The sequence below is a fragment of the Lynx rufus genome, unplaced genomic scaffold (assembly GCF_022079265.1).
Source record: "Lynx rufus isolate CCGP_SWC_20201006 ecotype Redwood Valley unplaced genomic scaffold, mLynRuf1.p SCAF_13, whole genome shotgun sequence".
Taxonomy (NCBI): domain Eukaryota; kingdom Metazoa; phylum Chordata; class Mammalia; order Carnivora; family Felidae; genus Lynx; species Lynx rufus.
Window position 1 is genome coordinate 13,266,037 of NW_025814827.1, and position 71,557 is coordinate 13,337,593.

Here is a 71,557-nt window from a genome sequence, read left to right on the forward strand (position 1 = left end):
TATATGATTATGATATCTAGGCTGTCATCAGACATGCACAGGAAATTTTATAGGGTGAGACTATCAAACCATAGTATTACTTTCAAATACAAAGGATTTATAAATACGAAATTTAAAACCGCAGTTGACATAATTACATGTTTTATAGATGTTTAAATGAAATGCTTTACTTTCAGTTTTATACTTTTCTCCTGTGTTTAGACCCGTTCATTGTTTTTCTCATATGTTTTCACGGGCCTTTGAAGACCGTACATCTGCCAGAGGCCCTGTACCAATGGGGGCTGCAGACCAGGTGGCCTTGCTGGAGGTTGCTAAAAGCCTTCCCAAGATTTTGGCCTGCCCCTCACCTCATTTCTAGCATCCTTCTGATTCCTTTCTCCTGTATAGCTGCTCATGCTTTGGTTTCGGCTGGTACCAAAACCACTCACAAAGCTCCTTCAGTGTCTCCTATAAAATACCTCTTGGCATTTTTTGGTATTCGGTATTCACCTCTTGGTGGAATCCTGGATCAGGGCTGGTCACCAGAAAGACTGAGGATAATCAGAAGCTTGGATCGTTCAGCCTCAAAGCCCTTTCTCTGAAGAGGGCAGGGGGCTGGAAATGGAGTTAATAATCAACCATGCCTACATGATGAAGCCTCCATAAAAATTCCTATAATACCAGGTTTGGGGTTTGGGGGACTTCTGTGTTGTTGAACACACCTACATGCTGAGATGGTGCCCTCCTCCACCTCCTTCCTCCTCAGGAGCCCTCTGGATCTTGTCTTATGCATCTCTTCCTCTGCCTTTTCACTCATTACCTTTACTATGTCGTTTATCATAAACTGGTAAAACCTAACTCCTTCCCTGATTTCTGTGAGCTCTTCATGGGAGCTCTTTCATGGGAGGGTCTCTCATGGGAGCTCTATTTCTAGCCAGTTGGTCAGAAGTACAGGTAACAGCCTAGGACTTAGGATTGGCACTTTAAGTGGGCTCAGTCTCGCGGGATTGAGCCCTTCACCTATGGGAGCTGATGCCAACTCCAGGTAGATAATGTCAGAACTGAACTGAATTGTAGGACACCCGGCTAGCGTCGGAGAATTGCCTGAAGTGTGGAAAACCCACACGTCTTGGGTCAGAAGTGTTGCAAGCATGGTAGTGCGTTGATTTGATCATTTTGGGCAGATTCAAAGTTTCTTCACATCAGGAAAAGATTGGGGATTCTTTGTGTAAGGGCATTTTACGACATATAACACATTACACTATGCAAACAGGGAGATGGAAAAGTTTACTGAGGCAGGCAGAATGAAAACAAGCTGTTTCCCATTAAGTCTCTTCAGTTAGCATCCTGAAGGTGGAGCTGACTTTTAAACTTGCCCAACAGCAATGTGGAGTGTGGCTGGAAGGTGCCCATGCTGCTACCGCCCTGGGGGTTCTCATACAGTACTTGGCTGTGACACTCTAAGGTAAGAAGGGAGAACGGAGCTTCAAGGCTCATACTGGTGAGACCAACGAAATCCCTCTGGCAAATCCAGGAAAATCTAGAATTCCAGAGGGCCAGGGGGAAATCACAACTTTCAGACTGGGATCAAACTTCAACTTTCATAACTGGGAGATGATGTCTAACTTGCAAATCCCTGTGCTGCCAAATGAAGCCAAGTTCACTTTCCTTGAGGTTGACCAACTGCAAAATAGAAGTATGGGGAGAGAGTACATGTGGGGATGTGGGGGCCAGAATAACAATCCCATCTTTTCTGGTAAGCTTGAAGGGGGGGTGGTTGGGAGACGATGAGAGAAATACCCATTCTAGAATTCCTATTCTTGTTTGTTCCTGTCCTGTCCTCACCACCTCCCTCCGCCTTCCCAACACACACACACACACACACACACACACACACACACACACTCCTTGCAGCATGGAAACCATTTAGCTGCAGACAGATGACTTCCCAGGCATACTGTTGGGAGTACCTGGAGTAAATCACTTCCTTCTCTATCCCCGGGAAAGGTCTCTCTCTTGCTTGAATCATAATTCAAACAATCTGCCTCCAGTGAGCTGAAACTGAGATAAAGTGCACCAGCACCAACTGCCTGAGCTCCAAGAATTAGGAACAAGACAAGATAAAGACAAGGTGCCTTTGGGGTAATGCAGTGCCTGCTTCAGACAAACCTGACCATCAAAACTGAGAGAGAGAACGTTTTCACTTCTCTAAACCTAAATAATTATTTTAAGTAGAAATATAAAAAAATATTTTAAAATATGATTTTATGGGGCACCTGGGTGGCTCAGTTGGTTAAGTGTCTGGCTCTGGATTTTGGCTCAGGTCATGATCTCATGATTCGTGGGATCGAGCCCCGGATCGGGCTTTGCACTGAAAGCACAGAGCCTGCTTGCGATTCTCTCTCTCTCAAAAAAATATAAACTTTAGGGGCGCCTGGGTGGCGCAGTCGGTTAAGCGTCCGACTTTAGCCAGGTCACGATCTCGCGGTCAGGGAGTTCGAGCCCCGCGTCAGGCTCTGGACTGATGGCTCAGAGCCTGGAGCCTGTTTCCGATTCTGTGTCTCCCTCTCTCTCTGCCCCTCCCTCGTTCATGCTCTGTCTCTCTCTGTCCCAAAAATAAATAAACGTTGAAAAAAAAATTAAAAAAAAATATATAAACTTTAAAAATATGATTTTATTTATAAAATTTCTATTTACACAAAACTTTCTAGGAATCTACATATCACATGAGTGTCATTTCCTCACTAAAATTAGATTATATCTAGTGATTTTTATAAAAACTATTGGAACAAGCTGATGGGATAAGGATAAGAGCCTTCCTTTAGAGTAGACAGGCAGCAAACTTGTCCTGTAAAAAGCCAGATAGTAAATATTTTAGACTTTTGGAACATAAGTCTCTGTTACAACTACTCAACTCCATAGCTGTAGCACAAAAGCGGCCCTAGACATCACATCAATGAATGGATGTGAGTGTTCCAGTAAAACTATAAACACCAACATGTGAATCTCATATACTTTTCACATATCATGAACTATCATTCTTCCTGTGAATTTTTTTCAGCCATTAAAAAATTTAAAAATCATTCTCAGTTCTCAGGTTGTACACAAATAGGTGGTGGGTTGAATTTGGCCCATAGGTGATACTATGCCTTGTTTATAAAATTCCCAGGACACAAATATAATGAAGGTAATGTTTTGGTTTTGGTTAATGTAATCCGTTCCCTATGGTTCTGGTACTTTAAAATAAGACAAGTGGTAAGCAAAAAGAAAGTTAAAGGAATAAATTATTAATACAGGAATTTCAAGAAGGAAAGTATTTTCAAGAAGGTTCCTCATTTGACACTTTGTAAAACAAGTATTGACTTTTCCTTCAGACAGGATGGATTTCACCTCTATCAAGTTAAATAGACTTTTATTGACCTGTATTATATTTCAGATAAAGACAATGAAAAAAACAGTTCCTGCCTTTTGACAAGGGGCAACTGCTAGTAAATAATCAAAGGTCCTTTCTATTTAGTAATAGTATCCAACCATTCATTGAACAAAGCACGTGTTGAACACCTACTTCATGCTAGGTCTTGGGTTAGGTGCCAGAAATTCCAAGATAAATAAATTCCAAAGATGTTTATTGCAAGTGACTTTCTTCCTCACTTCACTTAGTTCCTATCTTATTTTCTTGAGGAAAACCAGAGGCAGGAGGCATGGAGGGTCTAGCTGGCTGTCCCAGATGGAATATCAAAGTGGGAAACCAGAGCGTGACTACTACCTACCTTAGCAGGGCTGGGACTAGTGTGAGGTGAGTGAGACCTCGAGGGTATAAAGGTCAAGGCAGCCTCACACACAAATGCTGCATGACCTTGAGAATGAGCACCTCCTTATATCTTGCACCCAGGGCCTCTCAGTTGCCTCACCCTAGTCCTGGCTTGTGCTTTAGCTCCCTCAAAGCCCTGCCGTGGTCCTGGGAGGGCTGGAATATAGGCCTTGGTGGGTTTGGGCTACCTCATGTTCACGCCCCCTTCCTAAGATGTCCCAATCTCCTCATGAGGAAATCCTTCTTTCTGAAGGTAGTCTTGTGGAAGCCTCCCCCCGCCACCCCGCGCCCCAGCCTCACCTTTGGGGCCTAGCCTGGTGTGAGGGTCTGAGCATGGTGTGGGCATCGCATCCTCCCTTCCCGTACTGTGACTTCTGAGCTGAATGAGTTGTTTTCTGTTTTCTTCTCACCACCCACATGACATCTACAGCCTTTCTGAGTGATGCCAATGTCACATTCCAAGCCACACCTCGGAGCCCTGCTGTTCCAATGTGGTCCACAGACCAGCCGTGCTGGCATCACCTGGAGCTGGTGAGAAATACAGATCCTCTAGCCTGCCCCAGACCACGTCAGAATCTGCACTTTGACAAGATTCCAGGTGATTCCTGTGCTCATTTAAAAGTGGGAAATCTATTGTATAACTTTCCCCCACCTTCCTCCCCTTGGGTTTCACAGCCACAGGGGCCTGGGAAAGGGCCTTCCTGGGAAGTGCACAGCTTGTGCACTAGGGAAAAGATGTTCCCTAGTGTCAGATACCCTAGCCAACCGGACCCAAAAGCACAGAACAGGTGCTTGGCTTTAGTTCCTGGTGCTGGCTGGGTCCCTGCACCCTGCCCCACACCCCACACCTCTCTAGACAAAAGTCACAGTTAAGAAGCATGGGCTCCTGCCTCCTCCAGCGTATCTAGGATCTGCTCCAACTGAGAAACTCAAGAAGGCTCAGCGCTGGCTCTCCCCTTCCTAGATGGGCTTGCTCTCTGAGGAATCCTCAGCCTAGGGCTCCTTAGACCCACTCATCCGGTCTCCACTGGATGGTTGACACTAAAATAAAAATATAGGCATTGACTTCAGAAAATGGTGACAGTACCACCCTTTGAATCAGCCTCTCTCCAGAGATGCTCCTCCCCTTTAAAAGTTTGGGGTGGTGAGGGGCACTTTGGTGGCTCAGTTGGTTAAGCGTCCAACTTCGGCTCAGGTCATGATCTCACGGTTCATGAGTTCGAGCCCCGCATTGGGTTCCGTACTGACAGAGTCTGGAGCCTGCTTTGGATTCTGTGTCTCCCTCTCTCTACCCCTACCCCATCCACAGTCTGTCTCTCTCTCAAAAATAAACAAACATTAAAAAAAAAAAAGGTTTGGGGTGGTGGGTGCAGGAGACTCAGGAAGCTACTTCAAAGGGTGAAGTTTCCCTATAAAGTCCCTGAGACTGACACAGGACGGTGGATGGTGTTGGTTCTCTTAGAGAAGGGGCCTGCTCTGTCTTCCTTTCAGAATGGGCCAGGGGTGAAGAAAGGGCATTAACAACCCTACTATTTCCTGATAGCCTGCCATGTACCAGGCCTGGACAAATTTGACCTTTCATTCTTTAACACAACCACAAAGGACAGGCTTTCACAGAAGAGGAAAGTGAAATTCACAGAGCCCACGTAACTTGCCTCAAATTTCCCAGTTGTTAGCTGGGGAGAACTCCAGGGATAGAACAGGTTTTATCAGTGGTGCAGACTCACAAAAACACATGAAACATAACACATAAGATGTAACTGTGGTTGGCATTTGCCCCATGTGGGTAGTGATGACGGCTCTGGGTATGGATGTGTGTGAACGTGCATTGGGGGAAGGTGGGATGGGGTCCTCAGGAGAGTCAAAGGCACAGGTGAGAAGCTTGGAGAGGAACCCAGCTCCTCGTGATGGTGGGCCATGGCATTGGTGAGATACGTAGTTGGCTTCAGATACCGTTCACACATCTATAATTCAAAATAAAATATCACTATAAAATAAGTGGCAACAGACCAAGGATATTCAAATTTTTCCAATGATGACTGCATCAATGCTTTTTTGGGAGAGATATAAAATATTAAATTCTACCTTTTTTTTCCTTTCTTTTGGGTGCGCTTCTTTTGCTGATGCCCTCAGTGCCCATGCTTATAGGACCCATCTTAACACCAGCTCTGAAGCCAAGAGACACTCCCCCAGCTATTTGGAAGTGGTGGTAACACCCTTCACTTGGAAGACCAGTGGTATGCCTCATTGTTAGGGAGGTGGGGAGGCTGAAAACTTTAGTGAGTCACTGCTCTAAGGATTTTGGAGTGCTTGTTCTCCCCATTCCTGGGCTCTGAGTCAAGAATGTAACTGAAGCCCTAGACAATGGAGTGTGAAAGAAAAGATGTTCCCTAGTGTCAGATACCCTAGCCAACCGGACCCAAAAGCACAGAACAGGTGCTTGGCTTTAGTTCCTGGTGCTGGCTGGGTCCCTGCACCCTGCCCCACACCCCACACCTCTCTAGACAAAAGTCACAGTTAAGAAGCATGGGCTCCTGCCTCCTCCAGCGTATCTAGGATCTGCTCCAACTGAGAATAGCCTGTTCCTCCTGCCAACCCATTCTTTCAAGGCTAAAGATGCAGAAGGCAGGAGCCACAACCCAACAGAGGACACCAAGAAGCAGGACCTTACATGTAAGGATTTCACCAGAGGAGGATGAGGGTACTTTATGGTCTGAAGAGAACTTTCGTGTGGCCTAGGTAACCTTCCAGTGTTCGGGGGAATAAGATCAGCAATGAGGCAAGCTGGATTTTCACAGTGTTATTGGGAAGTCCCCAGGAAACCAAACCCTGCAGGCAAACCCCCATCATGCTCTGGTGAAGACACAGGAACCGGGTACACAATTTTGGATGCCACGGAAGAGGTGACTCCCTGGAAAGCTGGCGATGGTTGGTCATTCCCTTGGTCACTGAGGGTCTACTCAGGCCCTTCTCCTCCTCACTGGAGAGGGGCTGTTTACACTATTTACCAACCCTGGCTTTGAGTCCTGAAGGGACGTGAATCCTTGCCTCCTTGTGATGTCAGAGGGAAGATCCCACTGAACTATCTGGCCCTGTACCATCCTGATGAACATCAGAGGCGCCTCATAGGTAAGTATGGAAGGGACAAGGGCAGCCTTTCTTTGAAGCCTGAGGAGAATGGCTATAAGGGCTGACCACAAGGACACAAGACTCAGGTGTATTTAAGAGATAATAATACAACAAAAGAAGTTGTCCATCATGGAGTTTTTTGGTATCAGGCACTGAACTGAAAACTTGACATGCATTATCGTATTTAGTCATGACCTTAATGCAGTTACTGTTAGTGTCACCCCCATTTTGCAGATAGAGACGTTAAGTAGCTTACTCAAAGTCACACAACCCGAGATGGCTTTCAAATTCTGCTCTAACTCCAAAACCTGAGATTGTAACTGCTGTCCTAGGCTGGGTTCTCTGTAGTGTAGCTTAAGTTAACTTATTGCTGCTGCTACCCTCTGTCACTGTTCATTACCAGTGATGAAGGGTCTTCCTAAAACTGAGGCAAGAATGGCCCTGGACAGGGCCTCTGGGCCCACACACCCATTATTCACTTTTATCAATTCTGGGTCTAGACCGGGGTGTAGGAGAGAGGGTAAGGGCTGTAAAAGCACTGCTTAAAATCCAAGTTTCTGTGTTTTTGTTGGTCTGTGGAGATTGGGGAGAAACAGAGATAACATGTAGAGCTGGATTTCTTAAAAACCTCTATTTTAACCAGTTTGGGAAGCGTTTGTTTTGTTTCTTTTTTAAGAACCCAAAGGCTGGAACTCAAATGGGCTGTCTAGTCCTGGCTAGAGCAGGAATCACTACATAGTTAAAAAAACAAACAGCTTAACATTATATTTAGGGTATGCCTGCACTTAAAAAGAAATAGCTTTGTTTGTTGTTGTTTTTTTTAAGTGTCTGTTTCCATGTCCTATATATGGGAAATATCCAAATCACAATGAATCTCTACCAGTTCTAGTTATGAAAGCAAAAAAAAAAAAAAAAAAAAAAAGTCAGAAACATTCCAAATGATCAAAAATAGGAGAATAATACATCATGGCACACTAACCAGATGGAAAATCATATTAGTAATATCATAAAGGCTAGGCTAGCAACATAGAAAGATACCTATGCAACATTTTTTGAATAAATAATACAAAGTTTTGAAGAAAAATCCCTAAATATATACACAGGTAAAACATACGAAAATATTATTTTAAAAAATGGAGGTGAGATTATGAGTGACTTTTCCTTTGCTGATTTTTTCTATAGTTTTAATAACATGTAACAAATGAAAAACTCACAGGGTATACAATTATATTGTGGTTTGGACCTTATGTATACATTTTGGCTTATTTACTTTACAACCTGGTCTCCAAATCCAGCAGAGCTTTTCATTTGAACTTGCAAATTGCTGCATGAAATTTACATATTCCTTTAACTACATAATAAGTATCTATCCCTGTTATACAAATTGGGGCTAATTCTTCAGGTTAGAGTCTTTGTCATCCAAATTTAATTATGCCATATTTATCCATAGTGCTTATCGTTTGGGGGTAGGAACCAAAACTAGAAAAGCAAAAGAAGAGTTCCTATCAATACACAGTGAAACTCAATTTTCTCACATACACCACCTCACTTTTCATCTTTGCATGAAAGCTGGAAAATGAATTATCCGGAGACCCCCAGGGCCCCTAACCTATTAGGAAGGCTGAAGTCTGGCAACCCCAGCGGGTCAGGTTGCTATCTTCTCTAAAGGCCACAAGAAAGAGCACTGGGGAATGGTCCCAGGGGAGAATGGAGTGTTCATGGCATCTCCCATCCATTTGCTTATCCACAAAGGCTCCCTGCAAATTTCCTTACTGGCATAGAAAGCTGAGTTTATAGTCTCTAAGAGTCTATGCAAAGATTGAGAGATGCTCTAGGATAAAAGCAAAGGTGTGGTAAGACCCCAAAAATGTAATAATTTAAAACAAGTTAAAATAGCCTAAGACAAAGAATAAGAAGGTGGGTAAGAAGGGAGAATTTTTCAGTTAAAATCTGGCAGAACAAAACTACAATGAAAAAAAACTTGGTGGCCTGAGTAAAGAGCAAAACCAAAGCATTTTATAAAGGAGCAGAGGTCTCGTTTCTAAGGTTTGAAAGGTAAGGGTGAATCGTGAACTGCCTGTAACTGGAGTACTTCTGAGAAAACGATGCAGCATGCCCAGGAGGGCCTTTTCCACCGGTTTCAGGTGGTTAGCAATCTTTCAGGAAGGAGGCATGATGCCTGTGTTTTCAATGCACTCCTATAACATTTACTCTCAATTTTCCATGCAACCAAATCCTACTATTTTTATTTTTTAATGTTTATTTATTTTTGAGAGAGAGAGAGCGAGAGAGCATGTGGGCATGTGGGGGAGGGGCAGAGAGAGAGGGAGGGAGACGAGCAGGTTCTGCACTGACAGGGCTCGAACTCACAAACTGTACAAATCATGACATCATGACCCGAGCTGAAATTGGATGCTTAATTAAGCCACCCAGGTGCCTATTATTTATTTTTAAATGTGTGTGTGTGTGTGTGTGTGTGTGTGTGAGAGAGAGAGAGAGAGAGAGAGAGAGAGAGAGAGAGATCGAATGAGGCTCTATCTCAGGAACTGCGAGACCATGACCTGAGCTGAAATCAAGAGTCGGACACTTAACCAACTGAGCCACCCAGGTGCCCCCATATCCTCTCATTTTTCCAAGTCTGTGCACTTCTTCTGTAGACACTGAGGGCAAGAAGTCTATTTTATGCTTTTTCCTTATCGTCCTACAAACCCCAACCTATATAGTTCCTAAAATAATGTGCATGCTTCTTCGGTGAAAATGGAATTTCTTAGTCCTATAGGCTAAATCATGTATAATCTTAATTTCCATATATTCTCTAGTTACTAGAGGACAATATGGAAGTCCTTTCTGTGTTTAAGGGAAAGTGAACAAAACAAGAGATTGGTGTAGTAAAAAATTGTAACCGGAGAGGGAAGAGAGATCACAAGCCAGAAACAGACAAAAGCTTTCAAGTATAGAATTAGTAACTGAAGAGCTGTTTGGCCTGAACAGTTTTGCCAGGATTTGAGTCTAGAAACACTTCACTGAGGCACATTTTCTTTATGTTTCTTATATTCCTATTCCTAAACAAATTGTTCTTTTTCCTTTTTAATTTCTTGGGAAGGTGCTAAGGCAGACAATTCTGGAGTACTCTGGAAAGGAGTACTTGGTGAAAACAGGAAGAAGACAAATCATGGGAAAGGCAGTCTTCAAGCTGAATAAACCAGTAATTCATCACTTCTCAGCTGGGTTCTGAGAGGTACGACGTAGGAGTCCCTATGAAACCATCACCCACCTTAATTAAGAACAAAAATGAAAAACCCTACTGCCCAGGTGCTGGCTCACATTTCTAACACACTCTCTGGGCTTTTTAGCACCAGTACTAAACCCTTTTGGGATAGTGACAGGGCTCGCTTCAGATAATGGTGTCCTTGACCACAACATGATTCAAGCAGTTCTTTGGCAAACTGTTTTAGTGTGAAACATGGTTTTCACAGAGCAAGTGGGCATGGGGCAGGGTAGAGTGTGGGGCTGCTGATGCAGAATGTAGTCAGCCGATCAAACCTGGCTCATTGGAAGGCCACAGGGCTATACTATTCTACTGCATGTACCCGAGAGTTTAATATCTGATTTAGGAGTCTAAGAAATAAGAATTCCAGTGGAAAGGCAGCATTGCAAATCCAGAGTATCTCCGGAGTTGAAAACAGATCAGGACTCACCAGGATGAAGTGTGCCTCCTTCTTCCCCCCCAACCCCATGCAACATACACCCAGAGGAACTTTGGTCCAGCCAGACCCAGGAGGCCCCTTGGGAGACAGGACCGACAATTCTGCTCTGCAACCCCCCCCCTGCCCCGCCCACCACACACGGCTTGTTTTGCCATCACCAGCTTTCCTCTGGAGATGTGGATTCCCAAGCGGTCCTGCCCAGCGGCTCCTCAAGAACGAACCAGGGGCAGTATTCCTACTGCTTTCCTACTCACTAGCACATCCAAATGCAGTTTGAGAAGCCAGCAACAAAAAACTTTCAAAGGCCAGTGTTTTTGCTTAAAAAATGAAATCTCAATTTATTGCTTTGAAGCATTTTTTTACTGGGGTGCCTGGGTGGCTCCGTCAGTTAAGTGTCCAACTTCGGCTCAGGTCATGGTCTCACGGTTCTTGAGTTCGAGCCCTGCGTGAGGCTCTGTGCTGACAACTCAGAGCCTGAAGCCTGCTTCAGATTCTGTGTCTCCCTTTCTGTCTCTCTGCCCCTCCCGTGCTAGCGCTTTGCGTCTCTTTCTCTCAAAAATAAACATCAAAAAAATTAAAAAAAAAACACATTCTTAACCTTCTGTGCATAGATGGTTAATGACTCTGTAACTGTTACTTGAGCATTTGTGTCTGGCCATTTGTCCAATCAAGAAACGCATTTTGAATGGCTCTTAGGTGTGAGGTACTGATTCACTGCAACGAGTGGCCTCCAGGGGAATGGTCCTGGAGGTTTTCACTCCAAAAGGAAAGAAGGTATTTTCTGTTTTCCTAAGGACCCCAAGGAAGGAGGAAAGGGGCTCCAGCTGAGGAGCAGAGATGGGACTGCAGGTGGCGGGAGCATCATCACAATCCACCTTGGTTAGTCCCCAGGCTTGTGGGGAAGTGCAGAAGCATGTGAAGGAACAAACCCTCTCCCTTAAGGATGAAGAAACAACTGCTCAAATGGTGAAATTAACCGAGCTCACACAGTGAGCGGTGGGGCGGGTTTCAGAGCTTTGCCCATTTGCTTTCCAGGCCCTGCGGGAGAGCTGAACTCCATGGGATTGAACTCAAGCAGCTGAGCGGCCTTGACCAAGCCAATGAACCTCTCTAGGCCTCCTTCCGGCTCTGAATCAGCATTGCGGTTAGGGCATCAGCCTTGGCAGGCCCTGATAAGGCTGTGACTTGACTCTTTGTTCTCCACGGCCTTGATAACAGACGGAAATAAAACTCTCACAGGCGGCAGGCACCGGTCTTATCCTCCAGGTCGATGCCCATTTGTCAAAAATTCCGCAAAAGTTGCATTCCTATTAGCGGGCCCTCAACATAGCTTCATTCATTGTTTGACACACAAAATTTATGACATCTGTTGGAGGAACAGAGCTCTCTGAAAACCCTCAATGTCAAAAAGTATACATAATGGAAGGTACACTTCTTGCACCGCCTGACATCTCGAATATTTTCCCAAAACCCCCTGTCTCCAATTCTGGAAATGATGGCTCCCTGAACACCCCGGGACTTTTTGTTTTGATTGGAGAATTCAGACTTTTTTTCTCCCCCTCTATGTACATCTGACTGCAGATTTTAAAACAAAATCACATCTACAAATAGTGTTGACAAGTTGAAAAAATGGCTAACATGCACTCAAATGTTTGTTCAAGTAAAAAGCCTTTTTTTCCCCCCCTGGAGTGGGGGGAAAAATCGGGCCCAAAGTATTAAACTCTGGAGGATACATACCAGCATACTCAAAAATTAGATTTTCTTTCTGCTAAGGACATCTCCAGGAGCAGTAATAAGTAGAGGAATTGTTCTCTTCAATGCCAGCCTCAAAAAGCTCAGACTGTGTCCAGAAAGCAACGGTTTGCACAACTCTCATCGTAACTTTAAACATTTTTGGGAGATGCTTATTTCTTACTTGTAGCCCTTTTTCTGTGGAGAGCCACCTTGCTTTACCTGAACAAGGCACGTTTTCCAACTTCTCGTTCTGAAATCCGGGCCTGTTAATGGAATTTAGGGTATGAATCTTGAACTATTTCTCTGTACTTCGTGGTTTTCTAAGCAGTGACCATACTGGCTTCCAGCCTCGGTGTTTCCACACTGAAGAGCCCTCATCTTTCTCCTGACCTCACAGGGGCGGCGTGTTCCGGGATTATCACATTGGAACAGACCCAAGGTGAGTGCCATGTGGAGACAGGGTGTTCCCCCCTATCAGAAAGATCCAGTGAAGGGGCGCCTGGGTGGCGCAGTCGGTTAAGCGTCCGACTTCAGCCAGGTCACGATCTCCCGGTCCGTGAGTTCGAGCCCCGCGTCAGGCTCTGGGCTGATGGCTCGGAGCCTGGAGCCTGTTTCCGATTCTGTGTCTCCCTCTCTCTCTGCCCCTCCCCCGTTCATGCTCTGTCTCTCTCTGTCCCAAAAATAAATAAAAACGTTGAAAAAAAAAATTAAAAAAAAAAAAAGATCCAGTGATAATTCTTTGAATTGGTGAATAATTGAATTATTAATGCCTCATTAATTATTTCAGCTGATCCCTGAAAGCCAGGGAGGAAGTTAGGCAGTAAACCACTCACTAGGGGTCGTGTCGGCCAGAGAGCTGACCCCGCATACACCTTCCCCATCTCCTCCTTCCCCAACCGTATTTGCGGCTTCGTCTGTTTCTAGCTACGTCTGGCAGTTGATCTTCTTCTGCCCTAAAGCATCTAAAACAAGTGGAAGAATCCAAACAGGGCTCTGGAGTCACACAGGCCCGAATCTGAAGCCAGGACCCCCTCCTTGTGAGCTATGGGACCGTGTGTAGTTTCATGGACTCTCCGAGCCTCGGGTTTTGTGTAAATAAAGCAGGGACCGATGTGAAGCTGAAGTAACACTCGGAAGGCACGTTAGTACAGGTTCTGGCAAGCGGTATCTCAGAAAGGAATTAGTAACCATCACCATCTGGAGCAAAGTTTAGCATTGCCCCAGCCTTACCAAGTCCGGTATCAAATCTGCTCTGCTGTGGTCCCTGGAGCACATGTGGCACGACGAGGGCGGCAGCGGCTAATGGTTATCAAGCACGTCCTGCGTTCTGTGTTACATACTTTACTGCGAAGGTGACGCATTCCAGTCCCATGTAATATCCTAGGAGCTAGGTGAGACTCTTGTCTCCACTTGATTGATGAAGAATTTCAGATTTAGGGACTTAACGAGGCTAGGCAGCTAGGAAAGGTCAAGGCAGACCTGGCTCCCCAAGTGAAAGGGTGCTGGGTTCAGGAAAGGCCGCTGGGACTACAGTGAGGCAGAGAGGCCTTCTTGGTCTTGCTGAGGATGGGCAGGGGTGAGCCTAGGGGCTGTGAAGACGAGGGGAATTTGAGACCCAAAGAGTTTCTTTGCCTTACACACCCTTTCTGTGGAGAGAAAATACCTGATCAAAGGACTTGAAAGAAGAGCTACAGATACACTTCATACTTTTCAATGAAAATATAATCTGTCATCCAAATCCGTTTCCGTTTATTTCCATCCCCCCATGTTTGCTTTCCAAGAGAACGTCCTTTTCCGCCCTGCAGCACAAGTTTGGCCAACTAATAGTGTTCGTAATCTTTCGTTTGCTGTGAGTCTTCAGGAGTGACCTGTGATATTTTCAGTTTCCAAGTCCAAAAAGACGAAGATGTATTGGAGTTTAGAACTCAAGACAAGAAAGCAGAAAATCACAAAGACCCTTTACAGCAATACTTTTTCGAGTCACACTGCTGGGGGACAAGGGCATACTTGGTGCATTCACTCACTATGTGTTGGTGTATGTGCCATCGCTAGGGACTTAGCTAAGACTTGAGGAAAAACCCCCTGAACCACTACAGTCACTGCAAAAGCCTTTATGTATGTGCAGATATATGACCACATCATGGAGGAAGGCTTTTCTGGATGGGGTCTTTCCTGCTGGGTTCTAACTCTAACAGACCAAAAGGATGCTGCCTCGAGAGCTTCTGGAAGGGTAACACTCAGAATTCGGTTTCCCCCAATCTTTGGGATACTGTTTTAAGAAACCATTCATGAGGGAAGGTAGGTCGACCACACCATCTAAAGTTCACCAAGTAAAAACATACAAATGACAGGACCACCAAATTTAGAAAATGTCCTACAATGTGCATTTTATTCCATACCATTATACAATGTTTACATATAGTTATAACTCTTAAGAAAATGATTTTTCTTTACCAATTGTACGTAGTGCCTAAATCTTTCACTTGAACATGGAGAAATGGAGAGTGGAAGTCCACATCGAATGCTATCCTACAAGTTGTAATGAGCCGCAGGTGTGCCAATGAGAAGGCCCTAGAAGTCTTAAAAGAGCAGCGTGCCTTACAAACCCTTGGCGTTAGTGAATTCAGGCATACCGGATCCGCAGTCTCATCTCATAATAAAACTCAAGACAAAATAAATTAGTGTCGGACAGGATTCTAAATTGTACAATATTGAACGAAAGACCACAGTGGGACCTTTTGTTTAAAGTAGCACCAATCCACACCTGATTGCGTTTTCAACATTAACCTTCCTGTTGATACATCGTTGGCACTTTGAGTGGAAAATCTTTCTGCTTTAGTGAGGATTCCTAGACTGGCTGAGTATACTGTGTTGCAAAACTCTCTACTAAGTGTGGCAACGTCAACCCGGGAAATGGCACATTTAAGTCATTACGGCCCTGCCATGGGCTCGCCTTGTCTGTGTGTATGTGTGTGTGTTTTCCCCACCCCCTGACCTAGCTGGTATCTTGTGGATGTTTCTGTGACAGTGTAAAAGTAAATAAAAATGCGTTTAAGGGGTTTCATGGTAAGCGTGGTGTTTCAAAACAAAACAAAACAAAACAAAACAAAACAAAACAAAACAACAACAAAACGACATGAAAGAGTGTGGTCGCAGCTAAGGAGGGTTCACATGTTGTTTAACTCCAGTAAAGTCTGATCCAGCATCTGGTGCATACTAAGGTTTTCTTCTTTGGCATGAGCCACTTTCTCTGTGATGGGATTAGAAAATTAAGTCATGAATAGCTGCACTTTGGACACAGAGGCGGTTTGTACATTTAGGCAGGCAAACATCAGTCACAAACAAAGATGAGATGATTAGGACAAGGCATGCTTGTAAGATACTGCTCATTTCCAGACAAGGACCTACAAAGGGAGAAGACATCTCTGACCCAAAGGGGCTAGAGGCACAGCAGGTTCTCACAGAGCAGTCAGGGGAACCTCCACCAACAGGCCACTCTGAACAGAGCACGGGTGGGGCTTGGTGAAGGTCCCCCGGCCGTATGCCACAGGGACAGCGACGGTGCTTGCAGCACTCAAGTTACTTATGGCAGACATTTCTGAGTTACAGGCAGTTAAAGATCTGGGAGCTGTGTTTAACACAGAAGACAGAGATGATATAAGTAGATATTCTGACAACTTTTAAAATGATTTATTTCTGTTGCTCATTAAAAAAAAATATCCAAGTTTCATGCACACTTCAGTAGGACATTCTCTTACTATTCTTATATTTATTATTAACGTGACATTCTCACCAGATTCCAACAACACCATTAGACGGAATAAAAGCATACCTTTTAGACAATCAGGGACTTCTGACATGAGCTCCTGTTTTCAAAAGCTATTTTGCCCAAGCATAGGTACATTTAATCAAACGCTATACCAGATATTAAGAAGTTAGGAATATGAATATGTAATAGCAATATATATATATTATATATTGCATCATATATAATATGTATACGTATATAGTTACACACTCCTTGGCTTTGGCTTTCTAACTTAGGCAGAACTCATTCTCTGTGGGAAACAGAAAACAATTTTTGGTCCCCATTCTGTATCCGTTCAAACAAGAAGAACTGCGATTGCTGAATTGATTGTTATAAATATTTGATCCATATACATACACATAAATTTACCATAAAAGCAGTTTTGGGTCTAAAGAGAACTTAATTATTCCAGATTATAAGAGGAAGAAAGACGCAGATGAAGCCAGCCTTTCTGCTAACTCCCTCCATGTACGATTCTGCAGAGAGCAAGTGCTGTCGGCCCTATTAGTTGAAGGCATGGCAGTCCTGGACTTCCTGCCCATGGGCTCCATTCCTAGAATTCAGCCCAAGTTCTTTCCCACTTAAGTTTAATCCTCATTCAGGGCCAGCTTTAGTTGGTTAGTTAGGCGGCGGTTTTGCTCAAGTTGCTGGTAGAGTTGATCTGTACAGGTCAGCAAGCAGGTTAGCAGAAGAGAAGAGGCAGAAGGAAGACAGGTTAGCCAGACGTGGTGAAGGAGTTAACAGAGATCCCTCAGGTCACCTGCCGAGCAGCTCACCCTTACCCGGTGGTCGTCTGTCCTGTGCTCAGGAAGGATGGGTGGGAAAGGCCTGATAGACTCAGGACGAGCCAGGATTTCTCTCTTGGTGGCCAGGGAGGGAAAGGGAGTGACAGGGGCAAGAAAGAGAGAGGGGGAATGTTCCTCTTGCACCTTACTAAAACCCCTAGGTGAATGGAGCCGAATGCAGTTCCTGGCAACAGCCTGAGGAGCCAAGGCAGGGGGTCATGGTGGAGATCTTACAGTGAAACTTGAACCCGCCCATTTTGCCCACCTCTTCCCGGAACCCCTTTCACTTGCGCTCCAGGGACTGGCTCTCCTTTCAGGCAGAACCAGAAGGGGAGTGCCTGTGCACTCAGCTCTTAAAACGCAGAACTAAGCTCCCTGTCGGTCCCCCAATCACCACCATACAGGGTGTACCCTGACCTCTCGTCGTTTTGACACAGGGTGCTACACTACTCAAACAGCACAACAACAAGCCCGTGTCTCCACGCACAAGTGACGTAAAATTCATTTGCCGACTTCTTGAAGAGAATGGCGTTCATGTGTGGCGCGAGATGGAGGCGTACAGCACGGACAAGACCTTAAACATCCACAAGGCCACCGGCACAGCATCAGTTTTACACACTGGCGTCCAATCTGCTCATGCGCTAGGGAGGCCAACTACAGGTGTCAGTCTGTATCTGATGGCCCAGGGGATGCCCTCAAAATGACAAGAACCTGGCATTTACCATGAAAAGTTGGAGGAGATACGACTGGTTCGAATGACAGTGACAACCTGGACCCAGAAATACTACCGACCGATCTCGAAAAGCTGACAATCCTAACCCCAGGGAGAATGAACCCATCCAGCCTCTGGACCCCAGGGGTGTTGGGAAATTAATCAGTTCTTATGTCAGCTTTCTCTGAGAAGTGACAGAAGATGGGGAAGATGCTAGGTTGCACTATGCTTTCTAGCTTGGAGTGTCTGCTACTTTGTCCTCTTTGCTCATCCTCATTTTCTGGATATTCAAAACCCCGGTCAAATGTCACCTCCTCCAGGTAGCTCCAAACATACACCATCTAGGAGTTTGGGCTCTCTTCACTCCTCTACCTTCCAGCAAAATGGCCAGCTCATCGAGGGCAAAGAACATTTTGGGCTCAGCTCTTCACCACCTCTCTGCTGCCTTCCACAGTGTCCTGCAAAGGACACATGCTTGGGGGTTGCAAATTTAAACCCCACTGGCAATATTACCGCTAATGCAGGGGGGCGATCACCACGGGCAGGCAGGTTTGGCCAAGCTGGAATAAAAGAACTTTGGAGAAACCCTAGAGAATCCAGAAGGTCAATGTAAATTCAGCTTAAATGACAGCTGTCCCTCCACATCCCCCTCTGGGCCTGCTCCACTCCAGCTGTCATGGAGCTGCCATGCCTGGGTAGACTGGGGGCAGGAACCAGAAGTGGTTTTACATTTGGAAGTATTTTCTGCTCCTGTCCTACCTCCCAGATGTCTGGAGCCTCTAGTGCCCAGACTCAGGAATGCTTTCTGTTTGGTCCAACCAGGTTCTTGAAGCAGCTGCAGCTATGGCCTGACTCTCTGAACTAGAAACCTGGACGCTGGCAATTTCTTGACAGAATCAAGGTGCTATTTATCCTTTCGTGCACCCCTACCTCCTGGGGCTATTCCAGATTTGTCTTCCCAATGCATCATTTTCCCGTTTCTCCTTGTAGAATGTACTTACACAAAGTGTGAAAGTCTCTGCAAAGTTTTCCCCTACCACCCCCCCAAAACAGATGTGCCTCCAGAATTAACTGCACATCTGCTCAGCAGAACTTGGAGACCTGTCATTTTGTCTATAGCAGGGAGTAGGGGCACGCAGAGAAGGGGCCCCTTCTATTACTAGGAAGTTAAAAAAATATATGGCAGGAATCACGGTCAAAAGCAGACCCAAGGAGCTTTAGGGGGGAAAAAATCCACGAAATTATAGAAGGCTTTTTTACACTCTCAAGGGAGAGACACTGACTTCCAGATTCCAAATTTTAAAAAGTCTACTACACCAGTATTAAAATGCTTTAATTTATGGCCCTCTTAAAGAGTATTTTTTCTCAACTCTGAAGTCTTTGTGGAGCAAATGACAATATTTTCAGTTTGTCTACATTTGAGTATAGTGGTATATGTCAACACTCTCAGGCTAACAAAGACAGATCAAGATCACTCACGTTTAAAACACAGGAGAAATAGAGCCAGACTGCTGAGCTGCAGAAATGTTGGGAATTAAGAAACAAAAATCCACATCATTTTAAAGTTCTAATTTTGCAATTTCTTTTAAAATCACTTAACCATTGGCGCGCCTGGGTGGCTCAGTTGGTTGGGCCACCGACTTCAGCTAAGGTCATGATCTCTCAGTTTTTGAGTTTGAGCCACGTGTTGGCTTTGTGCTGACAGCTCAGGGCCTGGAGCCTGCTTCAGATTCTGTCTCTCCCCCTCTCTCTACGCCTCCCCTGCTCACGCTCTTTGTCTCTCAATAATAAATAAACGTTAAAAAAAATTTTTTTTAATCACTTAACCATTGTTTTTAAAGTAAAAATAGCAAAGCCTAAATAAAATATAACTGTATTCTGGGGCACCTGGGTAGCTCAGTCAGTTAAGCGTCTGACTCTTGATTTCAGCGCAGGTTATGATCTCACGGTTCGTGAGTCCCAGCCCTGCACTGGGCTCTGTGCTAACAGCATGGAGCCTGCTTGGGATGATATTCTCTCTCTCTCTCTCTCTCTCTCTCTCTCTCTCTCTCTCTCTCCCCATTCCCCACTCACACTCTCTCAAAATAAATAAACTTAAACAAACAAAAAAAAAAACAACTGTATTCTGAACAATTTCCACTAACTACACTGGCAAAAAAAGAACCAACCCTAATGGTTATACTTTAATAACAACTACAAATGAAAAAAAAAAAAAACCTGCTATTATCACAAAGATTATGTATGCACAACTCCTCCTAAAGAATACATGAGGTCCTTACCGGCACAAAAATGAATCTTGACTTAAATGTAACCATATGTAGAAAACTTAAGATGTCATCTCGTGATCTAAATGAAGGTGGCTAAGTAACGAACATACTTTTAAAAATCTTTAACTGTTCTTTGTGCTGTAAAGGAGGATCAACAATAATCTCAATAACATTGGCTCCAAGTTCCAGTATGTGAAGTCCCAGCAGTGTGGGACGGCTGTGCAGCCTTCGGCAGAGCCTTGTGTTAGTTAGCTGCAGCCCCACGAACAGGGCCAATTCAGCATTGACACATCTAACTACACCTCTGGCAGAGGAAGGCACTGCTCAAGGCACACCTGCCACTCCAACAAGCAATGTGCCCTGTGTGGGTTCTCAGTGAGGACTATACACCAGCACCATCACAATCTCAACAAAACAAAACACCCCACTCTTTAATCTTTGGAAACCAAAACTCTGAGAGGGACCCACGCTTGAGCATTTTTTAAAAGTCCAGTGAGGAACTAGTGCTTTACCAACTTTTAACATTCATGTTCAGAATGAAAAAAAAAAAAAAAAGGGTAGCAGCCAAAACTAAGCCTCCTATGTGTGAAGCAGATTTGTAGTTTTATTTATTATTTAGTTTTGTTGAAACTGAAATGTCAATAAATAAGAAGTAAAAAGAATAGCAAACAGAAATAGCTTACACAGTGTTTATTTTACACTGAAATGAGGAGCTTCTGTACAATGGAAAGCAGTGTGCCTGGCTCTCAGGCAGGATGCTAAAAGAATGAGCCAGGTCAGATGGAGAACAGACAAACCGCAGAGCTCAGAGAGGTGGGACAGCCAGCTTGATGAAGGGGTCTCAGGAGAAGTGAAGCAAAGAAACTTATCTGCATGAGGAGAAAAGGTGGGAGAAAAAGAAAAAAAGTGGCACAATGGAAAAAAGGAAAAGCAAACTAACAGATGAGAGCAGCACTTGAAACCCAGGCAGGAAGCAGACATGCAAAACCCACTGCCAGCCGCACTTGCAGGAGGATGTCCCTCCTCGCCCACCCGTGTCTAGACCCAAGGCCAGCACAGGCCCCTCTGGGTGACGGTCCATCGTCAAGAAGGCCCATGAGTAGAGTTCAAAAACAGGTTTTAAGCTAACTCACCTTTCAGAATATTTGAGCATTCTTGATGCCACAAATTTTCCCTATAGAATCACCACATTTAGCACCAGAAAAGACCTAGAGACAGATGTTCTGATTCACCCCCGCATTTACAAACGAAGGAAGAGAGGATGGAATTCTCTCTACTTTCCATGGTGACAGTCACGTCTCTAATGGTGATGTGGAAATTCTATAGCCTGTAAGGCAGCAGGCACATGCCACACTCTTTACGCTACCATGTTCATACATGGGTGGGTCTGAAATTTCCAGCTTATGTGGAATTCAGCGCTATATTATTAGAATGAAGAGAACGCTCTGTGGAACACTCCAAGTTAGAATTTAGAGAGGCAGAAGAAGTGTAACGCTTAGGTTGGGTTAGCAATACGTGGATTAGTTGTGTATGATCGAAGTTCGCATGTGAACAAGGTATCTACTCTCTCACTGCCTCACACAGTTAAAGGTGAGCCATTAACTGCTTAACTCATACTGTGTAATCGGTGTCTTGTATCCCAATTCTTTGACACCAGCTGTGGTGTTCACTGTGAATATTTCAATGCCTTTTATTTAAACACAGAAAATTAAAGCCTCGGTTATTCAGCAGATGAACAATTTCTCTCCAGAATTCTTACAGGTGAGGAAGAGATCATCTCTCAACCATTCCCTAGGCTGTACTGGATCAATCTCCTCTCAGATCCTCAGTAACCAGACACTTGAGGGTTCCTTAAGTGTACATTTCTTTTACCAAAAATGATCCTATTGTATTTAATCGAATCTCGGGAAACCGATCTTTGATATTTCCGGGGAAGCTCCTGCACCACTGCGTAGCCTTCTAGTTTTACTTGAGCCTAGTTTAATTTCCTAAAAGGGTAGTGCTCAAGCCATTCGTATTTCAGTTCACTGCTTGGTGGGGACAATCTAGCTCAGAGATCATGAAATAAACACATTCTGAAGGGAAAATGATGTGTATAGACTGACTTAATCTACTCGGCTCTTCTATTAGTAGAATGTGAGCAGACAATAACTATCCTAGATTATGCAGAGAGAGCAAACAGAAAGGTGTGAAGATGGAGATTCTGGAGGTACAGAAGGCAGCAGTGGTGAGTTTATCATATTAGCGTGAGGGCACGGATGTGAGCAGGCAGGGTGGATCAACATTTACATGGAAGTCATATCGTTGAGAGCGTGGTCCAGCTCCTCGCTGATGGCTTTGTACTTCAGTTTCTGAGCGTACAGCTCGTCTATGACCAGGAAGTGGAAGGCAGAGGTGCAAGGGCATGGAGAGTGATCAAGAGATGGAGGGTGAGCGAGGGTGGCATGGACACCATCCCCACACAGCAGCAAGAAAAGGGCAATGCATGAAGGAAGTGATGCCGCAGCAGGTGGCCAATGCAGGAGGCGTGCGTTTTGTTTTTAAATGAATTGAAACAAAAACAAAAAGAACAAAACCCATTAGAAAATAAAACAAGAAAGACTCAATACGAAAAATCATAACAAATAGGATTGGTTTCTCAGTAAATCATGTTACACCCTGAATACAACCACAGAAGGCCGTCTCCTGGGTAGGTAATAGAATAGCTTTCCTTTCTATAGCTATATTTTAATTCCACTGGAGTAGTCAGCCATCTGCAATTCTCAACAGTGGAAAAAATTCCCAAGGGCAGTGTTTTGGAAGAACAATTTGTGACTCTGTAATCCTTATCTGGCTCCGCCTTCAAGCCACTGACTTCCTGACCAAACCAGACCACTGGGATGTCGGTTTCTTAGTGTCCTGTGAGCTACTCCTTTGGTCTTCTCACGAAGCTACCCTGTTACTGGCCCACGAGGTTTGAAAAGCGAGGACAGCCACACGTTTATGGTGGGGCTCTTGCCAAGTCTGCAATTTAGTTTTTGTAGTGATGAAGGTTTCACACTTTGCTGCACTTTGGCAGACTGTTTTACAACCACCTGTCATTCTCTTTTCTCCACTAGCTTGGATGCCTTCGCCAGCCCCTTCTGCCTTTCTTGTATATTCTATGCATTCTCCTTTCTTTCCTTTTCATAGCTGACCCTTCACGAGCCTCAGAGTTCAACATTTAGGATTTCCGTGAGACAAAGGCAGGTGTTACTAGAACAAAAACCTAAATATCTTAGGGGAGAAAGGCTTGAACATAATCTCAAAAAACAATGTCCTATTACCCCCACCCCCCCTTTCAGAATATAGAGCATTTACCAAGATATTAAGGACTTAAAACCACAAGAACCCAACTGTTACATTGAATTCACACTTGAAGACGAGTTGTGTCTAAAAACGAATCCATGCCACTCTGACAATTAGGAGGTATCAATAAGCAGAGAATACACTAAGTCATTCTCACCTAACAACAACAAATAAACCTGCCCCACTTCTGCACAGTGTGAAGGAAAGCTGGATGGCATCTGCCCTTACAAAGAGACATGCCTCATCTGGTGGCTAACAGTCATCTGGAGAGCAGAGGACTCAGGTCCAAGAGTTTAAGAGCCACAGAATGGAAACCCCAAAGGACAGGCAGGAAGAATGTGCAAGAGCAAAGAAGTATATCCAGGAGGATGCACTTGGATTGGCGAAGTGTTCCGCCAGGTCAGTTTTCAACCATAAGGACTAAATTAAAAACAAAACTTAAGATCTTACCTTCTAAGTCATCAATGCTTTTCTCCAATTTAGTTACTGACCTCTCCGCAAACTCAGCCCGAGTCTCAGCCTGTAACGATTCCATTTATTTTAGTCAAAATTGGGAGGTTTTACATTTCTAGGAGCTACAAGTACAGGGAAAACTAGAGAATCAAAATCAAGCACAGCATCCATAAAACGGGTCTGAACACTTCAGTCAGTCACTAGCACAGCACACTAACTCCAACACGACCTTTGAATATTCCTGACTTGGATCACCATACTTTTGAAATGAAGAAGCCCGGACCAGCTTTATACAAATGGACTCATTTAAAATCCAGTTGGCTTCATCTAAAACACTCATAGTATTACCTCCTTCAGCTTGTCAGAAAGGACCTTGATCTCTTCCTCATATTTGTCTTCCTTCTGCGAGTACTGTAATTAGAAAGAGCGTTCCAGATGTCAGGCTACAGCTCACTCTATACTCAGGTCTTCTAATACAAAGAAAGCGCCAGCCCAGCCAACAGATGTTGAGGATCCCTTAGGAGGTAACGGAGCCTCTGGTATCAAATGGCACACTACAATACATTCTCTGTTTTCTTGCCTATTGTTTTACATGGGATAAGAACAAGATAACTTAGCCATGTGGCAGTTGGTTTAAATTGAATTGTTATAGACGAGTCACATACTCAACATAAAAGATGTTCTCTATTAAAAAAGAGAATCTGTTATCCAATAACCATCAGGAAATCACCTCAAAATCATGCCATTTGCTAAACAAAATGCTTTCGTCAGCAGGGCCTCAGATGAGAAAAAGGATGGGTCTTTCGAGCAGCTCTTAAAAGATGCTTCTCCCCCACACCATGCTCCTGGCCTACCTTCTCAGCCTGAGCCTCCAGTGACTTCAAGTTGTTCGTCACAGTTTTCAATTCTTCTTCAAGCTCGGCACATTTGCTAATGTTTTCGATCAGAGGCAGAAAGGGTGGGAGACAAGCCCAAGGAAGGAGGAGAGAAAAAGGAGAGGGATGGGAAAAAATGAAAACCGAGTCCCAGAGAACAAAGGGCTGCCTTAAAGTAGCCAAATCATCAGGTATTAAGGAACTCAATTGTGCTGAGGACACTGCCTCCTTAAACTTGCACCAGCAGAAAGGCAGGGTGACAAAAATCCAGTAATTTTGGAGTATGATAATTTGGCTTCTTTTTGGCTGCACCAAAGAGCATTTTGAAGGAAAAACAAAGGAGTTTAAAGGACCCAAAGAAAGCACTTAAAGCAAGACAGAAGACAGCAGAGGGTGTCGTTATACCGAACGAACCAGTAGACACTGGAAGCTGAAAGGCGTCTGGGTTGCAGTTAAACCTAAAACCACACATGAGCCATCAGTACCTTATCCTCTGCAGCCATTAATGCTTTCAAGGTCTGATCCATTATTCTTAATTGTTCTTCCAGCTGTCGAACTTGGCTGTTAGTGGACACAGGAAATGCACAAGGCCATTCTCAAAATCAGTGTGCAGGTAAGGCATGCAGTGATACACGCATTCATACAGACACCCCACACAAGTCCTCCGTGTTTCGTACTCGCAGCTCATCCATGTCAGATGAGCACAGGAGGAGCCCGGAGCTGAAACAGGTCAATGTGCAGCTGCCAGAAGGTCATGCTGTTTAGTCACTGCTCTGTAGCACCCCACACACAGCAGACCGGCACCGGGCCCGCTTACCTTTCTGAGAGCTCAGCCCGCTCCTCCGCACGTTCCAGGTCACTCTCAATGATGACCAGCTTACGGGCCACCTGTAGCAGGACAAACACAACACACACACACACACATACCATGGGGCCAGCAAGCTTTGAGTATGGGGGCAGGACACGGAGGTGGGTACTGGCCCCACCGGCCCCTACAAGTTCTTATCGACAAATGAGATGACCCTCTTTCCCGTGGATGGGAGAGAAGCAACTCGCTACCCGGAGGGCCAGGGGAGAGCAGACCAGAGGCTTCTGCTCACAAAGACTCAGAGTCGCTCGTTTGGGGGAGGCAGTCTGATTTTAAGTCTGACTCAGGTGAAGTCCATTTAATTACAGGGCAACCAGCCCAAGTGTGGAGGAAGGGGGAGAGAGGAAATTCACCATCTTGAAAATAGCAGAATGGTGAGACGAGATGCATCCAGCAAGGTGGGGGCTGCCAAAAACCACTGAAAATAATCCTGAGAACTCTATCAATTTAGAGCTCTGTACCTCAACCTCCTCTTTGTGGAGGAGGTTAAAAATGACAACAGGATACCAAGAGAAGCTAACTTGAGATGAGCTGGTAAGATGACTAATGGAGTCAACTCTGTATTTAGCAGAGGAAAGGACCTGAGAGCTTCAAAGGGATCCTTTGAAGCATTTCAAAAGTAGCAGGCATAGTGTAACCTGGAAGTAATAATAGTAATAACGATGGTGGTAAATAACAATAATAGAAAAAAGGAGTGTCAATGCCATTTCAAGACAGCCGTGACACATTAAGATAAAACTAAGGCAATAGTCATGTTAGCTCTGTTATCACAGGAAGTTGTTCTCATGGAGACATGACCAGAAGCTGATTCACCTGTGAGCCTATCTTGATAACAGGATTCTACCACCTTGACAAGAGAGGACACATTGAAAAGGGCCTCTTGAATCTACGCGGACTTTAGTGCATGGACTGTGTCCCTATGCTGCCTGAACTGGATCATGTTAGGTGAATCACACCAGGAAGAGCCGCCTGCACGGTGATAGTACGAGAGGTTCTTTCCACAAGTGAGGCCCAACTCTCCTCTCTCCTGGCCAAAGGTCTTTTGTCCTCGTCTGGGGGCTGCACAGCTGGGATATCACAGGGGAAGTTTTGGTCTTTCTCAGCGCTACGGCCTGGCTTCAAGATAAAGACTGGGATGCCTTAGCAGGATCAAATAAGAACTGTTTTCTGGAGACAAAGGGAATCTGCTTCTCAAAACCACCCACTTCCACCAAGGAAGCAGATCGTTTCACTGAAGAACGCAAGGCTGTAAGCACTGCTTCCTGGCCCCCACCAAGGCCAATGCAGGGGAGTCTGTGAGGCTTTGGGCCCCAAGATCTGACCTCTTCATACTTGCGGTCGGCATCTTCAGCAATGTGCTTGGCCTCTTTCAGTTGGATCTCTTGAATTTCCATTTTCTCCTCATCCTTTTGGGCTCGACTTTCAATGACTTTCATGCCCCTGAAAAGGAAGACAAGCAGAAGACCCAAGGTTTAGAGGAGACCTCCGTGAACCCACACTGCGCTGCTCTGGTCCGTGAGGCTTGGTGTAACTGGCAGACCAAAATAGAGCACAGGGCTGCTTTTATTTTCCAAACCATGAAGCAAGAGTTTCCAGAGCTGAAGGAAGAAAAAGACATACACTTCTCTGTTTATTGTGAACGAAACCTCACACTTTCGATACTGGTGAAGCTATCCAGGGAGCTAATGTTAAATGAAAGGTACCACGTCAGGATCCTGCTTGAAACTGGGAGGCATGGAAACAGGAAAAGCCAACATGCTTTACTTGCTATATAAATAATGAGATTTCTTCCTAGTTAGAACAAAAACAAATCTGTCTTCGCGTACTTCTTCCTACAAAGAAGGTAGCTGTTCTCACCCCATCAGTCACAAACGTAAACATTAGACTGAACCATGTGATGCTGCTGACACTTGACTATGTCAGACCTACAAAAATGACAACTTCATATGGGTCAACCTAATACTTTAGATGAAAAACTGTGAGTTTTGCCTTTAAGAGAATTCTTACATAATAGAGGTGTTGACAGAGAGATTGATGCCATCGTCTGTGCTGTCTCTGGATCTCACAGTGTTAAGTTTTCGAAAATGTAAATTGTTGTGGGATGTATTACGGTTTTATGGAATAAGTCATTTTAAAATGGGGTTCATTAAAAAAATAAAAAAATAAAATAAAATAAAATGGGATTCGTTTACCAAAATCTATGTAGGCAGTTCAGATGATGAAGTACTACAGTATGTATCAGAAGACTAAAATTCTTGGCTTGTCTATAAATCCGCCGTGACACTTTGGGCAGGCCACATCAACTTCTGAGCCCTCGTCTTCTCATTTGTAAAAAGAGGCGAGTGGGGTAAGTGATCTCTGAATTCCTTTTTTTCCTACGAAGTCTGACATTGCCAGATTGCCTTTTACGTTTCCTGGCAAGTATATTTTAGGAAGAATCAGCCACAAAACCACTGGCATGTGTGCACGGTAAAAGATGATGAGTCATCTTAAGGAATTCCAAAACTCTTGGTTAGGGAAGAAACAATAAGCAGCAGTGAATAAGGAGCTGGAAACTTCAACTTAAATGCTTCTTTAATCTTCAAGGCTGAAATCACTCTTTACCCATGGTGGCAGGGTGCTCACTTCTATAGGAGTGAGTGGACAGAAACTCACTTCTATCGGAGAAGGAGAAATGGAAAGAATGACGGATTGCCTTCACCTGCCCGGGCCACAGCACCGATGCACACTCCCAGTGTTCTGAGCCACCACATTACTCTGTCATGCTTCCAAGCAGGACAACTCTCCAGTTCAGTCTTTCTTGGAACGCTTCTATGCAATATGAATACATTAACTCGAGCAGTTGAACAACTTCTAGAATACACGGAGTTGTGCTGGGCTATATGGCCATGGTATTCCTTTACTACCACAAAACTGAATCTTGGAGTAATAATCAGGTGGAGCCAGGTTACAGGGAGTGGGTTCTGAATACACGAGTATCCGACTATATTTACATGTGCACCAGTATCTTACCAACATTACTAAGTCCAAAACAATTTACTTTTGCAGATAATATTTCTGTTTTACCTGTGCTTGCTCTTCCACCAATTTGCTGGGTTACTTGACAACTGATAGTCCATGGTTCATTTATCTGGGCCCAGTCTCCTTGGCGTATTTTAAATAAAGTTTATCTTTTGGAAATGTCTAACTGCTCTGCGGTCGGCAAGAATGAAAGAACCAATAGGCATCCCTAGAATTTCTCATTTAAAGGTCCATCTCCCTCTCTGGACGATGAGCTCTATGAAGGCAGGAATAGGAGCTCTTTCTTCTTTGTAACCTTGGGATTTCAAACAGTGCTTTGTACACAGGGGCTCCACTAATGTTAAAGGAACGAACCTAGTAAAGTTATACCTGGGATCAACTGAGGAGACGATCCCACCAAGGCACTGTAAAATTGTGAAGCCCCAAAGATCAGAGAAGCCCTCCTGTTCCACCCGGAGGAGAGGCCTGTGCAGAAAGGTGGGCTGGGAGAGGCACCCTCACCTCTCACTCTCATCTGCTGCCTTCTCGGCCTCCTCCAGCTTCTGCAAAGCTGTTGCCAGTCGCTCCTGGGCACGATCCAACTCTTCCTCAACCAGCTGGATGCGTCTGTTCAGAGAAGCTACATCGGCTTCAGCCTAGGCAGAGACAGTGAAAGGCATTTCAGACTGGGAGAGAAAGTGAGGGCACTGCCTACAGGAAGTGGCTGAGTCAGAAACACCGATTTCTGACAGGAAGCCTGGCCGTGTGGTGAGCTACCTCTAAGTGCATTACACGCCCCGGTCAAGTCCAGAGTTCTCGAAGACACTGCTACATTGATTTATACAGTGAACGTCCACACGCACCATTCTCAGTGGAGAGAGGGACCGTTACCAAGTGCTCTCTCACTTGGTTCTTTTCTTCCACAGAACTCCACAGTGGGTCCCCCGACTGCTAAAGGGGCGCTTCATTACGGCCACCTCACTCACGGGGGCTCGAGCACTGGGCAGAGACAAGACCTACCCAGGCTCCGCCACATAGGACAAGAGCAGTCCAGCCGGAAACCAGACTCAGGAGTCTGCATTCTCCTTCCTCCTGGCTACTTTCTCAAAGGAGTCTTAAAAGGAACTAAAGTATTTAAAAAGTCAGCCGTTCTAAAACATATGCCATACAGACACAACCGCCCCTCCCCCACTCCCGTTTCAGTAACCCCTTTAGGAGAACTCGGTCATATGCTGGAACAGGGCCAAGACAAATTTCCCAAGTGTTCTTGAGATAAGCTTACTGGCATTTCTTGCAAGGTTGTTACAAGAAAAGTTTCAAACTCCTTAGGAGAAAAGCGGTACAGATACTATTTTTATTTAGTATCTGTATCTAAATTAGAGATGTTACTTTTCGGGGGATGCAATGATTAGCTGTTATCATAAGCACTTTTTACTGTGAGCCTCAGAACACTTGCAAGTCTATGATGATCCGTTACATACACTTGCATTGGTGTTTGTTTTCAATATTACGCCTGGAAGTCAAAGAGAGAACTTACTAATCAGGTACCATTTCCTCATCTGCAGCCACTGTGAATGTGTGCTTATCATGGGGTGAGAGAGAAGGTTTTCAGGACACCACTTTAGAGTTTTCTAAAAATTACCATACATACTTAAGGCATGACAATTCTATCTATATTTCTGTGTGCTTTACTCAGTTGGAAGCTTCCTACATGTAAGGAATCATAGTTCTCTGCACAGAAAGAATATGGGCTCAGTAAATGTCTACTGAATAAAATAATTAAGACCGACATAATTTAAACAAAAGCAACTTTCCTAGCTCATGGACTCCTGATGTACACAGTCTGAAAGGCACATGTAGTGAGAGGCTGTGATTATGGCCTTGAATGAAATGAATACGAGAATGTTCAGCTCTTTGCTCCTCTGGATTCGTAAAATTTTAAATGCCAAGTTCTGTCTGGGAAAGAGAAGTTATTAGGGCATCTCCAACCACGGTGAAGGACTCTTTATAAAAAATTCAAATACACTTTTATCTCGACAAAAATTAACTATGTAGTAGTAACAGGCTGACGGAGACAGGGAATAGGAGAAATGGGAAATGACTCTGAGGAGGACAATTTGCATCCATATAGGCCCACAAAGTAAATCCTTAGGGGTGCACAGCTAGTAATGGGTTCTGCTAAGTCTGACCGGCTAATGAGTATGTTTTTTTTCTAGAGGAGGAGTGAGGGTAATAGGGACAATGCATTTCTTACATGAAAGGAACTGTCGTTCTAGCCCTATTTCTTAAAAATTGGAAGGAACTATACATTAAGGTCAGGTCAGCTTTGTTCACTTTTTTTGTATTTTCCATTTCTAACACAATTCTATTCCTTTTATGAATGGGGCATGGTGGTGGGGGGTTGTCAGGAAACAAGCAACTCCGAAAACTGAAAACAAAAACGAAGAGCAAAAACAAAAATACCTTAGTAGAATGTCTAGGTCATACACTTGAAAGTATTCCTCACCTTTCGTTATTATTTTGAATATGAAGGCAAGTATCTTCGTTACAGGTGCTATGGCCAGAGAAATGTCAACACGATTTTCAAAATGTTTTCTTGTAGCCACCACACTCTAAGGTTCTGCTCTGTGTTTCACCTGGGCCCCAACCCTGAGGACTTTGTACTCACAGAAAGAACAGGGTTTATGCTCTGAGGAAAGGACCTTCTGGGTGGCAGGGCAGTCTAGGTCCCCAGCTTGTCATGTGGCCAGGGCATGGAGAGTAAGGAGACCATGCCCCCATGCTCATTCCTGCCTCTGTACACAAGATCTCCCTGCCTAAGCGGCCCCGTCAATCTGTAGCTTCCTTCTTATTGCCCCTCACTCTAACCACTCCTTCCTTTAGCTCTGGACCCTGATACGTAAATGTCACTAACTCTTTCCTAGGAGCATGTCGTAGAACCTTCGACTTCTTGGCACTATATAGGGCCTCATACAGGGCCCCCAAGCAACAACTGGGAACGGAGGTCCATTCTAGGAGCCAGGACCGGGCACACAGCAGACCTGTGGCTGGTTCACAAAATGGGGTCTCAACTGTTTATCTGGAAGAGTCTCTAGGCATCATCCAGCAGTTCCCACAACTGGCTGTCAGAATCCCCTAGAAGAGGCGTATTAATAATGCAAACTTCCAGGCCCCATCTCCAGAAATTCTGATTCAGGAGGTCAGAGGGGAGGGCAGACATCTGCAACATAAATACGCAACCTGTTCCATCCCTCCACCTTCCCGGCCCCACCATCCAAAGAAGCTGGCAAATCCTGTGGGAACCACTCTTCCAGCTCTCCTTTCAAAAGAAAGGAGAGAGGGAGCTTTGACCCACAGTGCTGACCCTGCTCGGGCCATACAGACATCAGTGGGAGACAAGACTAAAACCCCAGTTGCCTGGGTCCTCGTGTGTGGGCTCGGCCACTTCTCATGGCCTCCAGGGATCTCACAGCAGCCCTGGAATTGGTGGTTCTTACCTCTTACTTCTCTCTTCCTATGTTAGAGTGGCAAGTCCCCTATAGCCTCTCTCAACACAACTCCCCATGTGACAGAGAGGCTTTGATGACAGGCCTAGGAGAACAGTTACTGTACTGCATAGCATCCACTAAACAAGCCCTCTCCATCCCTTCAGAGATAAGGTACGGTATTCCACTGAAAACTTCACCAAGTAGCACTCATGGGTGACACCTCACAGGTAGACACAGAGCATCTGCCCTCAAGCTGGGAAGCCAACACCCGCTGCCCCTGAGCTTTCACAGCAGCATGGGCAAAGGTGCTTGTAGGCTACAGCTGGGACCTGGGAGCAGTGTCTGGGGTACGTCTATCTGCACGTAAGCTTTCCCTGGGAAAAAGCTGGACTCCCACTGGCTTCTCAGGCCGTTCCACACTGGGATGGACGCAATTTTGTTTCGGTCCCTGCAACTCAAGTTTAAGTCCATAAATTAATTAAGGAAACTTCTTACTCTTATTTTTACTTGTGTGTGTGTATATGAGAGAGAGAGAGACAGAGACAGAGAGGGAGACAGAGAGAGAGAGAATATGAATGATTGAATGAATATATGTGTGTGCTTTGGATTACGCTCTGTTCAAAAGGCCTCTAGCTCTTACCTTCACTAGCCTTTTATTTCTGGTATGTGTTTTCTAAGTTCTGAAGTTTATTTAGGTATTCTCTAAGGTTCCTTCATCACAGAACCTGGGTAGTCTACTTAAGATTTAACCTTCGGTTACCTCTGCCAGTACAAGTCCCCAGCCACATGAGTATCTGTTATTTAAAAAGCACATATAAACAACAAGGAGTGTGGGAAGGGTCAAGACTCCAGACGCAAATCATTTCCAGGCATGGAAATCACCCTTAGTGCGCTGGGTTGGCTTCTTCTAAAAATGTGTTGATAACTGCTGGTGGAGTCTTTCAGTTTGGGATGCTAGTTTCTTTTACTTCAAAAGTGCTATTGTGTCCCAACATGTAATGAGCTACTCAGAAAAGAGACTGCTATATTAGTAAAGGCTACCAATTATCTTCCTGCAGATCTGTTGTTAAACAGCCAGCAGGCACTTTGCAGTTGGGCCTGGCCTGTCCCTGCACCCAACCCAAAGGTACCAGCTACCTACACGGAAAACAAGGGTAGGCACACCGCTCTCCCAACCTCAACAAGGTACTATACAGAATCAAGGGTAGCAGGGCCACTTCAACACAGCAAACTATTACTCCAAATCAGATTTGACAGCAAACTTTTATGATGCCTACATTTTCATGAAATCCAGATGTTTTGGCCAATATAACTAAATATATATATATATATACATATATGTGTGTGTGTGTGTGTATATATATATATATATAGCACTGGTTTTTACTTTAAAAAAGTATTCTAGTTAAAACAGTCAAGAAAATAGTAACCGGGAGAGTAACATTATATCCTAAAAAATGATCCTCTGGAATATGTTTTCAAAGTCCTGCCTGAACCAGAGGGGAACATGGGATGACCAAAGGTCAGGCATTTTTATTTCATGCAAACTGTAGTTATACGGCGAAGGTTTCACCCAACTTGCTGTGTAAGACCAAGTGACTACAGCCAAGTTAAACTTCTGCCCTTATACGGTAAGGAAAGGGGAAAAAACCACTGATGACATTAAGGGGCACTCCCATGGATAATAGATAAACACAACCTCCTCTATCTGTGCCAAGGCCTATAATTTATGAGGCATATTTGTATAATGAGGGAGAACGGACATGAACAGGGCATTGTAGTGCCCTTGCCTTGCCTACATATGAAGACAGAAATCATGAGTGTATATTCCAGTTATTGCCAGCCTGGGGTTGCCAATGTGAACACAAAGCGCACTCTTTTGAGTTTCCTGGTCTCAGAGCTATTTACCAACTTGAAAGTGGGAGAGGGCAGGGGATTTCTGTTAATTGGTTATTTCCCATGATTTAATAAAATTACTAGTTGAGGACCTACAGGATACATCTTTAAGTCTCGTTGTTTGCTGGATACCACCCAGAAAGGAGGAAAGACTGGCTCCTTCTTGCTACTCTTTCCTTTGATAATAACAAAAAACACACAAAACCCTGGTGTGTCACAAGACCTAGAGTCAATCATTATATCAAGCAAAGTATCCTCATTCCAACATTTTGAAGGGCCCACACACCTTGGAAAAACAAACCAGTAGGAAATAAGGAATAACCAAGTTTTCCAAGGTAGTGCTAGCCTAAGAGGGCCAATTAACTACAGTACATCTGAACTTTTCAGAATCAGAATTTAGGGCCAACTCTCCAGTCAAGTATTTCTTGCAGCGGCTCATGATTTTGTCACTAAACCTGTATCCTTGTGGCTAAGAGAAACTGACTGCTAGCTTAACTCACAGCTATGTCTGACAACTACCAAGAGACCACCTTAAATTAACTCCCTCTAAATTACAGTTGCAGAAGTTAGGAACAACTCTCAATCTGCAATGGTCTCTTCTGACTCAGTCCTCAAACTGCTATCTTAAAAGGTTCTGGGGTGCCTGGGTGGCTCAGTCAATTAGGCACCCGACTCTTAATTTCAGCTCAGGTCATGATCTCATGGTTGCGAGATCGAGTTCTTGTGTCACCAGACTCTGCCCCGGGCGTGGAGTCTGCTTAAGATTCTTTCTTTCTCTTTCTCTCCCTCCCTCCCTCCCTCTCAAAAAAAAAAAAAAAAAAAAGTTCTGTGTCCAATCAACCTGGATAGAGTGTTTTCAAAATTATTTCCAAAAAATTCAAACTATTTAAACCACTTTAAACACAAAGCTTTGAAAAGAATGAAAGCATCATCTTTAGCCAGCAGGCCCAGGAAGACTACCGTTAGAAAAATGATGTACAAAAGAGAAGACATGTATAAAAGTAACAATATGCCCTTCATAAAATTAATCTTCTGTGTCTAACATCAAACACTAGGACAGGAGTCTATCTATACAAGGCTCTCCTGCAGAGGACTACATGTTCCCTTTCTGAGGAGGGTGAGGGGAGTTCTATCTACTCACTTCCACCACTCATGCCACCTCAACCAAACATTTCCTCCAGTCTGCCCACATCCTCTCTCCATCAAATTCCCAAAAGAAAAAAAAAATATCGGTTAAAGCATTTATATGCAGTGCTTTGACATGTAGTGAAAAGAGTAGGCCATTTTCAAGACCCTTTGTTTTTTAAAAATTTTTTTTTTTTTCAATGTTTTTTTTATTTATTTTTGGGACAGAGAGAGACAGAGCATGAATGGGGGAGGTGCAGAGAGAGAGGGAGACACAGAATCGGAAACAGGGTCCAGGCTCCGAGCCATCAGCTCCGAGCCTGACGCGGGGCTCGAACTCACAGACCGCGAGATCGTGACCTGGCTGAAGTCGGACGCTTAACCGACTGCGCCACCCAGGCGCCCCTCAAGACCCTTTGAATAGGTGGTGAACTGAAGGCAAAGGAGCAAAGGACAAAGCCAAGTGCTGTGCAGTTTTAATACCAGCTGACATTTAGCACTTACTCTGTTGTGTCAAACACTGCTGTAATTTCTTTACACATACTAACTCCTTTGGCCACCTCAACAGGTAGGCATTATTATTATCCACATTTTAGAGTTAGGGATCTGAAAGAACGAGAAGTTATTCTGCCCAGCATCTCACAGGGAGTAAGTAGCAGAAGCCAGAATTCAGATCCTGGCAGTCTGGGTCCAGAGTTCTCATTCTTATCCATCATGTTCTATTAGTTCTAATGGTTCAAGGACAGCTGTTAGCCAGGCAGAGAGAGAAGTGGAATCATTTTATTGCCCTGTCAAATTCAGACACATCAATGGGATCTTTGCTGACTTGTTCTCAAGAAAACTGTCTTTCTTATTAATTTCCTGATTCCTGTCTGTATTTTCCGCCAAATTTCCTCTAGTTAGGCCTTCCTCCTAAGAGGACCCATTTGTTTCTATGTATTTTATGCAAAACAGGTATTGAACTTTCTGCAGCCAGCCATATTGCCACTACAAACACCTAACCGGTAGGATTTACTCAACTCAGAAGAATGGGTCCGTATTAAGCACAGCTGGACACCATATTATGCTTGTCACGAAATTCCCAAGGTGTTTGAGTATCCTGATTTAAAACACACACTCAAAAATCAACAAATAGCAAATGCCTGAGCTACCTCTGAAAGCCTGTTCCTGTATGTTGGATACATTTGCCTTAGGAGAAAGGAAGGAAGCCAGGTATTACATTCAACATGGGGGAGGGGGAAGCCGGCAAGAGAATACACCCAATGATCGTTGACATGTAGCCAACTCTTCTCAATACTCGGTAACAAAGGAATATCTGTATAAGACCACTAGGGAGAAGAGATGGTTAATACAAAGGGAAAGGTAAGCGGGTCTCATACTATGCATGTCATACATACATGTATGTCAGAGCCCGGCGCTGTCAATGTCTCAACCACCACAAAGAAAACCAATGGTCAACGGGGATGGTGGAGTTTAGCATCCCCCGGCCCTAAAGTCTGGCAGTGCCCCAGACTTTCCCTGTCAGCGCCCCTTTCCAAAGGAACGGATTTCCAAAAGGATTTCCCTCTTCCCTCCCCACCCTTCGAGTAAATAATGCCAGCAGCGCAAAGTGCACATCCCGAGGGACCCGAGACACCCGGGCCGAACGCAAATAACCCCAAAATAGAGCCCTTTCTGGGAAAGCGCTGCTTCCAGAACCTTCTCAACACCACTCCTGCTTCCCCTCGGGGCTTTTACTTTAAACCAGCGAAGATGGAAAGGAAGGGCTGAAAGGAACAGGCAGGGCCCCTCCCTAGAGTCCGACGCCAGCTGCCCCAGGTGCGCCAGGTGCGCCCCTGGAGGCGTGGGGGCAGGGGTAGGTGGGCTCTGGAGGGCCCTGCACCGCTCTGTGGGCCCAACTGGGGCGGAGGCGCCTCTGGGTGGGGGTGGGTGGGCAATGGGTGGGTCCCTTACGGTCTCCCTCAGCTTCCTCTCGTAGTCTAGCTCGCGCTGCAGGCTGCCCGCGCGCTCCTCCGCGGCGTCCGCCTGCTCCTGCAGGCTTCGGATTTTCCTCCGCACCGCCTCCAGCGAGCTGCTCCCGGCCATCGCGCGGGGCGGCGGCGGGCTGGCCGGCGGACTGCGGTGAGAGAGACCGGCTGCTGCGCTCCGGCCGCCGCTGCCGCAGCCGCACTCCTGAGCGCCCGGCCGCCCCGCCCAGGCCGCGCCGCGCAACGGCGGCGCCCCCAGCGGCCCAGGACCAGCCCGGAAGTGGCGGTCTCCCGGGCGGCGCAGGCGAACCGCAGGCGGGTGCGCGAGCGCCGGGGGCGGGCACAGAGGGCGGGGCGCGCGCCGCGGACCCCGGGAATATGCAACCCGCGTGAGACACTGCGCATGCTCGCGGAACCGGGGCTGTCGGAGGTGGTGGACTCGCTTTGGGACACCTGGAGAGATGGGCCCGGCCGGGAGGGAGGCCAGCGCGCCAGGGATTTTACTGCGATTCCTAGCGCCCCTCCTTGGCTCCGTGGTGACCCCGCGTAACGGACCTGGTTGCTAAGGGCGGTGGTGCCGCCTACTGGCGGCGGGAGTTCGCACTAGGGAGTTCAGAATTCCCAAGCCCAAGAGAGAAGCTGAGTGGAGGAGTTTGGGGCCTGAGTGTGTCCCCAGGACCTTTCCTCGTTATAAAGAATTACAGCACACAAGATCCTAATCACAACAACCTTCCTCTTTCACTAAACTCACGAAGTGAAAACCACTAACATATTGCATTAACCTTGATTAAACCTAACATATTGATTAAACCTTTCTAAATGCAGCGTTCCTAGGTAGGTTAGAATCCGGCTCCTAGAATCTCTCCTGGCTGTTGACTTTGGCCAAGTAACTTGACTCTTCTGGGCTTCATCTATAAAAGTGGAATTAATAGCAGTACTTCCCTCATGGGGCTGTGGTGAGGATTATGAAATAAAGTGCCTAGCACAATACATTGTACATAGTTAACTCAAATGATAGCTTTAGTGAATAAATATGCAGGCACTGCCTTAAGAGTCAGGTGGGGGTCCATCACGGGCTGTGTTCTCAGGGCCACGAACCTCTTTGGGGCTCACTTCCCTTTCCATAAAAACAATCATCTCACGGGTCCCTTATAACTTACAAGCTTCTCTGGTTTTAGATCAGCCTCAGAGATCTTCTGGAATCTGACCAATTCTGGGCTGGACTGAGATGCCTTTAAAAGGCACAGCCATGAAGGCTATAGAACACTATGAGAGCCTTTGGCTACAGCTGGATGAAAACCCAATCTCTGGGAACCGTCCTCTGCCAATTCTCCCATTTGGGCTGCGTTTTTAAATGCCTTCCAAATCTCATGGCTTTCTTCCTCACCTTTCTCACAGGAGGCCCTTCAAGTCAATTCCTGATGTATTTAAGTGTGGGAATAATGAAGAACAAAAACATACTTGACAACCCCGTCCTCCTTCTCCAAAGCCCTAACAAGGAACCTCCTTTGCTTTCCTGATTCATTTTCTATGGACTTTGTCACAGTCTCCGCTGAGACTCTCACAAACCTCAGCATGTGCCCTCACGCCCTGTAGGTGGAGCCTCTCGCTTTGTTTCCACACAGTTCATCTGGTCAGGCGGGAGGTTACAACTCCTCCCCCAGAGGAGTCCAGACAGTGGGCTCCAACTTTGAAGGTGGAGGAAGGGGGCGCCAAGGAAACTACTGGACACTTGCAAGTGCTGTAAAGCAGCCAACTAATGACTTAATGTCCTGCTTTTCAAACACCTGGGAAAGACAGTTTTAGGTGAGTTCATTTTAATGCTGATGTCATTATACAAGAGTTTAGAACAGTTCTCAACCTTGGGTGCACATTTAAAAAATACTAATGCGTGGGTTCCACACCCAGAGATTCTGATTTAACTGGCCTGGGGTGCAGTCTGGATTTGGGCTTTTAAAACCTCCCTAGGAGATTCTGTTTACATAAGGTTGAGAATCACTGATTTAGGAAGCAAAGACCTGCAAGGAATAAAGACTCACATACTGCAAATATCAGATACATCACAATATTGGCGAAGGGGTTGGGGGCCAGAGAAAAAATGGAGCCCTTGATCCCATTCAGCCTCATTTAGGTGGAACACCAAAAGTTTCAAAAGAAAAGCATCAGGATGCTTGCTACCTTGTGAATTACAATCTTTTAAGCTAGGAAGACCCTTCTTTTGGAATAACATTTGTAAAGTATTGGTAAATATGTAGAAAAAGGTTTTAAGTAGTAGGAAAATGTAAAAATGTTTTTAAATTGGTGAGTAATGACAGTGAAATGTCCTAATTCCAAATGTAATATGATTCTACCTCAGGAAGCTGACCTCCTATCTCCCGCTTTCTTTAGTGATATCGGTCTCTTCCTCCTTAACTCTTGATTATTTTTGTTAGGAAATCACTTTAAATATAGCATTTCTTTGCAAATGTTCTTCTTCAACATCCCTACACATTCCAAACAACCTACAATATCTTAAAAGTTCAATGATCAATCTACTATAAAAAAAAAAAGTACCATATTAGGGACAGTTTTCCAGTAGGAAACCAAAACACAGTTTCAAAAAGCTCCCTCCCTTGCTAACCCCGCCTCCACCAAGGTGGCTTTAAATATCCTCATCCGCTTCTGCCCCACTTCATTCCAAAGCTCCCTTAAACAAGACTTTTCAATAAAGACATGATAGCACTACATAGTTACAATAATTATGATCTTTTTTTTCCCTTTAAGAATTGTAGTCGCTTTTTTCTCCTTCAGTCTTACTAGGCTATTTTCAAATTCTCTGCATTCTTTTCCTTATAAGGAATATCTCTCCTTGATCTATCAGCGGCTCTTTTAAAAAAGCTAAATAAACGTCCTGCTGGAGAATTTGGGGGAGACAGACATCCTCCATTTAGCCTTACACGAAGCAGACATATGATCTACATTATACAAAGCAGACACAGAGTTATATGTGTTTTTTGGCTCTTTTTCTAAAGCCAGGTAGTTTGTAGCTTTAATGTTTTAGCTAAGTCAGTGCTTCTGTGAACCCCGTTTCCAGTAATCTTGATGTTCATTGAAAAAAGAATTTTTTTTTTTTTGGTCGATTCTAAATGTCCTATGTCTGGATTTCCCATTTGCAAAGCATGCTTGGAGATTACATTTTAAGCCTTTCACGCCACAAAAAGCCATTACTGGTTTCAAGGCCCAAGACCCTCCAGCAATTTGCATTTTACTCTCATACAAAAAATTCTGCCATTGTGCTTGGTAGTTCAACTTCTGGGCACAGCTTTCCCCGGTGCTCATACATTCTTGGAATTGTTACTAACTTCGCAAGGAATTCTTTCCTAATTGGGCCTCTAGCCTTAATGAGCTTCTACAATGGAATCCAACAGTGTGAAAAGAAGTCGTTCCTTTGGAAATCTAATGCTTGGCTTGACTTATGGAGCAGAAGAGACAAGCTCTTCAGCTAAAAAGATTCCAAAGGGCAATGGACAAAGTGCTGGTAGAGTTTTTGCAGTGTGTGCATCACCCCTGAAACTATGTGGTGGTTGTCAGAAGGCTGACAGGTGGGGGTGGGGCAAGCAGGAGGGGCAGGGGGCAGTTAGCTCACTATACCATATAAAGCACTGAGCTATATATAACTCCCAGGGTACTTTCAGGATCTAGTGCTGTCAGACTGCAGACCCAAGCAAGTATCATCTTCCCAGGCAGATCTTAAGGGCTGGATTAAGGCTTCCCTAGTGAGCAAGGAGGCCTCAAGTGTCTCTGCACCCCAACATCAAGCTCAGCCTTCTAAGTAAAAGTAGCACCATGTCATTCCTTCAATTTAGAGACCAGGCCCTCTGTACCCTGACTAGACTCACCATTGAAAACCAGGCATTCCCACCCACCAGAGGCTGCAAAGGAAAGAAAGTAAACTAGGCATTCTGTTTGCACAAACCTTGGTGATGACACCGCAGAGGTTTTCTGCCACCAGGGAGGCAAGGTTCACCTCCAGCATCCAACTTCAGCCACTCCACTCCCAGCTTCTCACCCACCCACCTCCACCCCCAGGAGTGGGGGAAAGAAGGAGAAAAAGAGAGAGGAGTGGATGAAGTATAAATGAACGTGTGCAATAGAAGTCTGAGGCAGCATCCAGTGCTCTGGGCCATGTCAGGGCTGTGTGCGGGTGTCCAGCAGGAAGAGGTGACCCTCCTCCATTGCCCCTTGGCCATTGTGGTGACCTCAGAGTGGTCACTGGGCAGGAGTTGAGGGAGATACTGTGTGCGTGCACTTACGTCAGTGGCCTTTTTCTCCGCCAGCTCCAACTTCTCCTGGGCATCTTTGAGAGCCTCGGAGTATTTGTCCAGTTCATCTTCGGTGCCCTTGAGTTTCTTTTGCAGCGACACCAGCTCATCTTCCAGCTGGGAGTTGGCCGTGAGGGACGGGGAGGGGTGGGGGTGGGGTGCAGCAGGCAGCGTGATCCCGCGGGGGAGGGGTGTGGGTGCACAGAACCAGAAGGACAGGGACAGCAGAGAGACAGAGGGAAAGACAGGGAGGGAGAGAGAAAGAGAGAGACAGAGTTAGCCATTCGTGCGCCGTGCTGCGCCGCGCGCCCCGGGTACCTTGGCGGCGGCCTCATCCGCGGCCAGGAGGCTGTCCTCCGCCTTGTGCAGCTCCTCCAGCACCCGGTCCCGCTCGTCCTCCGACGCCCGCAGCAGCTTCTCCTTCGCCGCGATGTCGTCCTCCAGCTGGGGGCAGCGGCGGGCGGGCGCGGGCGGCCGGCACGGACCGGGTGTTAGACACACACAACACACGAGCGCCTGGTTGGCTGCGGCCCCTCGGCTTGGGGCGCTGCCGACTCGGGGTTCAAGGGTCTCTAAGTAACCTCTTCTCTCCTGAATATGGAACCGCACTGTGGCCCACCCTGCACCCCCACCTCCCGCGGGACGAGAATCCTGCCAAGGTCCCAGCGCGCTCAAGTCCACCACTGGGGGTGCAGAAAAACGCCCCAGTCTCCCTGGCTTTCGGGCCGTACTCTCCATTCCGTTCCATCTTTGTTCTTAGGAAAAAACTTCATGACTCGACCCCCCCCCGCCCCCACCTCCACCTCCCTGCCCCTTCCCCCTGCTCAGGCTCTACCCCAGTTGAAGGTTTTATTCTTTCCAGTCAAAAGTCCAGAAGAACTTCTAACACTTTCTGGACTCGATTCACCCTAACCTACTCGCCCCCCCACTCCGGTCCAACATTGATCCCCGATCCTGAGAGTCAAGTGTCTCTAGGGGTTGAGAAGACCTCGCGGGCTCTGGGAAGCCGAGGAGGGAAATAAACGTCCCCGGACGAGACCAAAAAGTTAGCGTAAGCCTGAGTCTTGCTCTTCCCCTCCCCCTTCTCAGCTGCGCGTCCCCGGCCTCCCAGGAGTGGCGGGGTGGGGAGTGGCTCCCCTTGTCCTCGGGGTGAGCGGCCGGGAAGGGGTGCCAGGCGCACAGGGCCCGGGGGCGCCGTGAAGGGCGGGGGGAGCGCAGGGCCGGGGAGGCGCAGACCTGCTTGCTCCTGTCCTCCGCCGCCTTCTTATCGGCCTCCGCCTGCTCCGCTCGATCCAAGGCGTTCTCCTTGTCGAGCTTCAGCATCTGCATCTTCTTCTTGATGGCGTCCATGGTGGCGGCGGCGAGGGGCCCTGGGGCTGCGGCGGGAGCGGAGAGGCGAGTGCGCGGTGGGGCGGCCGAGCCGAAGTGCGAGCGCGGAGCCGCCTGCTGCTCCCAGATATGTACTTTCCCAAGGGGGCGACCGCATTCCTCGAGACAGCCAATACTTTTTTGGAAAAGCTTTTTTCTCCTGCCCCCTTTCCCCCTCTCCTCCCTCCGCCCCCTGCCCCCGCCCCGCTCCTTCCCGCGGGGGCCGCGCGCCCATTCGCTGCCGCCTGCCGGCCTCCCAGTTGACGGTGGATATGACTATATATGGGGACCGGAGCCGCCGAGGCGGCGGCCGGGCGAGGCCGCCCTGTTCCCAAACCTGCGCGCCAGGGAGAGGGCGTCCAGCCCTCGCTGGGGCCGAGCCGGGCCGGGGCCCTGACCTGTGCCCTGTGCCCTCCGCGCCCCCTCCTCCCGGAGCCCGTGCCCTGCCGTCGGGGTCCCGAGCCGGGCCCGCCAGAGCCCCAGGAGGCCGGGGCAGCGTGGGTCAGGTAGTGGGCGCGCGTGGCCCCGGGGAGACGCCAGACCCCGGCGCTCTCAGCATCCCGCCCCGGGGGCCCCCGGAGCAGCGGCCGCGCGGGGCCCGGTCTGCGAGTTCCCCGCACCCGCGCCGGCCCCGTGCTTCCCTGGCGGCTCTCAGCTCGCCAGGTGTTATCTGGACACTCCCTTTCTCGGAAACTCAACTGGTGCACAGAAAAGGAGAGTGGAGAGGAAGGCCCGGGGGCTGCTCCCGAGACTTGCCTGCTGGTGCGGGTCAGGGTGTCTGCGAATCTGTCTTCTGTGTGTCCTTCTTCCCAGGGGAGGGGCAGTCAAAGACTTCAGGGACACAGGACTCAGTTGGCTTAGTTGTGCGTGCGCCTGTGTGCGGTGCTATGGCCAAGGGTAGGAAGGCGTGAGTCGGTGTGTAGGTGGGTGGTTGGGAGTTTAAGCGGAAAGAACATTGAGTTTTGACTCGGGCACCTTGGTCTTGGTTCTCCATCACCAGCAGCTGTGTCACCTTGACAAGTAGCTTCAGTGCTGCAGTTTCCTCATCTTTTCATATCGGGGGGGGGGGGGGGGAGATGATCCCTGAGATGCCTCCAGATCTAGCTTTTTGTCATTCTTCTTGCACTGATTTTAGGGTGGCAGCCTCTTTCCATGTTTAGGTGCTCAGACACCAGGTTGCCGACACGTGGGCTGAGTGTCATAGCGAAGTCCTTGTACCCACAGCCATATCCCTGAGGAGGGACCAGATCCAGCTCTGTAGAGTGATCTCTGCTTGGAGGCAGGAGGATTTTCTCTCCATCTCCTACACCTCCCAGCTCCCAAGGGGGAAAAGCCTGTTCTTTTCAGAGCTTTGGTGGGAGAGGAGGAAAGGGGGCTGCCCCAGGGCCCTGTCTGAGACTGGCTGTGATGGAGTTGGTGAGGGTCTTGTTAACAGTCCCCACGGAGCAATTCACAACCTGTACTACATGGATACCGAATATTCCCCAGACGGTGCCTGAGCAGATTAGGCAGGCCAAACAACTTGTAAGTCCTTCAGAGAATGATCAAGTTCCTCTCCAGGATTTTATCAGGTTTCTTCCACTAGCCCAACTGCCCAGGCAGGAAAAAATACCCTGACCTAATGGTCAGAATGTTAGACTTGTGTACATAGGAGCTGTGTGGCACAAAAATGCACCACAACCCTTAAATCACCATGTGTCAACCCAGCCACTGGAACACAGAAAAGTTCAAGGCCTCTGGGCAATATACAGATGCATGGACCATAAGGAGCTGACTCCCTACCTTGGAGCTCTGCATAGGAGGCAAGAGTCTCGGGAGTCAGACTCTAGGATCCAAACCCAGCCTGGCTACCTTCTTGCAATGTGGCCTTAGCCAGGTTACAATCTCTTTGAGCCTCAGTTTTCTCTTCTGGAAAGTAGGTATAAAAAGTCTTCCTAGGGTTGTTCCAAGGGTGCAAATGAGATAAAGAGTGAAAAGCATTTTTTTTTTTTCTAGCACATAGCAAAGAGCTCAGTAGATAGTGGCTGCTTGGGTGGCAAAGGGCAAATCATTCCTCTTCTCTTGGCCTCAATGTTCTCATCTGTGAAACTAGGCAACTGAACTAGAGAAACTCCTGGAGAGATCATATATTACTAACTTTTCTCCACTGTGCCTAATATAGCAGAGGAACTTGTTAAAGTTTCCTTAAATGTCCAATGCTACAGACCGTTCATTAAACACCCCATCGGTGAGCAACTGCTACATACTAGGCAGGCACTAAGCTCTGGGATTCCAAAGTGAATCCGGCCTGTGTCCTCCGGGTGTTCAGCATGAGCAGAGGTTTTAAAATTCAGAGGAGGAAGACCTAGAAGTGACCAGGTCATGGCAGACAGAAAAAACACTTTTCTGGAAAGTGGTGATTTTTAGACTGATTTTAGAGGAAGGGTAGCAGTCAGAGAGGAGGGTATTGGAGGAGCCAAGGGAAGAAAAAGGAATGTTTGATGGTGGTTGGATAGTAGGCTTATTTGGGGTTGAACACGAGACTGGGACATGAGACTGGAAAGATAGATGGGGGAATATGGGACTTGAATTTCAGGTTCACACATTCAGGTCTTCTCATGTGGGTTGAAGTCATCCAATTCTGTTACCCTCTCTGCTCCTCCCACCTAGGTCCATATTCAGAGGAAGAAGATTGTGGTGTCCAAGGGTGGAAAAAGAGCTGCATAGAGCCAATTTTTTAAATCTTTTAGTGCGCCATCATTGATCCTGCACTGATGGGTTAACGTAGCAGGTCCCTGGGCTCCCTCATTTCCATCTCACCATTGTTGAGAGTTTGCCCCATAAATAGTCTCATGGCCAGACCCCACCTAGCTTGATGGACCGCACCGTCTATGACCTGCCACCAAGGGCTAGGACAAGCAAACATCATGACTTAACTCAAACAACAATTTCTTCCACACTGGACAGATCTTCTGGTGGCTGGAGAGGATTAAGAGGTGTGGGCTGGACAGCCATGGGCGTGGTCTGGACAGACAGTGCATATGCCTGTCCCCAGATGATTGGCCATAACTTAAGGACAGATCCACGGGCTAACCAGGGACATAGGTTACAGCCTGTCAGGCCAAGACAGACTGGGCCACTCAGCTTTTCTCTCACTGCAGTTTGAATGAAGGAACATGGAAAATATGAATCATTAGCTGTGGCTGCTGAAACAAAAGGGGTTTGCAGTCTTGGGCTGAAGACGCCTTGTACGAGAATGATTAAGGGTATTTATACATATTTTGGCTTTCTCTCCAATCAGGGCCTTGGTAGGATTGCACATCCCCACTCAATTAAGTTAGTTGTGGTCATTGACTTGCTTTGGCCAAGGAAATGTGAGTGGAAGTGATGTATGGTGGACACTTTAAGAGCACATGCCTCCTCATGTTCCCTTTTCAAGATTATTGCTGCTCTGTCATTCTAGGTTCCCAAGTGGCTGTGATAAGAGGAGCTCCCCCCTCTCCCAACTAACCCTTGGTGAGCAAGTGCTAGAGTGAGACATATACCTTTGCTATTTTAGGTCACTGAGATGGGGGCTGTTTTTACTGAAGCATAACTAGCTTCTCTTGACTAATATACTACAATAGGTCATGCATCATCTAAATTTTGAGGAAGCAGAGAAGTCTGGTTATGGAGAAGGAATGGAGTAGACATATCAAGATAAACAGAAGCACCATTGAGAGAGAGAGACTGGGAGAATATGATCATATTTCAGTTCCGAGTGTCCTTATAATAACTCCCTTTCTTTCCTGGGGTAACATGAGAGACTCTGTGTTCTTTGAAAGTAAAAAGCTGACCAAATCATGGCGTTGCAGAAGCCTGAACAACACCTTGGCCCTGAGGTTCTCTGTGAACACTAAGAATGTCTGTGGAATTTCCAGATTTCTCCAGTGTTTAGTATTCAGTCATTTCTCAATCAATGTTTGTTGAATGACTATTCAATGGCTACAGGTAAGCAGGAGAAACAGGACTGGGAAGGGAAGATATCAAAACTAGTCTCCAAAGATTTATTTCTATTGAAAACATGGGCTCGATGGTTTATTTTCTGAAGAATAAATGTAAGTATTGTGACAGGGTAGGACAGACATCCTTCAAATATATATTGAATGCTTGTGGTATGCAAGGCATTTAACTAGAGTTTATGGGATCATGGATGGTGAATAGGAGACGTGGATCTTTTCCTCCAGGAAAATCTGTATGTTGAGGATAAAACCCTCTCTCTAGGGGTCACTTAATGTGTATTTCCAACAGGGTTACTATCATTGTCCCAGATGCTGTCTGTGCCTCCTATAGCTATGAGGATCACATATCTCAGGTTTTCTAGGAGAGCTCTAGTATTAAAAATACTGTCCCTTTACTCCCACAAGAGCACCCATACCGGCCACACTACATTTCCCAATATTTGGTTAGAAAAGAGAGTTAACATAAGCAAAGCTTATGTTACATCAGCGACACCTTTAACAGGAGCACTTACCTGAATATGTACGTGAGGGTTTGTTTGTTTAAAAAACCGAACCAACCGAAAACCTCATTACCTGATAGTCACACCTTGTTCGACAGCAATAGCTCTACCTGTGTATGGTGACTGCCCCGGAGTCAACAGTGCTGACTCAAGCAATTAAGGGAAAGTGAAGAATCTATAATTAAACCTAGAGACAATTGCTTCTTCCACTGGGTTTTGGAATGCAGCGTGTTATTATGCTCATGGCTCACTGTCTCACGGAACAAGATACAGCATGTTCTCCTCGTACACAAGGGAGTTTTCTTTCTCAAGGGCTTGTGATGCTACCACCAAGGACCCAACGAAAATAGGCTCTGTTTCCAGGAAGGGTTCAGAGCCTTGAGAAAAGTCTTGAGGCTATGTGGATGCCTTCCTCCATTGTTCAGTGACACACGGCTGGTCCCATATCCCGCTGCGAGTCACCCGAGTGTGCTTGCGACCTGGAGGGTTGGCACGGGCAAAATGGTTCTCCCAGTATGAAAAGAGGCATATGGCTTTTCCTGCCTGACAAATCTCTTCTTACGACAGCAGCAGCTACGTATAGGTTTAATCAAGCCTGACTTGTGGAATTTAGCAGCCTCAAGAGTGGCCATAGTCCCTAAGGACGTACGGTTTAAAAAGCACTTTCAAGTTTATTACCTCCTCCTTACAACTTGTGACAGCATCAGGATGAGGACTGTTATTCCCCCTCTAAAGATTAGAATGCCAAGGGCAGTGGCTGGCTCCAGATCACCTAGCTGGGAGGTGGGAGTGCAAGGATAGGAACATGGATGTCCCAGCTCCCAGCAACGGTGTTCTTTCCATTAACCCTTCTGCAGTCGTGTTTATATTAATATTTGATTTCATATTGAAAAGTAACACATTATAAGGTGAGGAGGAGAGAACTCAGGGCCACCAGAAGTCATTTATCCATACGAACATGGTGAAAAAGTGACAGTAATGAGGCTGGGACTGAAAGGGTGTCTTATCTTGTACAGGCCATCTCTGTACTACCACCCCGGTTCCTAAACCCCACCGTCCTCGGCTATTGGGATAACCTGGTGAGAAAGCGTGTTTGGACCAATGAGACCTTTCTCTATGTTTATGGCTCAAGATGGGAAAAGAAGGACATCTTCATGAAGAGAGAAAGGCAGGTACATTAATTTTGTTCCTAGTAGCTTCAAGGGAGAGTTTGAGGCAATTGTTAGAAATCTACACCTGCTAAAAAAAAAAAAAAAAAGAAAAAAGAAAAAAGAAAAAAAAAGAAATCTACACCTGCTAAAACCGCCGGGTTGGCGAAAGAATGAGCCACCAATCAATCCAGGTAGTATGTTTGGGGGAAAACGAAGACAAGATATGAGGCCAGCATAGCAGCTTCCTCAAGGCCCAGACTGTGCAGAAATGAAAACGTCCACAGACTTTGCAGTCCAGAGACTTGAGCCAGCCTCAGGGGCCACATTTAAGCTTTGGAATGGTTTTAATCATTACTTCCCGGCAAACCCCGCATTCTTTTCGCATTGGATGCCACCTGTTCATTTTTATATTTTTATACTTGGTTCTCAAGTTTCCACTGATGTCCTTAACAGGAACATATGTGAAAGTGACCTTTGAAGCCTCCTGAGTGGCAGGCAGAACCCCACTCTTGCTCCGCAGATGTGAAACCTGACACAGAAATGCCCGTGGACGTGGGCTAGCCTGAGCCTCACGCTCGAGCTGACATCTAGCTACCACCCATCCGGGCTCTCGGAGGACCGCTGTGTTCGGCATGCGCAAACCTGGGATTTCTAGAACTTTGTTCCTGCGACTTTGCCAGGCCACTGCCAACAGCTCAATTTTCAGTGGCGATTATTTGGGTTGGAGGCCTATGGGTGGGCCCAGGTTACCGAAAATAAGCAGTGGACTTCCTTGTTTTCGTAAAGACCCTTTCTTGGCGGTCTAGCAAAACCCTTCTCCGTCAGCATTTCCTACTGGGACCCTGGCTTCTCCTTAAGAGAGCCCGTTTTCTTGCTTTAATCGAAATTGCTATTTCTCAGTAGAAATGCTTCTTTGAGAGTATTTTCTCCAGAGGACCATTTCCACATCAATGACTGCAGAGGAGGAAAGAGCCAGGCCTTTCCTACTGCTTGAGGTAGAGGAAACTCTGCTCTTTTTCTGAGGTGCTGCCGCTTGAGGAGGGAGCTCCCAGCAGCAGGCAGAGTTCCAGAAGAGGCTGGTTATTTTTAGCATGGACTTCTTTCCTTCCCAGCACCTGCCATGATCTGTGACCCAAGGGGCTGTTTAAATGCTAGCAAGATGACTGAGGACAAGGCAGCCTGAGCTCATGTCCTAAAATACCCCCAAGGGAGGCTTTTCTTACAGGAGCCATTTCATTTCCAGCTCTGTTCCTTGTTCCTCCCCAAACTGTGGGGCTGCTACAGATGCTAGCTGAGACGTGTGACATCTGCCTTGGGAAGAGGTTGGAGAAAAACCACTGGATCTGTCTATCTAGATGCCAGCCAGCTGAGTTATAATGACTCTATTCCTGGCTCCCAGCTTCCATTTCACCCTCTACTGTTTGTGCTAGATAGAGGGAATACGAGAATCTGAGTCCACATTTCCCTGAAGCAAAATCCTCTTTTGCTATCCACGAAAATATGCGAAGAGACAAAGTCCAGCTGTTTTAGTTCAGATGATAATGGTAGGGATGCAAACCTCTTTCTCAATGCAGATATAATTTATTGAATTCATTAGCCCCTAAAGGTGGTACAAGCTGGAAATAGAAATATGTTCTCAAGGAGCCAGATACCTTTGTGGAGGACAGATGCATCATGGGTCATGAAGGATAAAGGGAATCTGTTAGGAGATGTCTAATCCTGGAGTTTGACATCAGTTCATGTTATCCACCACATTCCTCAGTGCCACTGTCACATGTGAGGTGCTGCGCTGATAAATTCGAGGCTAGCCCATGGGGAAGTTCTTCTGTGCATCTGCTGACTTCTCTGGCTCCTCTAAATTCTCCCAAATGCCATGGAAGGGCTATGGGAGTCCTATGACATCAAGAGCTTATTTTCAAAGGAAGTGAACCAGCACTTAAATATGTAAATGGGTCTTGTCCCCCTTAAAGAAGTCAGTTTTAATTTACTTGACTGAAAAAATGTAAGCAGTGAATCATACATATAGTGATACAATTTAGTAAAAAATGATACGTATGCTTTATATATGTCATATATTATATATATACACACATACACAAACATACAATAATTGGCTAGTGCATATCAATATGATAACTGAATTCATTTCCTCTAAGGAGTTGGGGGGGGTGGATAGGATTGAATATGGTGGTCAAAAGGGAGTATAGCCATATATTTAATTTTATAACTGGAACATTTTTATGAATTGAATAATTAAAGTGTTAACAATCTCTTATTTCCCCTTTGCTCTTCTTTCAAAATATATTCTTCAGTATATTATGGAAAATTCGGGAGGGTTTATAATCTCTTGAGTCTCCTAGAGGAAGGAATGCTAGCCAAAACTACACAGCAATTAACAATCAATTAAAACATAAAGTGGTTGATCTCCTTCATGGTACCCGACTGTTTTTAAGTGCCTATTACTTGTCAGGAATAACATTTTTAACTTCGGGTGCCCAGAAGTTAAAAATGAACAACTCAGCATTCTGGCCCTGAAATCTTTTTATTTATTTATTTATTTATTTTATTTATTTATTAAAAAAAAATTTTTTTTTTACCGTTTATTTATTTTTGAGACAGAGAGAGACAGAGCATGAACGGGGGAGGGTCAGAGAGAGAGGGAGACACAGAATCTGAAACAGGCTCCAGGCTCTGAGCGGTTAGCCCAGAGCCCTACGCGGGGCTCGAACTCACGGACCGCGAGATCATGACCTGAGCCGAAGTTGGACGCTTAACCGACTGAGCCACCCAGGCGTCCCTTTTTATTTTTTATTTAAACAATTTTTTTTAAATGTTTACTTTTAAGAGAGAGACAGAGCATGAGTGGGGGAGGGGAAGAGAGAGAGAGGGAGTCACATTATCTGAAACAGTTCCAGGCTCCGAGCTGTCAGCACAGAACCCAACGCAGGGTTCGAACCCACGAACCACAAGATCATGACCTGAGTTGAAGTTGGATGCTTAACTGACTGAAACACCCAGGTGCCCTGGAGACCTTTTATTTCTAAGTCGCTGCTTATGCAAAGTGAAATTTCAAGCAACTCACTGGAACTGTCATTAGAGCTATTTGACAAGCCACCCAATAAAGTTAGTTTCATTACTCTATCATCTTGTGTTTGGACCCAAAGCAACGTGCCCTTGGCTTGATCACATCAAATTTGCCACACCTGGTTCCTGACAACTTGTGAATGTTTCTAACATACAACCTATCTTCAAAGGATAAAGATCTGTCTCACTAGGCAAAGTCAAAAGAATGTGCTACAGAGTCTAAGGGAATAGAGGTTCCAAATGTGGAGCTCAAAAATACTTCTGGAAAAAACTCAAAAGAACATATGCACAATATTGACTATAGTTGCTTCGATGATGGAATTTTGAGACATTTCTGAAATGCTTTCTGTACTTTCCACAGTTAAAAAATGAATATGAGGGTGCCTGGCTGGCTTAGTCAGTAGAGCATGTGACTCTTGATCTTGGGGTTGTGAATTAGAGCTCCACGTTGAAGGTAGACATGACTTTAAAAAAGAGTAAAAAATGTTTTACTTGTATTATAATGATAAATTAATAAATGTTAAGAAGCTCCTTTAACTCTCAGCAACAATGCTTTATATGTAAATATGAGGCCTCCCCAAGGAACAATTTTGAAAGAGACACTGCTTACAATTCTCAGTTGCCTATTAGGTTACTTGTCATATTCTGCATGTTTCCTATTTCACAATCGTGGGCTATTTGTGTTCTTGTCTTAATGCCTCTCCTAGCAGGAACACTCCTTGAGTACTCTCCCTCTCCTGACAAGCACCCAGCTTCCACTGAGTAATCACACGAGTAATAGCAGCAGACTCTCACTGGACCGGGCCTGAACAAGGTTAGGACTTGAACCCATTTCAGACCGCCACAGAATTCCCTTTCTTGACTGCCAGACTGCATCATGCCTCCTAATGTTTGATGGAAATAGGCCCACATCATACGTTTATTGAGTGAACGAATGTCCCATGTGTGAATTAAAAGAGCAGCAGTCACAATATCTTGCAGTTACATAGCATTAACAGCAACAGGAAAGCCCACAGCCAGAATCTTCTCAGCTAAGCAAAGAGAGAAAGCAAAGCCCACCATAGCTTGTTTTCACCTCCACTCACTCTCTGTCAGCCTTGAAGTCTGAGCAAGGATGGTGAGCTCATAGCTGGAAATGATGTACTTTTCCCAGGTGTGCTGTTAGCGGGGAAGCTCTTACTTAACGTCCTTCTCTTCTCTGGGGAAGCTGGCATGGCTTGTGACTTTTTAGTCATCAGGCAAATTCCTCCAAGGCATGAGTGTTGGTGGTGCTCTCTGGGTTCCTCCTTTCCAGGGAACCCATTGTGGGTGTGCTCCTTGGCATGATCACTTTTTCTTGGTGCTTGCTGAGCTATTGGGCCTGGGTGCCCTGGTATTGCTAAGGGACAAATAGAAGTCCCGAGAAGTAACAGCCCAGTCACTGAGCACACTTGATCTAGCACAAGGCCAGGCCACACATGAGTCCTCCTGTCCAATCCAACAGTCTAGAGGGTCCAGTTAAGAGGCCAACACAAGGATGTAGGCTGCCATATTTGGGAGTAAAAATGCCTTCTTGGGCTTTGGAGTAATCCAGGCAAGAGTCTGAATGGGGATGAAGGTCCTTCATCTCTTCCCGCCTCACTTTCTTCTGCACACTAGAGATAAAAATACCCACCTCATAAAATTGTTGGGAGAAGTATGATTACAGAACTGCTGCATCTATTGCTTCCCTTCCAACTTTCACATATGGAAAAATGACCAGCAAATTAATGATTTCCTATTTACCCCTTGAAACAAACAAGCTCACTTGTCTTGCTACCAGATGTGCCTTCAGTGTAAACCATTGATGAATGAAACTGAGTATTTACATTTTACATGGAGAAGTCAAGTGTACCAACCTCTGTTTATAACTTTTTGGGGGGATTGGAAGTATTCTTTTAAAAATATAGGTTTTGGGGGCGACTGGGTGGCCCAGTTGGTTGAGCGTCCAATTCTATCTTGGTTCAGGTCATGATCTCACGGTTGGAGAGGTTGAGCCCCACGTTGGGCTCTGTGCTGACCGCATGGAGCCTGTTTGGGATTCTCTCGCTCTCTGCCCCTCCCCCATGTGCTCATGCACTCTCTCTCTCTCAAAATAAACATTTAAAAAATATATAAGTTTTGGAATCAGACCAACCTGATTTTGTCTTTTATTTGCTTTCTGACATTAGTCACGTCACTAAAACTTCTCTGTGCCTCAGTTCCCTCATCTGAAAAATGAGGATAAATAGTAATGCTCACTTCATTGGGTTGTTGTGATCATTGAACTATTTAAGGAATGTAAACCACAAGTCCCTGCCACGTAGAAAGTTTCAGTAAGATTGACTTATATAATTGTTCTGAATTTATCAAAAGGTCCACGGCATGTGAACATATGCTCACACCCATACGTCTGTTTGTTGGTCTGTGTATAAAACATTAGCCCAAGCACAATGTTATTACACCATTCGGGGTTGGTCTCCTAGCAATGAGCCCTTCTCCACCCCGAACTCTTTTCAGAACAAGGCTGCTCTTCTGGGACTTGGCCCTCGGATTCCTAACCAGGCTGCTTCGGTTAGTTATTTTAACCAGATATCACGTGTATGGAAATGCTAGGGAGGTGGATCCTTGAACTCCTACCAGCACTGCATCAGGTAGGCTCTGGGAATGAGTTAAGGCCTGACCCTTATTTGTCTTATTTAAAAATTTTCATCGACATGTACCACACATACAGAGCTGTACACATGTCGCAAACATACAGCTCACTGAAGTCTCCCAAACTCAACAGACCTGTGTAGCCAGCACCCAGAATGAGAATCAGAACATTCCTGAAGCCCCTTGTGCCCCTTCTACATACTCTCTAAGGGTAAACACTATTCTGATGAATCGTTTCCTGTTTTTGAACTGCAGATAAATCTGGCTCCTGATTTTGAGCAGCTCAGGGCTTCTTTGTTTCTCCCCCAGATCGACACTGTGACTAGGTTTTCACCTGTTTTTGATTATTAATTCAAGTGTCAACAAGCTTTTATTCAGCAGCAACTGCATGCAAGACACTGTGTTAATTAACTAAAGCAATGAGGCAAAAGAAGTTGAAGGTCTCTGGTGAGTGACTTTTGCGATCCTCGTCGCATAGGGCTGCCTCCCTGGAAACAGCTCCAAGTTCCCAATACTCTTCTCTCTTGTCTGCCTTCCGCTCTCTCTTCTATCCATAGAAGTGACCTTGGCAAAGGTCCCCAAAGAAACCCACCAGCGTGTCTGATTTCCAACTCCAGAATTCCAAGAAGAGTATCTGATTGACCTGGCCTGGCCCACTCTTGGTCGTATCAACTGTGGCTAGAGGGTTAGGGACACAGGGTGCTGAAGGGCTGTGGACCCCTCCCCCTGAAAAGTGGGGAGGCTGTTGGGGAAGGCAGAGGGGCTTGGCTTGGAGGTTCTCAGCAAGGACCGTGGTCCAAACTGGCCCCTTCTAGCTCGATAGTCTCTGATTTCTTTTCCATCTCACATACAGATCCTCGGCCCAAAGTCTAAACTGATTTATTCACTCTGTGCCAAACTGAAGCACTTCGGAGATAACAGTGCTTGTGGAGGACCAAGGCCAATGCTCTACGAACTGCCATTTGAGGGGCACTTCTGGCTCTGATGCAGCGGCCAGACATGCAGGATGGCGGCTCTTTCATCTCACACTGAGGATCAGCTGTGGTTTTATAGGCACACGTGCTCTGCAGTCCCTCCTCTGAGGGGGAGGGCACGTTCCGTCGCAGCCAGACCTGGCCCCTAAAAACTAATTTCCTAGACTCAGGGACCACCAACTGTTTATGATGATGATGATTATTACAGAGCATTGGAATTCCTGCCCAGATTCCAAAAGTCAGCCTTGTGGACGAGTGTTTGCAAAGGCATCCTGAATCCTGCACAACCTCGTGGTCTGACTAAAGAGCATATTGCTGGGTTTGTGGTCCCAGCCCTGCTGATATCATGTGTGGGTCAGAGATGGAGGCAGGGAACTGTGGTCAGTTTGCTTTACGTACGTGAGCCCATTTAATCCTTGCTGCGAATCCCAAAGGGACACACCGTTACTACTACTCATTTTTATGAATTTGCAAATTGGGGCAGAGAGTGGTTAAGCAGGGCACAAGCGAAACCTCTTATCATTCACAAAATGCTTTTCTCCTTATTATCTCATTTCATCGTCAAGAAAACCCATTTTATGGGTGAATTTCTTTTGGCTCAGTTTCCCAATTTTGCACAGGTCATAGGTGGCAGAGGTTGGACACAGATTCAGAGCTCTGACTTCAATCCCCGATAGCAAATCCAGAAATGACTATAATAAGAAGCAGATGGTGAAGTGTGCCTTCAAACGATGCTGGTGTTTCCGAGACTGGCATGCTAGCATACGGAGGGACGAAACTGAGGAAGGATTGACGGAGAGGTAATATCTCGACTAAGTTCTTGTTAGTGGGGTGCAGTGGACAAGCATAATTTGAAGGGAGGGTTCTCCAGGAGGGATGGATGTGAGCTAGAGCCTGAGGAGGAGAAATAGTGGGAATATTCTCTTTGACAGGTGGGAACACACGGGACACCCTACAGGTGGAGGTCTGTGATCGCTGATTCCACTGACCATTTTCCTCATCCTCACTGGGTGCCTGTGGTTAGGGACGGGGTGGGGGCAGGGGTGGCAGTGCCCTATTATTTACAAGTGCTGGGGAGATCCAGCAACTTTCTAAAAGAAGGAACAATAAAACTTTTATAGACTATTGCAGAGTCAGTTGCACCATAAGGTAGAGCCAGGTTGTGTGTATATGTGTTGGGAAGTTTGCAGGCCAGGGAAGGTGGGGAGCAAGCTAGCGATGAGTGGGGGTGGCGGAGAGGGGGTGTAACAGCTCCTCTGGTCCCATGTTAGCTTACACCACCAGAAGCACGGTTTATGGGAGGACAGGATCCCTTTTCTGAACCTCAGTTTCCTCATCTACAAAACAGGAGGTCATAATACCACTCAGGATCACTGCAAGAAATCAATGAGATGGGCTAAATTGTCTTGTGACATTACTTTCATTGTTATTTTATACTATTATTAAGCTGAAACTTTCTCACGGGTGCATACCTTCCCAATGAGAAAATCAAAGTCACGGGAGTAGGGGCCATGCCATCTTTTTCTTATAATCTTCAACAGGACCTAACACACAACAAATCGTTTCAACAAATAAAATAGACAAATCCTTAGTGAGGCATGTTGACCCATGGGACGAACCAGTCCCTGAGTGTAGTCTTTTTGGAGCCTTACCTTAGTTCCCTAGATTGTAACAAGCCAGATGGCAGCTGAAAAAAGCAAGGTGGAGGGGCGCCTGGGTGGCTCAGTTGTTTTAAGCATCCGACGCTTGAATTCTGCTCAGGTGCTGATCGTGAAGCCTACTTAAGATTCTCTCTCCCTCTGCCCTTTTTAGGCACATGTTCTCTCTCTCCCCCCCTCCCCTCCCCCTTCCCCTCCCTCCCTCTCTCTCTCTTAAGGAAATGCAAGGTGGATTTCACACAATCTTTCAGTACTCATAGGCAAAGCTGTCTGGAGCCCCTGTTGGGTGCCTGGACATGAATGAGTTCTATTACATTGGATTTCTCCAAAAAAACCTAGATTATTTTATTTTTTCAAAGCCTTTTCTTCTTCTTCTTTTTTAAAGTTTATTTATTGAAAGAGAGAGAGAGAGGGATGGAGGGAGGGAGGGAGAGAGAGAGAACGAGCAGGGAAGGGGCAGAGAGAGAGGGAGAGAAAGAGAATCCCAAGCAGGCTCTGCACTGTCAGAGCAGAACCCAACCAGGGGCTCGAACTCATGGACCATGAGATCATGACCTGAGCCAAAACCAGGGGTTGGATGCTTAACTGACTGAGCCACTCAGGCATCTCAAAAGTAGATTATTTTAGAATCAAGAACATGAAACGTGTTTAGGTGAAGATAAATTAATAATCAAGTTATTGAAAAATGAGGGTTTTGTCCTTCTTGCTGCTGCAGGCTCATCAGCAGAAGAACGGAGGTAATCCTCCCTGAGCCTCATGTGCAGGGCACCAGCCTTCCTGGTTTCGAATCCTGCACAACTTGCCCTGCGGAATGGGGTGGAGGGCTGGTAATGGACAGCTTTTTGTGCGTGTGATTGCAGGAAGGAGAGGAAAAGCATCAGAGCTTTTTTTTCTGTAAAGTCTAGGCCCAGCTAGGAGAAAGGCTTGATTGTCCTAGAGGAGAAGGGATCAGGCTTGGGGCTTGGGTGGGAAAGAGGACAGGAGACCTTCATTCCTGAGGGTGGCAGGAACCCAGGGTGGGCTGGTGGATGCTTAAGGACCATACCTATGGAGCTTTGGCTTCCATTCCGTGGCTGAGCTTGGTATGGTGGTCATGGGTATGTTTGTGGCGCAGTCCCCACAGGCTTGGACCAGGGATTCTAACTGACCACAACCAGAGAACTTGCTCCTATTTTCTCATGGATCATGAAAACCTCAGGGAAGGGACAAGGGAGCCCCCCCCCCCGCCCCAATGACCAACATGGGCTTTCACACTGAGGTTAGTTTAATTAGGCATTGGAACCCGATTTGATTTAATTCAGAAACATTTCAGTAGTAACAATTCTTACAGCTCAAGCAAGGAATAAAAAGTTAAGCCAGTTAAGCGAGCAATGGTGAACATTGTGTTGAGAAATTGCTGTAGAAAAACCCTCCTGGGACCTGAACATTGTGTGTAGAGGGTGGGATTGGGCAGAGATTGATATGGAAGAGCACAGCATCAATCCACCTACTTTTTGGGTGATAAACTTTTTTTTGGAGAGTTTACTTTTGGGATGAATGCCTGGAAAATGTGTGTCTTTGACATATTTGAAAAACGAGGAGATGCTTCAAAACCACAGGTAGTTTCTACAGTGTTAGGAGGGAGTTTGCATTTAAGCTTGACATTTCACATTGTGTTATATGTTTGTGGTTTGAGTATCCAGCTTCAGGAGAAAGCAAGGATATTTGGAGAAGTGAGAGCCTTACTTTGCTTGCTCTGTATTTTGTTTCTGTTCATTTATCCCCAGAGCTCCTACGCTAGGTCCTTCTTTGTCAGTGAAGTTGCCTGCTTTGGTCCCCCACCAGACTCTCATAATCTGGTGTCACCACTCGATTTTCACTGCCACCTATTTTGGGGACATGGTCTATTGCCCCAGAAGCCCAGGGACTACAAAAGGAAAACTGTGAAGGTATGGTTATGGAGAGACAGCTTCTCCTGATTTTGATATGGAAGGACTGTATTTCAGTCCCCTATCCCAAATCAAGATGAATTCAGACTTAGGAGCCAGATATCTTTGAGGTGGGTATGGTGGGAGCTCTACCAGCAGGAAGGCAAGATGATCTGGCTAAGAAGGTCCAATGGAGGTGAGCGGAGGGAGGGGTGTTCCTTAGGACAGCAGCTCAAGGATGTTTTGTCAGGTTGAGGATGAAGAATCTTAGTGGGAGGTGGTCAAAGCCAAAACCAAGGGCACCCTTACAAGTGTCAAATCCCAAAGGTGGCTGAGGTAGAAGAGGAGGAGGAGCAGAAGGGTGAGGGGCAGTTGGAGGAAGAAGCTGGGCTGAACAGTCAGGACCAGATCTGTGAAGGCAGATGGTGTGCTAGCACACCCATGACCCTCAGTGGCTGGCTCATTCCCCAGAGGGGAGTGCTGATCGTCAGGGGTCAGAAGCTGAACATTCACCCTAGTTCCTTGAGAATCTATGGAACTCCTCTTCATGCCTATGTGCTTTTCTTAGCCAGTTTGCTGCCTACTCTGCTCTCTGAATGTTTGGATCCATGTATCTACCTGACCGTCCATCCCAAAGTGACCAGGGACAAGGGAGCACAGAGAAAGCACAAGAGTCCACTTGGCCGCCAACCAGTAAAATAACAAAAGAACAGTTTTGATGGAGGATCAGAGGTTGAAACAAGCAAGCATTTCAACTTGTGGTTTGCTTTATGTCTCCTTGGCTGTCTCTACTCCGAGGAAAGGGATCTGGAAGTACACACCATCTGGACCCCTCTCCCAGACTGCAGATGAATCTGATGTCTGCCCACTCTTCTCTCTCCACTTCACCTGACAGGAGCCTCTTCAACTGTCTCCTCTGCACACTGTCCTATGTTCTGGGCTTCAGGGCCAAGCTAGATCTTAGACAGGGAGAATGGCAGGGGCCTGGAGCTGCCCTTCTGTGGATACCTACTGAGTCAGCTTGGCAGCTTGTCCTTCGGTAACCTTGCTGCACCCTTCAGCTCTCCCTGGGCCTGAGCTCCAGGTTTGGGCTCCTGACTTGCTTACCCTTTCTACCTTGATTCCCTAAGTCTCTGACATTGGGATCCTCCATCTAGACCCCCATACCTTACCTCAAAGCCTTGGTCTGAAGTTTTGGCCTGGAGTCTCCATACCCATCCTTTGCCTTTCCTTCAAATTATACTTACCTGATATTTTCCTCCCTCCAGTCCAGATGTTCCAGCCTGGATCCACCTGAATGTTGTGTTCTGACAGGCCACAAGATGTCCACTGGTTACCCCCAAGCTTTCCTTAGGCCAGCCCACCTCTGTGGACTTCCAGGATTACCTGTCACTGAGACCATCCTCAAATACCTGCCATGCCTTGGTGGGTCTGCCTTTGTACTGGCCAACCATCTCTCTTCTGTGACCTATCCCCTGCCCTGTAAGCCATAGTTGTGCTCAGAGGTTCTAAAATCAATAATTCAGCAGCCAACAAATAATTCTTTATGGTACAGGCTACATGGTTGGTGCTATGGGAGTAAGGTTCCTCCAACAAGTAATGATTGAGAGGCAACAAATAGCAATTTATAGTGCTATGAGATCATTTAACCTTTCAGGAGAATTATTTGATGAAGTATTAATTAGATATTGCTACATAACAAATTATTGCAAAATATAATAAAACAAGAAGAAATACTTACCTGCCACAGTTTTTACGGGTCAGGTATTAAGAAGTGGTCTAGCTGGGCAACTGTGGCTTGGGGCTTCTCATCTGCTTGTCGTTAAGACATCAGCTGGACAGCAGCTATGTGAAGGCTTGTCTGGTCCTGAAGTGTTCACTTCCAAAGTAAGGCATGCCTGGTGATTTGGTACTGGATTCTGAGAGAGCACCACTTTTATTCCCACAAGCCTCTCCATAGCTTCATAAATGCCCCCATGACATGGTGGCTGGCTTGCTCTGGGGCAACTCATCTAGAAGACCAAGGATGAAGCAGTAATGTAATTTATGACCTAACCTTGGAAGTCACAGAGTATCACTTCTCCTATACTCCATTGGTCACTTAGGTCAGGGTCAATGTGGTCGGGACGTATTCCATAACAAAGGCGAGGATCCCTGGGAGCATCTTGAAGACTGGCCATATCAAAGAACCATTCAACTTAAAGTCAGAAAGAAAATCAATTTTACATATAGAAAGATAATAATATTTGTTTAATGCTTTACTTTCAATGTGGGAATAGTGCCTAGCATATGGTAGGTGCTCAGTAAACATTCGCTAGACGTGTGACTGTTTGAACAATATTCATTGCTTTCAGGAAGTGCTTTGTAGTTTATAAAGTACTATTCCATATCTTATACAATTTGATCCTCACCACTGTGAGGTATATAGGGCTAGTATTATCAATACTATTTTATAGAAGTATTAATAGTATTATTAATACAATTTTATTTCAGATATATAAAGTATCATCCAATCAGATGGGACACAGTCCCAAATCTGATGCTCTTTCCCCCATGCTCCTCATATACACAATCAGGATGTGACCCCTGTTCACCAGGCTGTGTTCAAGTGCATGGGCTGTGAGGTAGGTATCTTGAATTAGAGGTGAAATGACCCTTGAGAGGCTGGGCCAAACCCACTTTCTGGTTGACAGGGCGATTTACTATGCAGCTAGTGACACTTAGGCTGGTCACTTGCATGGGCCCTTCCAAGGCAATTCCAAACATTCTGGCAAGTGAAAGCCATCTGTCTGTGACACAAATTCTAGAAGATGGTTGCCCACTCTTAACAACATTCACGGTCACCCTGACAACACAGCTCCAAGCATGCTGGAAAAGCATCATGGGCTCTCAGAATAGGTGACATGTCCAGCTGATTTCCTCTGTCTCACAGGAGAAATCTCTCTTCCATGGTACCTGAAGCTGTTGATATTTTCAGTGTTTTCCATCAGTTGCCTCTTTTCTTTTGCAGTTTTGTCTCATAGATGGGATACATAAAATATAAAACTAGTTTTCCTTTAGCTAAGTGAGAGAAAATCAGATTGAAAAAATGGATTATGAAATTGATGAAATGGACATAAATCATTCTGATATGAAGAAACAAATTGTAACAACTGAAATTTCATGTCAAAGGCACTTATTAAGAAGAAGTACATTTTGAAGATGAATAACAAATAGAGTCTTAGACTTGTGACAATCCCATCTTTAGGGAGGGGCTCATCTGGGTAAAGGGAGGTTACCCCTGAAGATATGTCTTCTTCTCAACCAAGGTCTATGTGGTGCAGCTCCTGATGGTCTTGGCCAAACAGGAGACCCCTGGGAGCCTGGGCTCCTGCAGGCTTATGACCACCCAGCTCCTCCTATGACCTAGGTGACCCAGCCTCTCTTTAATGAGCTAGTTAGGGGTTCTTGGGCATGAGCAAATAAGAAGAAACCCAGAAGAAACGTTCTGTATGTAGTTAAAGTAAATATTTGCTCCCCCTGACTCCCCTATCCTTCTCCAGTTTCAGAAGAATCTTTGTCTCTGGATTAGTCCAGCTGAAGTTATTTTTCTTACCATCTGTAAGGAGGATTTTCCACTTTTTTTCCAGCAAGAAAATAACCCGTGGGCCAAAGGAACTGTGAAAATGTTTAGTCTTCAGACAGGCACGCAGACTCTCGGGGTGGCGGAATCCCTGCAACTCAACTCTGGAGAGTGCCATTATGTCATTTAGGAAATGACTTCTCTTGCTTTTGCTTTGTGCCACCCAGGTGCCCTGAGGGCTTACCTTTAAATCTTGTATTTCGGGGCACCTGGGTGGCTCAGTCAGTTGAGTCTGACTTTGGCTCAGGTCACGATCTCGTAGTTCCTGAGTTTGAGCCCCGCATTGGGCTCTGTGCTGACAGCTCAGAGCCTGGAGCCTGTTTCAGATTCTGTGTCCCCCTCCTTCTCTGCCCCTCCCCCGCTCATACTCTGTCTCTCTCTCTCAAAAACAAATACACATGAAAAAAAAATAAAGCATGAATTTGTATTAGGGAACTGCATCAGGCCATGCCAATGGATGTTGGGGGGGGGTACTTGTTGGGGAGGAAGCTGGGATTGTGACCACCAAAGCAGATTGATGAGGACCAGGCTCAGGAGGACAGTGCCTGAAGCTATCTGTTGAGGTAGACCAGGAAGCCAGGTGAATAATTAGGTACCAGGAGACAGTCAGAAGGCCAAGGTCAAAGCCAGACAAGAAACTGAGAAGTATATATAGCAGCAACTAAACTGGCTTGCAACTGAGGCCCTTCCTGCCTTAGCCAGAGAGGCTTTTATATTCTTCCTGCTGAACCAGGGCTGATGATGAGACCACACTGGCCAAGCCCCTGTTTGCTGGTCCAGGAAAGGTCCCATGGGAGATAAGGGAGTGTGGCTGGAGTGGGGAGTGAACCCATCTAATGTTTGCAAGTGACTAAATATTTATGCAAATAAATAAGCAGAGCAATCTACTGAAATTAAAAGAGAAAGTATCAATGATAATAAATTCGTATCAGCTTAAAAAAATCAACATTTAGATAAAAGTTGTTATTTAATCTTTTGAAAATATAATTAAATCTTTAAAAACACTCTTATAAAAATAAAACTGTTTACAATTCTCGCTTTCAGTGTCTGCCTGGGGTCACCACAAAGAATTAGTATCATGCTTCCTGTGTGTTACAGATAGGCCGGCAAATAAACAAACTAAAAGTATCGTGATTTGGTCTCCACTAGAAAATATTCTCTAGCCATCATGCATGACTGTTGTGAACACTGCATTAATTTTTGAGTGCCTTTAGAACGCACATTAGAACACAGAAGAAATGGACACTCACACTACTAGGAAAAGATACTTCACTGGGCATGAATCTGTTGTGTTCGAATCAGAGAGGGAGAATACAGTAAGTTAATTAATTTGTCTTTACCCGTATGTGTGTCCACTGCTCAAAGCTTGCCCACCCTCTGAAGGGAAGGGTCCATCTCCAAAGCTTCAGCAGCACAACCCACAGGTCATGGCTTTTGGGCACAATTCCCTTTTGATGCACAGACCCAAAGCCAAGAGAGTTGGAGAAGTTTCCCTGGGGCCTGAATGGTGTTACTCATGAGAGTGGATGGTTAGGGTTATCGGTTGTGCTGTGCCAGTGCCAAGTTCAGGATCCTGAATGACAGAGGCACTCTTGTGTCCTTTCATACATTAACTTATCCGGTGTTGGTGATGTAGGAGACCCGGTGAAGCAAGGGCTCAGAGACGCGGCCCCTTTTGCCTGGGTCTTGCCCAGATGATTGGATGATTCAGTTAACAGATGCCAGGGTGGGTGAATGATGGCTAAAGATCACACATTCAAAGTAGGAAAGAAACGGAACCGTAGGCAAAGAAAGTTTCGGCTTTTCGAGTGTCCTTTTGCGAAGCTTTCCCTAATCCGTCTTCTTCTCTTATAGATAGAATTAATTACCATCCTTTGAACCACTCCTGTACCTACTTTTTAATGCTTACAAATGTCACATTGTAATAAGTAATTAAAAAAATATTGTTAATATTGGTTTCCTTGGCGAGGCTGAACATGTGGGAATCAAGTTGGTATCTTCATTGTCCCCGTGTTTCCTGTGTGGAGCATGGCGACTGATGTATCATACGCTTGTGGGCAGTAGACTGTGAGTGTGAAGAACTTGTGCTTTAGAGCTAGGCACTCTTGAATCTGAATCCTGGTCTCGCCACTTCAGAAGTTTCTTAACGCCCCTGAGCTTCAGTTTACTCCTCTGAAAATGGGGACAGTGGCATTCCCACCTCATATGGTTATCCTGAGTCTTACTTACCATGATTATTTATAAAATATTTCGTACAATGTTAGCTGTGGTAGTCATGCCCACTATCGATCCAGGCCGAAGCATCTCCTTGTCCAGCCTCACAATGCTGACATGCAAATACACCAGGCAGTGCATACTGGGGCACGCACTTGGAAGGATATTGCAAGGAGGCATTATCGTTAGGTCCATTTCTAATCTTAAAAGGGACACTGAGTGTGTGGAAAGTCTCCAGGTCTTTGAGCCTACTGGGAAGGAGGGAGGATTAAGGAATCTATCTAAGCTAAAATAGTCCTGGAACAAATGAAATGTAGATCTTCAGTTGTCATTCTCCTCCTGGACGGTGACGCTCTCTGGCAAATATTTCTTGCACGGATGGGGTGGTGGTGATGGCCCTGTCCTAAGGCAGCTCCCATCAAAGGCTGGGGAGCTGGAGAGCGGGGTGTAACCTGAGACCCCACTACCGCAGGCCTGAAATCTCAGCTGGGATAGCACCAGCTTTCCCAGCAGCAACAGACTTGCTGGGGCTCAGCTCTGTTTCAGGGATGGTCGTGTCCTGCTGGTCAGGCACAGGACCCGTCCTGTCTCTGCAACCTGGAAAAACACACAGGCCATCGAGGGCTGGTGTTCCCATCTGTCAGCTGACTTGCCCTGAGAGATGCCTCGGCCTCCCATTGCTCCACTGACCACAGTATTTACTCTTTGGGGCTCTGGGGGTAGGGGGGGTGATATGTGCAGGGCCCGCAGTCTGTGCTCTATTCCCTCAATGGAGTAGCCGCTGAAACATTTCTAAGCCCTGATTCATCTCCAGGCACAATGCCAGGGGACAGGAAGAACGTAAGAAGGCTCCCCATTCCCAGCAGCTTATACTCTAGTTGGAGAAAGATAATGGGGGGCTGGTCAGCTACAACTGAGGTTTCTTGCCACATCAGGCTGATTCCCTGACCTTGCAGTTGCCCATTTATCTTCAGTGCCCACATAACCAGTATAGGTGGCATCACCCAGTTGCCAGGATTTGGGGTGCGGGGCAGAAGAGAGGGATCGGACTCTTGCTCAGACTGGGTATAAGATTAGAATCAGAGAAGCCTGGGATGAGACTTGCAAATCACTTCTCACGAACACCCTAGGCTCGGGATAATCCTTAGGAAAGGCGACACACCGTATTACAGCTCCCCTCAGCTCAAAGAAGGGATGGAAGAGGAAAGGGCCGCTGCTCAAATAGAGTATCTCGGAGTGTGGCTTTCCATCCAGGATATGTCTCTAGCAGCCACGGGGTTACATCAGGCAGGGGGCCTGGGCCAAAGTTCTGGTTGACCTGGTACCAGACTGCAAGGACCACCATGGGACATGAAGTAACATGCCCATCTTGGATGCTCTAGGACCTCAGCACAGGCCACAAAGAGTCCCGTTTGCAAAGCATTGCAGATGGGAGTGGGGATGGAGGAGGGTTGTCTCTTGATCATGGTCTGGATCAGTCTCCGGGGGACTTTAGCAAGTTCCTTGTTAGAAGGGTCTGTTCAACTTCACAAGTGGGGCCAGCTTTGAGAGTTCTAAAGGGCAGTTATTATTGAGAGACCAGGCCATTCAAGGTAGTTTGAAAGACCTGTCATCAGATGGGAGCAACTATGCCTCTTTGTGAACCCCTGAAAGGTGTTCATGTAAGGAGGAGCCATAGCCCACGTCTCCCATCATCATCATCATCACCATTGTCATTTGTTATGTAAGAGCAGTCATTGAGCACCAATGATGTGTCAGGCACAGTGCTAGGTGCTGATCCTCATAGCAATCTTGCGAGCTAACGGTTACTTTCTGCAATTTACGGGGGAGGTAACTCAAGTTCAGAGATGTTAAGTAATTTGTTGGAAATTAACTTGTTGCATTAAAGTGGCAGAGATGTAGTGGCTTTGGCACCAGGTGAACTTCCTCTAAGTATGGCTCATTTAAACAGCAAATGGGTTTATTGGAGAATTAGAGGGTAAATCAAATACTGACAGAAAGACTGAAGAACCAGGCATGAACCTGCCCCTACTAAGACTCACACATGGGAAATTCCTCTGGGAAAGTATTTGGACGCTGGGAAGCCAAAAAAGAACGATAAGGATTTACTACAGACTTCTAGAAATGACAGAGCATCAAGGATGGTGGTTTTGGAACCCCACTGAAAATTTGTGGTCAAATGTAGCTAAAACTCATAACCATTGGTACCTGAGCCTTGGTGCCTCAAGACTGAGGGCCTAAGGTCACTTATATAGATTTGAACAGGTGATAGTGTCCCGTCTATTTGCTCCTCCTCACCAAACTTAAGTGGGTAAGCTTTCGTTGTAGTGATCACTCTAGTGTGGCGCTAACCTCAAGACCCACTCGCTCCACCCAGACTTCAAGATGGCCCCCAATGATTCTTGCCTCCTGGTATTGTCCCTCCCACATTGAATCAGGGCTGACCTACATGAACAATAGGATACAGTATATATGACCACGTGTGACTTCCAGAGCTAGGTCATAGAGGCACTATAGCTTCTCCCCCCAACCCCGGTCTCCTGGATAGGTGGCTGTGGGGTAAGCCAGTTGCCATGTTGTGAGGACACTCAAGGAGCCTCATGCCAGCCATGTGAGTTAGCCATTAAGTTTTGAAGTAATTTTCTATACAACAAAAATTAGAGGTGGGAAAGAAAGTATGTAATCTGTGTGAAAGCAATAACCAATTAAGGTACATAGTCTTTCCTGGGGCGAAAAGGGACCTTCCAGCAGGTATGGACGTCTTCTCAATAATAGCTGTGACAGGTACTCAGATTCTCAGCAAACCTTGAGCTCCCTTATCTGTTTTTCATATGTAGTTGTGTTTGTAACAGATGTCAAATATTTTGGCCTCCTGGTACAAGGTTAAGGCAATCACTGGGGCCCAGGGATGGGCAGTTCAGGAATGGCCTTCCCTCTATGAGTAATGTCCTTCCATCTCTGCAAGCCTGTCAGAGCAAAGACCTTCCGGGATTGTGTTTTCCCTCTGTGTAAACCAGGGATTACACACTATGACCCATGAATCACTCACCAGTTTTTATAAATAAAGCTTTATCAGAGTTTGCCTGTTCATTTGTGTATTGTCTAATGCTGGTTTTGCACTACAATAGCAGAGTTGAATAACTGTAGCAAATATCATATGTGGCCTGCAAAGCCTAAAATACTTTCTCTCTGGCCTTTTAAGGAACACTGTGCTGACTCCTGGTAAAAACAGTCAAAGCATTGTCAGCTAGCACACCTGAGAGCTAGAGGGGCAGCATCATTGTCTAGTCTCTATTCCCGGCTCCACAGCAGACAGAGAGGCACTGTGGCTTCTCTTTACCTTTCTCAAGATGAAGGACTTTCCAGGGTACCTGGGTGGCCCAATTGGTTGAGCGTCCGACTTTGGCTTAGGTCATGATCTCACGGTTTGTGAGTTTGAGCCCTGCATCGGGCTCTGTGCTGACAGTGTGGAGCCTGGAGCCTACTTCAAGTTCTGCATCTCCCTTTCTCTCTCTGCCCTTCCCTTACTCATCCTCTGTCTCTGTCTCTGTCTCTCGCTCTCTCAAAAATAAATAAACATTAAAAAAAAAAAAAAGATGGAGGACTTTCCAAGAGTAGAAATGTCAAGGAGAATCTCACCAAATCCTGATACGTGAGCCAGTTAGAGGTCTGCACACCCGTATTAGTTACCTGTTGCTGTTTAAAAAGTATCCCAAAATGTGATGCCTGAAAACAATAAACAGTTATTATCTCTCACAGTTTCTGTAGGTCAGGAATCTAGGAATGGCTTAGCTCGGTTTTTCTGGCAGTTCTAGGTGGTTTCACTGTAAGCCACAAGCATTTTTGCCAGATAACTCATTGGTTGTAGGGCAACTTTCCTGTAAAGGAAAAAAATAACTGGTTGACAGTTTGTTAGTTTCATCTCTGGTGGACAGTTTGGTTTCATTTCCCCGTTGACGCCACTACTCCTGTTTTCACATTATGTAAATCTCCGCCTTCGTAATGCTTTATGCAGTGGCACAGAGTTTTGAGCCGACATTTCCCATAGAACTTTGGAATGTCAATCAACGGACATGTGACAGTTGCAAGCAAACAAGAGCGTAGAAGGCTGTCCCAAACAATTCAAAACTCGATTACAGACACACATCCTAGTATTCTGAAACTGGTACCTCTCTTAATGAAGAAGGAGATTTTAGCAAGACAAAAAAAGTGTGTGGTGAATAAGGAGGAGGATCAACAACCAAAAAAATAAAAAAGTAACACATTATAAATGAAAGACATCGAAGATAAGGGCTTAGATAAAATCCATAAAATAAAACCTTTTTTTTTTTTGCACAGATTTGATATAAACCTATATGCATTTTAAATGTATTTAACTATTTTGCGTTTCACAATGAAGCTTTAAAATTTTTGTTGGGACACCTGGGTGGCTCAATTGGTTGAACATCCAACTTTGGCTCAGGTCACAATTTCACTGTTCGTGAGTTCGAGCCCCCCATTGGGCTGGCTCTCTGCTATCATTCGGAGCCCGCTTTAAATCCTTTGTCTCGTTCTCTGCTCCTCCCCTACTCATGCTTTTTTTCTCTCTCTCTCAAAAATAAATACACGTTAGGGGTGCCTGGGTGGCGCAGTCGGTTAAGCGTCCGACTTCAGCCAGGTCACGATCTCATGGTCCGTGAGTTCGAGCCTCACGTCGGGCTCTGGGCTGATGGCTCAGAGCCTGGAGCCTGTTTCCGATTCTGTGTCTCCCTCTCTCTCTGCCCCTCCCCCGTTCATGCTCTGTCTCTCTCTGTCCCAAAAATAAATAAACGTTGAAAAAAAAATTTTTTTAAAAAATAAAAAAAATAAATACACGTTAAAAAAATTTTGTTATTCATTTTTCATGTTTCATTATGTCCTTTTAACGACTGTCCCTCTTTTATTTTCTGTGATGTAATCTTTTACATTAAAATTGCTTTACGTCTAATTAGTTATGTGGCAAAAATGGTCGTAGCCAAGATACTTACGGTGAAAATACCAGACAAGGGCTCTGGCTTGGGGTCTTTGAGGAGGTCAAGATGTTGGGGCTGCAGGACCTGAAGCCTTGACTGGGGCTGGAAGATGTGGTTTCACGGTGGCTCACTCAGATGGCTGCCGAGTCAGTGCTGGTGGTTGACAGGTGGCTTCAGTTCCACTCCACGTGGGCCTTTCCGTAGGTTGAATGTCCCCACAACATGGTAGCTGGCTTCCTTGAGAGAAAGCACACTGTTACTTGTATAACATCCTATTAGCTTCCCACAGGGGGAATACCTAGACACGAGATTCACCGTGAACTCTGTTGGAGGCTGGATACCACACATCTCACCCCAAATAAGAGTAGTCATACATGGTGGGAAAGGTCCTTTGGATAGAGGAAGAGACAGATGCTCCAAGTGGCCTCTGCACGGTGGGATGGAGAGAAATGTGGGATGGCACTCAGGAGACTCTGACCTTCTGAGTGTCCTAGGATGGGTCATGTCCCCTGTTGGAGCTGCAGTTTTCTCATCTCTGAATAAGAAAGTCTTTGGAACCCAGGTCACTGTGGCACAGGGGTCAAGTCCCCACCACTTAGCCAGTTCCTCATTTCTGTGGGCCTCAGTTTTCTCATCCATAAAAGCAAGAGTGGGAATATCACCTCTCTAAGCTTCTGTGGAGAATAAATGAGCCGGGCCATGTAATATGCCTTGCACACAGAAGGCGCCCAATAAATGTTAGCTATTATTATTTGCAGCAGAAATAGCAGTATCACCGCTAGCTTCAAGATCTCTGATTCCACAGTCTGCTGTGAGCCCTGAGAACGAGGGGCTTCTGTGTGTTCCCTCCTGTCAGTTCAGGCCCCCTTGTGTGTGCCTCTGGGGGCGGCTTCAGGTGGCTGTGCTCAGACCTTGGGGAAGGACAGGGTACCCACTTCCTTTCTCAGCATTTTGTGGTCAAGGCACTTGCACACCTGGTAGAGCTAGCTGCAATTACAGACCGAGCAATGAGAACAGCCTCAAGTTCAGAGCTGGGGGTCTGTCCTTGGGACATGTGTGAAGCATGAGATCAAAGAGTGGCAGAGACGGGCTGCACCTCAGGACTCATCCAGGCCCTTGTCGGGCCACACCTCCAGCCTGTGGGGCCACCATCCCTTCTCCCAAGTCTGGTTGAAGCAGAGGTCTGAAGAATACCACCCACTGAGCAAGGTCCATGGAAGCAGCTCTTAGATAATTGCTGGGTCGAGGCTGGCCTGCCCAGACCCACGCTGTGGCCAAGTCATTGCATGAAGCTCTCAGCTTCAAGTCCTCACCCCACTACGAGACCACAGGGATGACATAATCATATCCATCCCCATTCTCCACAGTCTCAGCTGGCAGCCCAGGCCTCTTCCTGTACCCACCGGCTCCCAGACTCCATCCACACACTACTCTGTTCATCTTCTCACTGTCCTCAGTCCCCGTCTTATTCCCCTTTATCCCCTAACTGCTCCGTGACAGCAAATCCTCTGTACCCTCAGTCTTTTTCTGGAATGTTCCCTTCTCTCAGCCTGTTGTCCTCTCAGGTGGGGACTGCCATTCTCATATATACCTTCCTCAGAGTCATGGGATCAGTCTGCAATCTTCCTGGCTCCCCAAGCTATTCCTGCACTCTCTTTCATCTTGTGAAAGCCCCTGCTCCTTTAGAATCACACCATTCAGCTCCCTCCCCTTCCTTGATGTTCTCCAGGCTTCCTGGTCAACCTACTCCATCACCAACCACCTTGGCTCCTGGGTTCCTAGACGCCCTTTCCACCCCAACACCCTCATAATCCCTGGGCCTTCATCATTCACAAGGATGACTTTTCCAGGTTCCCAGTCTGGACCTCATTGCCAAGACCGCTTTCATACCTCAGCTACCCACTCACTTCCCAATACCCAAAAGGGCATAACCTCCCAAATAGCAAACCCAGCACCTCACTCTCTGACCATCATTTCCCATACATACAGAAGCTTACTTCCTCAAGCCTTCCTACAATAATGCTTTGTTTTCATCATAAACCCAGACCTATTGGCCCACTCCTTTCTTGCTATCCATCAGTGTCTTCCTGGCTTCATTTCCCTTCCTTTCTGTCTTAGATTCCACGGTTCTTCACTAGCATCACTCCCTTGCACATACCTCTATCTCCCTTGCTCCCCCAGCCCTCCTTGTACTTTACCCAACTTGTAATGATGCTTGGTCTAA

At 45.9% G+C, this 71,557-nt stretch overlaps 1 protein-coding gene across 16 annotated transcripts; it reads right to left on the bottom strand.

Annotated features, from left to right (window-relative positions):
• Nucleotides 1–14,721: 14,721 nt before the first annotated feature.
• Nucleotides 14,722–42,717, bottom strand: TPM1 (tropomyosin 1). Of its 16 annotated transcripts, XM_047075011.1 has the most exons (11): nt 42,469–42,710; nt 41,551–41,676; nt 41,224–41,349; nt 28,978–29,111; nt 26,778–26,895; nt 25,405–25,475; nt 25,073–25,148; nt 24,061–24,123; nt 23,710–23,779; nt 22,222–22,300; nt 20,608–20,801 (listed from the first exon to the last, which is right to left on the bottom strand). In XM_047075011.1, the coding sequence occupies exons 1-11, from the start codon at nt 42,580–42,582 to the stop codon at nt 20,798–20,800; spliced, it is 981 nt and encodes a 326-aa protein (XP_046930967.1). In that variant the 5' UTR covers nt 42,583–42,710; the 3' UTR covers nt 20,608–20,797. The 16 variants fall into 16 exon arrangements, with proteins under 16 accessions (XP_046930965.1, XP_046930964.1, XP_046930972.1 ...); XM_047075009.1 differs by lacking the exons at nt 20,608–20,801; nt 22,222–22,300; nt 25,073–25,148 and adding exons at nt 14,722–15,610; nt 24,567–24,642 and having other exon boundaries at nt 42,469–42,713; XM_047075008.1 differs by lacking the exons at nt 20,608–20,801; nt 22,222–22,300 and adding an exon at nt 14,722–15,610 and having other exon boundaries at nt 42,469–42,706.
• Nucleotides 42,718–71,557: the final 28,840 nt, after the last annotated feature.

Bases quoted from the DNA above. Each gene is read 5' to 3' on its own strand.
- TPM1 (XM_047075009.1), bottom strand. From the start codon at position 42,582: ATGGACGCCATCAAGAAGAAGATGCAGATGCTGAAGCTCGACAAGGAG. The intron at 41,350-41,550 runs GTACCCGGGGCG...GCCAACTCCCAG, and splicing joins CGGATGAGGCCGCCGCCAAG to CTGGAAGATGAGCTGGTGTC. The intron at 24,643-25,404 runs GTAAGCGGGCCC...CGAAAACATTAG, and splicing joins CGGGCTGAGCTCTCAGAAAG to CAAATGTGCCGAGCTTGAAG.